The sequence below is a fragment of the Furipterus horrens genome, unplaced genomic scaffold (assembly GCF_987537825.1).
Source record: "Furipterus horrens unplaced genomic scaffold, mFurHor1.1.pri manual_scaffold_3, whole genome shotgun sequence".
NCBI lineage: Eukaryota > Metazoa > Chordata > Mammalia > Chiroptera > Furipteridae > Furipterus > Furipterus horrens.
Window position 1 is genome coordinate 116,303,245 of NW_028327173.1, and position 72,089 is coordinate 116,375,333.

A 72,089-nucleotide genomic window follows, 5' to 3' on the forward strand; every position below is an offset into this window, starting at 1 on the left:
GATGAGTATTACAAGAAATATTAAAGGGCCCGCAAGAATAAGAATAAGAATAAAAACAAAACAAAACATAGGAACATAGTTAAGAGAATAAAATGACAATAAATATGTACCCATCAATAATCACTTCAAATGTAAATAGCTTAAATGCTCCAATCAAAGACATAAGGTAGCTGAATGGATAAGAAAGCAAGACCCATATATATGCTGACCACAAGAGAACTTTCTCTGAACAAAATCTACACACAGACTAAAAGTAAAGAAATGGAAAAATATTTCATGTAAATGAAAAGGAAAAAAAGAAGCTGGGGTATATACCTTACAAAATAGACTTTAAAAGAGGCTGTAGAGAGAGAAACAAAAAGGATTCTACATAATGATAAAGGGAGCAATCCAACAAGAAGATATAACCCTTGTAAGCATTTATGCACTCAACATGGAAGCACCTAAATATGTAAAGCAATGAAAATCTTGATGGACATGAAGGGAGAGATTGACAGTAATGCAGTCATAGTAGGGGATTGTAGGGGATGGTGAAAGCTGAAGTTACAAAAGGAAGGCCAAGTTGCTTGGCAAGGATCAGGTATTTGCAAGGTCTTGCCTGACTGAATATGTCTGCAACATGTAGCATTTTGATAACAAAAGCTGGAGCCATGGGGGCTGGAAACAAAGCAGGAGTAGGGACATCCTGACTATTAGATTAGAGCAGGAGCTACTTGCAAGATATCTGAGAACACTCCACCTACAGCTTTCCTAGGAGTTTCTCATCAGTTTTGTTTCTTAGAAGCTTCACTTCTTAGTTTTACCTCCTGACTGCTGATGTCAGTAGCTGATGTAATGGAATATTATAAATAAACTTGGTGGACTCAGGCCAGGGTCATTGTCTCTCCACCCGAGGGCAATGGACCACCTGACCCCCGCTTTGCATTAATCTTGTGTTTTGTGTCGATGTTTTTCTTTTAATCTCCGGTTTGCCCCCCTCTCTGATACCTTAGGCTTCAACATTGAGCAGGTCGGGTTGTGGCAGGGGATTATGATGCCCCTTTGACATCAATGGATAGATGTTCCTGACAGAAAGTTAAAAGTAAGCAGCCTTAAATGACACACAAGATCAGATAGATTTACTCGATACCTTCAGAGCATTTTAACCCAAAAGCAGAAGAATATATACTTTCAAGAGCACATAGGACATATTCTAGGATAGACCAGATGTTACAACAGAAAACAAATCTCAATAAATTTAAGAAGATTGAAGGCATATCAATCATTTTCTCTGACCATAATGGTATGAAACCAGTAATCAATCACAAGAAAAAAACTGAAAAACAAACAAAGACATGAAGGCTAAATAACATGTTATTAAACAATGAGTGGGTTAACAATGAGAAGGAAGAAATAAAAAGATACCTTGAATCAAATGAAAATGAGAACAAAACAAACCAAAATCTATGGGAGACAGTGAAAGCAGAACTTAGATGGAAATTCATAGCTTCACAAGCCTATTTCAATAAATAAAACCCTCAAATAAACAATCTAACTTTACACTTAAACTTGAAAAAGAACAATAAAGGCCAAAGTAAATACAAGGAAGGAAATAATTAAGATCAGAGCAGAAATTAATTAAATTAACTATAAAAAATACAAAGATTAATCAAATGAAGAGCTTGTTCATCAAAAAGACAAACAATAAAAAAAAGATAAACAATATTGAGAAACCTCTAACAAGACCCATTAAGAACAAGAGGGAGAACTCAAATAAAATCAGAAACTAAAGAGAAGTAACAACTGACACCAAAGAAATACAAAGGGTTATAAGAAAATATAAATAACTATATGCCAATAATTTGGATAATCTGGAAGAAATGAATAAATCCCTAAAAATACACAATCTTCCAAAACAGAATCAGAAAGAATCAGAGAATCCCTATGGACAGATTACAACTAGTGAATTTGAGGTAGAAATAAATAAACTCTCAACAAACAAAAGTTTTAAATAAGATGGCTTCATAGGTGATTTTTACCAAACATTCAAAGAAAAACTAATGCTTATCCTCAAAGTATTCCAAAAATATTCAAGAAGAGGGAAGACTCTCGGGTGTATTTTATGAGGCCAGCATTTTCATAATTTCAAAATTAGAAACTGACACTACAAAGGAAGAAAATTATAGGACAATATCTGTGATGAACATACATGCTAAAATTCTAACAAAATATTAGCAAACCAGATCCAGCAATACACTGAAAAATTCATACACCATGATCAAGTGGGATTCATTCCAGGGATACAAGATTGGTACAATACCCACAAATTAATAAACATGATATATCACATAAACAAAATGAGAGATAAAAAACACCTGATCACATAGATGCAGAAAAAAGCATTTGATAAAATCCAGCACCCACTTATTATAAAAGCTATTAGCAAAATTTGAATAGAAGGAACATACGTCAAGGTAATAAATGCCATACAGGACAAACCCACAGCCAACATCATACTCAACAGGCAAAAACTACAAGCATTTCCCTTAAGAGCAGAAAGGAAAACAGACATGTCCATTTTCACCACTCTTATTCAACACAGTACTGGAAGTCTTAGCCATAGCATTCAGTCAAGAAGAAGTAAAAAACATCTACACTGAAAAAAAATTATGAAACTGTCTTTATTTGCAGGTGACATGGTACTGTATATGGAGAACCCTAAAGATGCCATCAAAAAGCTACTAGAACAGATAACTAAAATCAGTAAAGTAGCAGGATGCAAAATAAATATCTAGAAACCTTTTACATTTTTTTACATCAATAATGAACTATCAGAAAGAGAAACCAAGAAAACAATTCCATTCAAAATTGCTTCAAAAATATATAAAATATCAAGGAATAATTTTAACCAAGAATGTAAGAGACCTGTACTTGGAAAGTTATAAGATTCTGAATAAAGAAACTGAAGATATAAATAAGTGGAAGTATATATTGTGTTCATTGATAGAAAGAATTAACATCATTAAAATGTCCATACTACCCAAAGCAATCTATACATTTAACACAATTCCTATCAAAACATCAATGTCATATTTCATAGAATTAAGTCAAATATTGCAAAAATTTATATGCCCACAAAGACACTGAATAGGCACAGTAATCTTGAGAAAGAACAAAATTTAAGAAATCATGCTGACCGACATCAAACTATACTACAAAGCCATAGTACAAGCAGGAATACCTCAAAACAAAAATTTATTTAAAAATAAAAAATAATTATTTTTTATTTTTTATTTTTTAAGTATATTTTATTGATTATGTTGTTAGAGTAGTTCCAATTTTTTCCCCCTTTGCTCCCCTCTGCCAAGTATCCCCCTTATCTCCAGCAATCCCACCCCTCTTTGTTCATGTCCATGGGTTGTGCATATAAGTTCTTTGGCTTCACCATTTCCTATATTATTCTTAACTTCCCCCTGTCTATTTTGTACCAACCGATTATGCTTCTGATACCCTGCACTATTTCCCCATTTCTCCCCCTCACCTCTCCCAGCTTATAATCCTCCAAATGATACCCATACCTATGATTCTGTTCCTATTTCTGGTTTGCTTAGTTAGGTTTTGTTCTTATTTTTTAGATTCAGTTGTTGATAGTTGTGAGTTTGTTGTCATTTTAGTGTTCATAGTTTTGATCTTCTTTTCTTAAATAAATTCTTTGAACATTTCATATAATAATGGCTTGGTGATAATGAACACTTTTAGCTTTACCTTGTCTGGGAAGCATTTTATCTACCCTTCAATTCTAAATGATAGCTTTGCTGGATAGAGTAATCTTGGTTGTAGGTCCTTGCTTTTCATCATTCTGTGTTTGTTTGCCTCTGTGTCTTAGATAGAGCTGTTGCTCCTGTTATGTTGTAAGGGGCAGAGCCTTAGGTATCATCAATAGAGGGCGACCTGTGTTACCACATTGTGGCGCTGTATGTGGGGGAGAGATCTGAGAAGGAACAATGCTGCTTGCCCAGCACTCGCCCCTTTTCCAGGCATTTTTCCCACTTCCATATGGGACTGGCACCCCTCTAGCTGTTGTCCTGGCCATTGTTCCCAGAGTGGGTGGGTCTGTGGATGTTCTAGGACCATGGGGACCCTTTAAACAAGCAGACTCTGCTGAGAGACTGGCAGTTTATGCCTTCACCCCAAACCCCACTGGTTTTCACGATCAGAGACAATGAGGCTTGATTTTCCCTGGTGCTGAGACCGCGAACTGAGTGGTCTGGTGAGGAGCTGGGAACACTCCCGAGGTGTCCCTCCTGACATTTTAAAACTCGTAACTGCGCTTTTCTCTGACCTGCCGCCGCCGCCGCTGCTGCCACCACCACACCGCATCCTCTCTGCCCCGGCTCCACCCCTCCTACCTGTCTGGATGAGTATTTCTTACTTATATCTTTGTTTGTTGGACTTCCATGCAGCTCGATTTTCTGGAACTTCTGGTTGTTCCTAGTTTTTAGGTAGCTGTATTCCTTCTTAGTTGTGGAGGGAGATGCAGCGTGTCTGTCTAGGCCTCCATCTAGTCCGGAAGTCTCCAATAATTATTTTTTTTAATTGTGTATTTATTCTTACATGTTTAAACTTCAGTCACCTTCAAAGTCCTTCTACTTGATGCAATACACCACCAAGAAGATTTTTCCCCCCTACAACTTAAAACAGTTTATGAACTCGTTGAATCTGATGCCTTTTAGTGCTTCTGCTATTTTTTGTTTCACCACTCCACATCAGCAAAACATTTTCCTTTGAGAACGTTTTTCAACTGGGGAAACAAAAAGAAGTCTCTTGGGGTTAGATCAGTTGACTAGGGAGAGTGAAGTATGGGGGTCATGTCATTTTTGCAGTAAACTGCTGAACAGTCTGCAGCTTGGGCAGGTGCTCTTGTAAATCACCCATCATGAAATGGACAATGCGTTGAAACTCTTCAAGATTTCTGGTGAAGATGTAGGCATAGGTAAATATGGCTTGCCTCCTCACACAACCATAGCAAAAATTACAACTAAATTACAAAACAGCTATCCCCTAGAATCATCAGAAAACTGAGCTGTATGCAAGCCTGACAATAAAGGAATTAAAGAAGTCACATTCATTGATGAGTAGGAGGGGTAGAGATGCAGAGGTACATAGACATGAAGGTGCAAAATGGGCAGTTCCACACTCACATGTAGTGGATAAAAATGAGGAAGGATATCTTGAAAGTGAGGGATCTAAGCCCCATACCAGCCCCCCTACCCCCAGCCTAGGGTTCCAGTGCCAGGAGGATAAGTACCCATAACTTCTGGTTGTAAAAACAGTGCAGGATTCTTATGTGTCTCCTCTTAAAGGGTTTGCAATGGCCTTAAGGACTTAGACTCACTCCCTCTGGGCTCAAGCACCAGGGCAACAGCTTGAAGGTCATCAGTGGCATATGGGGAAAAACTGAAGTGTCTGGCATCGGGGCGAGTGCTGGGATATGGCTCCTTCCCAGATAAAACTGCAGAGCCCAGGGAGCAGCATTGTTACTTTTCTGAGCCCTTCCCAACACAGAGCCACACAATAGAGACACCATATCTGATCCATCAACCTAGTTCACCCAGGTTGCCCCACCCACGTGATTACCTAAGATTCTGTTCCATCTAACTTATGCATGCATTTTTCTACATTAGGCATTCCTACTAAGACAGAGAGTTGAAACAGCTCTATCTAATATATACAAACAAACACAGAGAGACTGCCAAAATTAGGACCCAAAGAAATATGGCCCAAATGAAAGAACATAATTCTAAAAAACAAAACAAACAAAAAAACTAAACAAAATGGAGATAAACTATCAAATGCAGAGTTCAAAGCACTGGTTATTAGGATGCTCAAGGAAGTTCCTGGGTATCTCAACAGCATAAAAAATACCCAGGCAGAAATAAAGATTACACTAAGTGAAATAAAGAAAAATTTACAGGCAACCAACAGTGAAGTGGATGAAGCTGAGAATCAAATCAATGATTTGGAACACAAGAAAGGAAAAAATTCAATCAGAACAGCAAGAAAAGAAAACAAAACTGTGGATAATGTAAGGAGCCTCTGTGACAAAATCAAATGTACCAACATTTGAATCATGGGGGTGCTGGAAGGAGAAGAGAAAGAGCAAGAAATCAAAAACTTACCTGAAGAGACAATGAAAGAAAACTTCCCTAATATGGTGAAGGAAATAGACATAAAAGTCCAGGAAGCCCAGAGAGTCCCAAACAAGTTGGATTCAAAGAGGACCACACCAAGACACATCAAAATTAAAATGCTAAAGGTTAAAGATAAAGAAGATAAAGAGAGAATCTGAAAAGCAGCAAGAGAAAAGCTGAGACATCTACAAAGGAGTTGCTATAAGAATCAGCTAATTTCTCAAAAGAAAGTTTGCAGACTAGAAAGGATGGATAAGAAGTATTCAAAGTGATGAAAAGCAAGGACCTACAACATAGATTACTCTATATAGCAAAGATATAACTCAGAATTGAAGGGCAGATAAAGTTCTTTCCAGACAAGGTAAAGCTAAAGGAATTCATCATCACCAAGGCATTATTACATGAAATGTTAAAGGAACTTATTTAAGAAAAAGAAGAAGATCAAAACTATGAACATTAAAATGTCAGTAAATTCACAAATATCAACAATTGAATCTGAAAAACAAACTAAGCAAATGGAACAGAAACAGAATCTTAGATATGGAGATCATTTTGATGGTTACCAGTTGGGAGGGGGAAGAGGGAGTATGGGGAAAAGGTGTGGGGATTAAAAAGTACAAATTAGTATGTACAGAATAGGCAGAGGGATGTTAAGAACAGTAAAGGAAATGAAGAAGCCAAAGAACTTATATGTTTGACTCATGGGCATGAACTAAGGGGGTGATTGACAGAGGGATTGGGGAGTACTGGGTAGAGGAAGGCAAAAGGGAAAATTTGGACAGCTGTAATAGCATAATCAATAAAATATATTAAAAAACAGTAAGAGTCCTCAAAAGAAATTCATAGAAGCTGAGTGCAGCCTCTCACAACAATGCTAGCTGGTATGATACAGATGGGTTCCTAGAACACTCACCTAGTCGGGGATGCCTGTTCTATAAGGAGCCCACCATCCAGAAGATAATTACAGGTTTTTAGATCCCCTTAGGTAATTAAAACAGTATGGTACTAGCATAAAAACAGACATATAGATAAAGGAGCAGAATAGAGAACACAGAAATAAACTGATGTCTGTATAGTCAATTAATATTTGACAAAGGAGGTAAAAACATACAAGAGAATACAGATATTCTATTCAACAAATGTTGTTGGTAAAATTGTCCAGGATGTGCCCTCAAAAGAAAAATAGACCATCTTTTTATACCATATACAAGAATAAACTAAAAATAAATTAAAGAAAAATGTTAGATGAAACCACAAAAATCCTAGAGGAAAATATGGGCAGAAAATCCTATGACATTTCTTGTAGCAATATTTTTTTTCTGATATGTCTTCATGGGCAAGGGAAACACAAGAAAAAATAAATAAGACTAAAACTAAAAAGTTTCACACAGCAAAGAAATCAATCAACAAAATGAGCAAACAACCCACTGAATGAGAGAACATATTCTCCAATGATATATTTGTTAAGGGGTTAATATTAAAAATTTATAAAGAGCTTATAAAATCAAAACCAAAATTACAAACAATCCACTTAAGAAATTCCAAAGGACTTGAATAGACACTTCTCCAAAGAGGACATACAGATGGCCAATAGACATATGAAAACATGCTCAACATCACTAATCAGAGAAATGTAAATTAAAACCACAATGAGATATTGCCTCACCTCAGTCAGAATGGCTATCATCAATAAATCAACAAACAACCAAGTGCTGTCAAGGATGTGAAGAAAAGGGAATCCTCATATATAGTTGGTTGGAATGCAGATTGATGCAGCCACTGTGAAATGCAGTATGGAAGTACCTCAAAAAACAAACAAACAAATAAAAACGGAACTGCCTTTTGGCCCAGTGATTCTATTTCTGGGAATTTATTTGAGGAAACCTGAAACACAAATTTGAAAGAATAATGCACCCCCACGTTTATTGCAATGTTATTTCTAATAGCCACGTGTCCTTCAGTAGATGAGTGGATAAAAAAGCAGTGGTACATGTACACAATGAAATACTACTCAGCAGTAAAAAAAAAAAAAGGAAATCTTACTCTTTGTAATGGCATGGATGGACCTGGAGCACATTATGCTAAGTGAAATAAGCCAGTCAGAGATAGACAACTACCACATGATTTCACTAATATATGGAATATAATGAACAAAATGAACTAACAAGCAAAATAGAGGTAGACTTAAAAATAGCAGGCTGACAGTTTTGGGAGAATTTGTGGGACTTAGTTGGGGAGGGTTGAGGAATTGAGCAAGCAAGAAAAGACAGAACAACTCATGGATATGGGAAAAAAGTGTGATTTTTGGAGGGGAAAGATGTGGGAGGAGGTAGAGGAGGGTATAGCGGTGATAAATGGTGATGAAAGGAGAAAACTTGGGGTGCAAATGCATGATACTGTGTACAGATGATGTATGTGGCATTGTGCACATGAAACTTGTATAATTTTGTAATAAATAAAAATGTAACTTGCCATAACAACTCAGGCTTTTTATGATCCTGTAATTCTCTTTGAATTTTGAAAGGTCATCATATTTAAGGTGGCTTTTATTTATTTATTCTTTTTTTTAATGTCTTTTATTGATTATAATGTTACATTTGTCCCAATTTCCCTTCCCTCTGCTCCCCTCCACCCGGTGGCCCCCTTCCCTCCAGTTGTCCCCCCCTTTTAGACCATGTCCATTAGTTGTGCATATAGTTCTTCTCAACCTCTCTCTGTCTATTCCATTCCCTCCTACCATGATCCTTAATTCCTATGTCATCTCCCTCCCTTTCCCCGTTCCCCCTCCCTGTTGACCTCCCCCCCAATATGTTCCCCATACCTATAGTTCTTTTTCCACTCTCGTTGCCTGTTTAGTTTGCCTTTGTTTCAATTCCCTAGCTTCTGTTGTTGTTTCTTGTGATGCAGTTTTCATTTTAGATTTCATAGTTTTGATCCTCCTTTTTCTAAACCAGTCCCTTTAACATCTCATATAACAGTGGTTTGGATCTAATGAACTCTTGCAGTTTTGTTTTGTCCTGGAAACACTTTCTCTGCCCTTCTATTCTGAATGACAGCTTCGCTGGATAGAGTATTCGTGGTTGTAGGTTTTGGATTTTCATTACTTTGAATATTTCTTGCCAGTCCCTTCTTGCCTGCAGGGTCTCCCTTGAGAAGTCAGCTGATAGTCTAATTGGGACCCCCTTTGTACATGATTCTTTTCTTCTCTCTTGCCGCTTTTAAGATTCTCTCTTTATCTTTAACTTTTGACATTTTGATTATAATGTGTCTTGGAGTGGTTCTCCCTGGGTCCAGTTGTTTTGGAACTCTCTGTGCTTCCTGGACCTGTAAGTCTATTTCCTTCCCCAAGTTTGGGAAGTTCTGCTTTATTATATTTTCACTTAATTTTTCAATTTCTAGTTCATCTTCTTCGCCCTCTGGCAAACCAATGATTCTTATGTTGGGCCTCTTATAGCTGTCCCAGAGGTTTCTGATCCTCTCATCCTTGCTTCCCGTTTCCTCTCTCTGCACTGGTTGACTGTTCCTTCTCTATGTTCTGGTTTGTTGATATGAACTCTGGATTTTATTTCCTCACCATCTGTCTCGTATGTGGTTTTGTTCCTTTCATTATGAGTGTTTTTCGATTCTTTCTCATCTTTTTCCAGGTCTTTTGTTAATTCTGTAAGCCACCTGATAACAATGGCCCTGAACTGAGCCTCTGACAGGTTTCTTATTTGTTCATCTGTCAGATTCTTCATCTGTTGCCTAGTGAGCTGCGCCACCGGGATTTCTATAGTTGTCTGCCTCATTTTGACAGATGCATTTTGTTTTCTTGGGCCGGCTATAGGGGGCGGTGCCTGTGTACTCGTCACAACCTAGCGACTGGCGGCAATCCGCAACCTTTCTCGCTGCGCTGTGGTGCTTTGTTTTCACAATCCAGTGACCGACGCCTGTCCGCGACCTATTTCGCAGCCCTGTGGCGCTTTGTGTGGGGGCAGGGGTCCAAGATGGATTCACACAGTTATTCCGCTAGGAGACCGGGATCCGTCCTCCTGCCCTCTAGGCCTCACTGTTCAAGGCGATGTGGTGGCTGCTTCTCCCAGCGTTGGGGTCGCGAGCTGCCGAGGTTTGACTGCAGCCAGGATTGTCCTCCCTGCTGCTGGGGTTGTTCTCCCCGCCGCTGTCCCTGGTGCGACCGCAAACAGCACCACCCACTTTTGCTCTTACTTGCCCAAAGGGCGCCGCTGGTTTATAACTTCATATATTGGGCTTCCGTGTAGTTTTATTTTCTGGAATTTCTAGTTATCTTTTGTTTTGAAGTAGTTGTATTCCTCTCTAGTTGTAGAGGGAGACCAAGCGTGTCCGTCTAAGCCTCCATCTTGGCCAGAAGATCTAAGGTGGCTTTTGAAAACCTAAATTTGCTATGTCATAATATTTTTTGAAAATATTCACTCCATTTTCAGATTCATTTTAGATAAAGGCATGACTTAGGCATATAAATGAACTAAAATATGAATATGTACAGATACACACATATATGTATTTTTCTTTTACTACATGTATATATGTACATCTGTATATGTATAATTGTATATTTATGAGGTTCGTCCAGAAAGTATCCAGCCACATACAATGAAAAATAGAGATGTTTATTGAAGAAGGTAGATCAAGAAACCTTGTGTATAGAACAATGACACCTCAGTTCCCTTCAAAGTTATGACGTTGAGGAAATCTGGTTCATTGATGGTGGTTTGAATCAAGTCATTAGCAACTATAGCATGATGTTCCTTCTGCCAAGATCTTGCATCAAAATCTCAGGCACAGTAGTTTTTGGAATCCCCAGATCAGCTTCTAGTTCTCACAGTTAGTTGCTGATCTTTGTTGATTGTAGTCCATACATGGTCAACAGTCTCAGGTGTTCTGCTTGTTGCAGGCCTTCCAGAACATGGATCACTTTCAACAGATTCTTGACCATCTTTGAAGCATTTGTGCCACACTTTTATTTGTGCTGCACTCGTTGCATTATCCCCCAAAGCCTTCTGACTCACCCAAATAGTTTCCATAGAGAATGTTCAAGCTTAATGCAAAATTTGATGCAGATTCATTTGACTGAACTCTACTTGTTCAGTCATTTTGAATGCAATGGCCACACAGTACACATATTCACTCGCTGGTGTCTACCACCCCTACTAAGTGGTATAGTGAAGTCATCATTGTTCATGTGTGTGCATTCCAGCTCACTGTCCTTGGCTGCTGGGTTATATCATTGTTGTGCAAACCATTCACTATATTAACAATAGATGAACATTTTTTTCTGACAGACCTCATATGAATATAAAATTTCAGCAACAATTAATGACATAGATTTTTTTCCTCCCTGGAAGCTTTCTCTAACATAATTCATTCCTTATTTTCTTACTTTTCTGTGATCACTTAAGGCTTTATTTAATCAGTCAACTATAGCACTTAACACATAGTCCTGTAATTCATTTTTTAGGTGACAACTCTGCTTCTGTAACCCCTTGGAGGATAGGGACCATTTCTTACTTGCCTTTGTATCTGTGAGGTGTAGGCTAGTGCCTGGAACTTCATTAATGATTAATACATGTCTTTGAATAAAAGAAAAAATGATTAGTTTATTTTGACTGTGTACATTATAGGCATTTCTGGGGTCTTAATTTTTTCAAGTAATTTATATAAAGGGTTAACTCACCAATTTTACTTTAAGAGCATTGAAGTGTCACTGTAAATCTTAAAATAATAAACATATTCTATAGAAGTTGCTGACTAACCTAATATGAGCCATATTATTTTTTCCCTGTGACCTATTTCTTTCTAGCCCTGACATTATGCTAAAGAGTATAAAACCAGAAGTCTGGGAAGAAATGCAAGTGGTTATATAATATACTGCTTTTGTCATTAAGCAGCTTGAGAACTAAACTAGATCAGACACAATTCTCTTCTCAAGCACTGCCTGAAAAGACAACTCTACGGCTTCACTTGGCACCACATCCTGTGATTTTGTGTCACTGAGAAAATGTTTCTGAATACATAATATGGATCTTCCAATTTAGAGTTTAAACACTGTAAGTTAGTCCAAATATTCTATAAAAGTGTAGAAACTCTTTAGTGCCTTTGTATTAATTAAGAAAGACTAGCTCATCTTCACTCAACAACAAACCCTATGTTTCAGTAGCTTAAAACCACAAAGGTTTATTTCTTAGTCTCAGTACATGTCTATAATGGGGCAGCTTTGGGAGCTTTGTTTTGCTTTGTCTAAAACCCAGGCTGAAGAGCAGCCACCATCTTAGCCATGGCAAAAGGTAAAGAAAGGTAGTGATAAAACATGCACTAGCTCTTAAAACTGCCATATACAAGTCACATATATCCCTTTTTTTGTTTCATATGCCAAACCAAATCATAGGGCCATATCTAACTTCAAGTAGACAGGAAAGTGCATTCATACATACCACATCCCCCAAAGCGGGTAAAAGTCAACATTTGTGAACAGCTTTCCTGACTACCACAGCTTCTTATAACATTTCTATAGGCTAGCATAAAATAAGTTTAGAACAAACTATTTTTTTGTCTGACCAGACACAAGGCTAATTATAAGAACAAAGATTTTTCTAGCAAATTTGATTATTTATGGCTTTGAATATTCTAAAACAATGTGATGTAATAAAATCACAGTTTTTCCACTTTCTAAACTTTAGTATCAAATTCCACTCCATTTCAAACAGGCATGAATGTTGATCCTACAATGACTTTCCAGTTGACTATAATCTTCTGTTATTCATTCATCAAGTATATATTGAGTGCCCAACACTAGGGGTGCAATAGTGAACAAAATAAACTGCCCTCATGGAAATGTTTTGATGTTCTGGAGTTTCACCATAAGGTGTCTAAGCGTAAATCTCTTTATTTGTTCTGTTGGTATTTATTGGGCTTCTTAAATTTTTGGATTCATGTATTTTTATAATTTCTCAGTCACTATCTCTTCAAAAATGACTGTCCTATTCTTCCTCTCTCCTAGAGCTCTTAGACTCCTGTTAAACCTCACTCTATCTTCCAGGTCTCTAAATCTCTTTTTTTTTAATGTATTATTTCTTGTATTTAGCCTGGCTTCATTTTAATAAATTTTTCAGATCTATTTTACAGTTTACTAGTTATCTCTTTAGCTTCTGTCAAATATGTTGTTAAACATATTTATGAAATTTATAATTTCAGTTATTCTTTTTATGCCTAGACACTTTATTTGGTTCTATAACTTGTCTTGCTTATTTTTTATGGTATTTTGTTTTTTGCTCATATTTTTCAAGCTTGTATATTAGTTCTTTAAATATAATATATTAACACTCATTATTTTATATTCTGTCTATTAGTTCCAATATCTGATATATTAGGAAGTCTGCTGATTTCCCTGACTGGTGTAGTTCAGTTGTTTGGGTGTCATCCTGCAAAGCAAAGTGTCCTAGCTTTATTCCCAGTCAGGGCACATGCCTGGTTTATGGGTTTGGTCCCCAGTCAAGGTGTGTGCAAGAGGCAGCCAAACTATATTTCTCTCTCACATTGATGTTTCTCTCCTTATCTTTCTCCCTCCCTTCCCCATTCTCTCTAAAAATAAATACATAAAATTTTTTAAGAAAAGAAAATCTGCTGATTCTTAGTATTGGTGTTTCGTTATCTTTGTGTTCAGTGATATTTGAATGTGAGTTGCTTATTTTTCTTTGATTTGCATATATGTACACACTCATATTAAAAGATGCTCAACTTCACTAGCCATTAGGGAAATGCAAATCAAAACTACAATGAGTTATCACATCACACCTGTTAAAATGGCTATTCTCAACAAGATCAGTAATAACAAGTGCTGGAAAGGTTGTGGAGAAAAAGGAACCCTCATTCACTGCTGGTGGGAATGTAAACTGTTATTCCCACTATGGAAAACAGTATGGAGGTTCCTCAAAAAATTAAGAATAGAGTTACCATATGACCTGGCAACTTCTCTTCTGGGGTTTGAAAACTAATGTTTGAAAACATTTGTTCACAAAGATACATGCACTCCTATGTGTATTGTAGCATTATTCACAGTGGCCAAGACATGGAAACAATTGAACTGTCCTTCAGTAGATTATTGGATAAAGACTATGTGGTACCTACATACAATGGAATATTACTCAGCCATGAGAAAAGATAAAATACTGCCATTTGCAACAATATAGATAGACCCTGAGAATATCATGCTAAACAAAATAAGTCAAACACAAAAAGTTAAGAACCATATGTTTTTGCTCATTTATGGGATATAAAACTGAAAACAAATGAACAAACAAACAAAACAATAACTCATAGCCATAGGCTACAGTATAGTGGTTATAAGAGAGAAGAGGGATTAAGGGATAGTAAGGGATAAAGGGGGTCAAATTCATTGTGCGGGAGATAGTTTGACTTTGGATGGTGGGGACACAAACCAATATACTGATCACGTATTATAGAAATGTACATTTGAAACCTGTATAATCTCATTTACAATGTCACTGCTATAAATTTAATTAAAAATATTGATCTCAATGTATTAATCCACAAAAAATTTATAATAATGAAAATTAATATTTACTATAGTCCTGTCCCACTGTGTCAGGCAGTGAAATAAGCATTCTGCATTTACTAGAACATTTAATTTCACAATATCCCTATGTCCTATTATTATCTCAGTTTTATAGATGGGACACTGAGGCACAGAGACATTTCTTAAAGTACAGTTCAAGATAGGCTATTAAGTGGCTGAATGTAGATAGAAATCTATCCCAGAGCCTTCTAAAAACTATGCTATACTGCTGCACATTAACATAAATATATACAAAAGTCCAGAAACAATAGCTTGGTGTGGGGCTAGAAAAGTTTATGTAAATTCACAATGATAATGATTTAGTGATTGGAGGGGAAATAGATGGGGTTTGGAAAGGATTATGTGGAGGAACATTAATTGGAACTTTAAATTTTTTTCTCAGTAGGTGAGCTTACTTCCACTGAAAAGAATTAAATCACTGAGACAAAGTTCCCCCAACCTCCCTGTTCTCCATTCACATCAATTTGTATCTTTACTCTTTGTCTTATTCTGTTTCTGACCCATGAAGGAGTCACTGTCCTTCCTTTCCAGGGATGACCTTGTATTTGGGTTCTTGAGAACCTACTTTGTCAGTATTTTCTTCTTTTAGTAATTTCTTCCTTCCTTTCTTTTTCCTTCCTTCCTTCCTTCCTTCCTTCCTTCCTTCCTTCCTTCCTTCCTTCCTTCTTTCTTTCTTTTCTTTCTTTCCCTTTCTCTTTCTTTCTTTTTCTTTCTTTCTTTCTTTCTTTCTTTCTTTCTTTCTTTCTTTCTTTCTTTCTTTCTTTCTTTCTTTCTTTCTTTCTTTCTTTCTTTCTTTTTCTTCTTGTCCCCATTTTCCTCCATTTGCCCTCCCCTGCACAGCCCACCCTCCACCCCCACAGTCACTAACCACACCGTTGTCCATGTCCATGGGTCATTCATACATGTTCCTTGACTAGTCCCTTTCCCTTCTTTCCACCATTATCCCCCTCTACCCCACCCTCTGGCCACTGTCAATCCATTTCATGTTCCATGTCTCTGGTTCTATTCTGTTTCTTTCAGGCTGAGGCTCTGGCACTGGCTCTCAGGCTTCTTCCTAGAGGATGCCTGGATGATGATGCTGCAGCTGCCTGCATTTCCCAACAAATGGCATTTTGGATGAGAAGGAACTCCAGGGCACAGTCTAGGATTGGGCTGGCCTGGCAGGAGTGGCAGGTTTATTCTTTAGGTGTTCTAGAGGGAGCCGGCTCTGAGGCAGAAAGCTGCCATTTTCCCACAATTGTGTAGCTCTTTTGTGTGTATTATGCTGTTTTAGTTTGTAAACCCTATAGAAATAAGAATTAAAACTAAAAGAGGGAATAATAGGAGAACCCAGGTGTTAGAGTTTAGCCTTACTTGACAGGCTTATTGACTGCTTTTGAATAGACTCATTTCCTTTATCACCAAACCTTTGCCTCTGGAATTTTTCCTAGAAGGTGGTGGTGGGTAGCGGGATCCCCATTGCTGTTTGGTAACATTTCCAGCAGTGGAATCGCTGGGCCATTGGCAGTTCCATTTTTAATTTTTTGATGAAACTCCATACTGTTTTCCACAGTGGTTGCACCAGTCTGCATTCCCACGAATAGTGCACTAGGGTTCCCCTTTCTCTACATCCTCTCCAGCACTTGTTGTTTGTTGATTTATTAATAATTTCCATTTAGCAAGTGTGAAGTAATATCTCATTTGGTTTTAATTTAAATCTCTCAAATGGCTAGTGATGTTAAACATCTTTTCATATGTCTATGGGCCCTCTGTATATCCTCCTTGGAGAAGTGTCAATTCAGGTCTTATCATTAAAAATTTTTTTAAACTTATTTTTTAGAGAGGGGAAGGGACGGTAAAAGAGAGGGAGAAAAAGGTTAATGTTTGGTTGCCTCTTGTGTGCCCCTAGCTGGGGACCTGGCCTGCAACCCAGGCATGTGCCCTGACTGGGAATTGAACCAGTGACCTTTGGTTTGCAGGCTGGCACTCAATCTACCTGAGCTACACCAGCCAAGGCCAGCTCTTCTCATTTTTTAATTGTATTGCTTGTCTTACTGGTGTTGAATCATATGAGTTCTTTATATATTTTGGAGATTAAACCCTTGTCCAATGTATCATTGGCAAATATGTTCTCCCACACAGTCATTTCCCTTTTCATTTTGAGGATGGTTTCTTTAGCCATGCAGAAACTTTTTATTTTGATATAGTCTCATTCATTTATTTTTTCCTGGACTTCCCTTTTCCTAGGAGATATACTGGCAAAAATATTGTTCTGTGGGATATTTGAAATTTTAAACCCTATGTTTTCCACTAGGATATTTATGGTATCTCAACTTATATTTAAGTCTTTTATACACTTTGAGTTTATTCTGGTATATGGTCTAAGTTAGTGGTCTAGCTTCATTTTTTTTTTAAACATGTACCATTCCAGTTCTCCCAACATCTTTTATTGAAGAGATTATCTTACTCCATTGTATGCTCATGCCCCATTTGTCAAATATTAAATGACCATAGAAACATGGGTTCATTTCTGGGCTCTCAATTCTGTTCCATCGATCTATGTGTCTGTTTTTATGACAGTACCAGACTGTCTTGATTACAGCGTCCTTGAAGTATAGTTTGATATTAGGTTTTGTGATCCCTCCTCCTTTATTCTTTTTTCTCAAAATTGCTAAGGCTATTCAGAATCTTTTTGTTCCATATAAATATTTAAAATATTTGTTCTAAATCAGTGAAATATGCCATTGGTTTTTTAATAGGGAATGCATTGAATCTATAGATTGCTTTGGATAATGGGAATGTTTTAATTATGTTAATTCTTCCAGTCCATGAACTGGATATATGCTTCCATTTATTTATATCTTCCTTAATTTCTTTCTCAGTGTTCTATAGTTTTCAGAGTATAGGTCTTTTCCCTCCTTGGTTAGATTTATTTCTAGGTACTTCATTTTTCTTGTTGCTGTAGTAAATGGGATTTCTTTCTTAGTTTCTCTTTCTGATAGTTCATTGTTGGTGTACAAAAATGTCATTAAATTCTGAATACAGACTTTGTATCCCACTACTTTGCCAAATTCACTTATTAGGTCAAGAAGTTTTTTTTTAAAAGACTATACGGTTTTCTATGTATACTATTATATTATCTGCAAATAATAATAGTTTTACTTCCTTCTTTCCAATTTGGATGACTTTTATTTCTTTTTCCTGTTTGATTTCTCTGGCTAGAATTTCCAGTACTATGTTGAATAAGAGTGGTAAAGGCAGACACCCTTGTCTTTTCCCTGGTCTTAAGGAAAAGCTTTTATTTTTTTCCCATTGAGTATGATGTTGGCTTCAGGTTTCTTGTATATGGCCTTTATTATGTTGAGGTATCCTGCCTCTATTCCCACTCTGCTGAGTGTTTTTATTGTAAGTGGATGCTGGATATCATCAAAGGATTTTTCTACATCTACTGATATATTTATTTATGTTGTATAGTACTTTTATTGATTTGTGAATATTGTACCATCTTTGTATCCCTGGGGTGAATCCCACTTGATCATGGTGTACGATCTCTTAATGTATTGCTGGATCCAGATTGCCAGTATTTTATTGAGGATTTTAGTATCTATGTTCATCAGAGATATTGGCCTGTAATTTTCTTTCTTTGTTCTGTCTTTACCTGGTTTTGGGATTAAGATAATAATGGCTTCAAAAAGAGTTTGAGAGTCTTATCTCTACTTTATTTTTTGGAATAGCTTGAGAAAAATAGGTGTAGTTCTTCTTTGAATGTTTGGTAAAATTTGCCTGTGAAGCCAGTCCAGGGCTTTTGTGTGCCAGTATTTTTATTACTGCTGTGATTTTGCTAGTTGTTAACAGTTTATTCAGGCTTTCTGCTTCTTATTGATTCAGTTTTAGAAGATTATATGTTTCTAGAAACTTACCCTTTTCACCCAGGTTGTTCAATTTCTTGACCTATAGTTGTTTATAGGAATTTCATACAATACTTTGTATTTCTGTGGTATTGTTGTTACTTCTATTTCATTTCTGATTTTATTTACTTAGATCATCTTCTCTCTCCCTCTCATCTGCTTAAAGGTTTGTCAATTTTGTTCATCTTTTCAAAGAACCTACTCCTGAATTTATTGATCATTTGCATTTTTTTTTAGTCTATGTCTTTTAATTTTTCTCTGATCTTGATCATTTCTCTCCTTCTACACACTCTGCGCTTTTTTTGTTTTTGTTTTTGTTTTTGTTTTTTTGTTGTTGTTCCTCTAGTTCTTTTAGATCTAGGATTAGGTTGTGTTTATTTGAGATTTTTCTATCTTCTTTAGGTAGGCCTGTATTGCTATGAACTTCCTTCTCTGGACTGTCTTCACTGTGTCCTATAGGTTTTGGGTCGTTGTGTGTTTATTTTCATTTGTTTCCAGGTGATTTTTTATTTCTTCCTTGATCTCATCGTTAATGCATTCACTCTTTAATAACATGTTATTGAGCCTTCTTGTATTTGAATATTTTTGAGTTTTTTCCTTGAGGTTGGTTTCTAGTTTCAGGCCATTGTGATCTGAGAAGGTGCTTGATATGATTTCAATTTTCTTGAATTTGTTGATGCTTGCTTTGTGTTCTTCTATGTATCTATCTTAGAAAATGGTCCATGTATATTTTGCTTCTTTGGGATAAAATTTTCTGTAAATATCAATTAAGTCCATTTAATGTAGAGTGTTGTTCAATGCCACAACATCCTTGTTGATTTTTTGTTTGGACAATTAGTTCACATGACAAAAGGACCTTTATATATGATTGAATTAAGAATCAAGAGTGGGAAATACTGGATTATCTGCATGGGCTCAAAGTAAGAACAAGGACTCTTAAAAGATGGAAGAGAAAGGAAAAAAAGTCAGAAAGAGATTTGAAGATGTTACACTGTTGGTTTGGAAATGGATGAAGGGGCCATGAGTTAGGGAATACAGATAGCCTCTAAAAGGTGGAAAAGACAAGAGAACAGATTCTTCCCTATAATTCACAAGAAAAGCAGCCTTCCTGAATCACTGAATTTAGCCCAGTAAAACATATTTTGGACTTCTGACCACTAGAGCTATAGAATAGCTTCTAATCACTAGAGAATAAATGTGTTGTTTTAATCCACTCCATTTGTAGTGTTACTGCAGCAGTAGAAAACTAATTCAATAATTTATGACTTTGCCTTCATATCTCACCACCAGAAATTCTGCCCTTTACTCCCATGACTCTGCCCAACCTGCTCTCTCAAAGATCTCTGTAATCTACCCATCAATCATCAGTTACTTCTTTGAGATTGTGCCAGATGTGAGATTTTATTGTCTTTAGGGGAAGCTTTCCTTTGCAGCCCAAACTATTCAGACTTTGAACTTTGATATTTAAAATTACTACTCAGTTTATTAAAGTTACAAATGAAATAAATTCAACAACAACAAGAAAAACAATAGTTCTTCCTTTAGCTCTCAGGTTTGCCTTACAAATCTTATTCTACTTATAAGTTCAGCAAATTTTAGCTATCAGTTTTCAATGGGCCTTTGATTAGTATTTGGGAATAGTTACAGACTTAGTTAATTAAACTCACTTAAACATTTCAATCTTTATTTATAAATTTAATATATTTTATTTGTCTCATAAACACTAAAATGATTTATTGTAATAAACAAAATCTTCCAGGCTTTTCCTGTACTCTTATGACTATAAAACCCTAATAAACTTACTAATATAGTGAAATTTAATTTATCATAATAATAAGATGCTAACTAAAATTGCCAATCTAAGTCAATTACTCAAGTATACCTTAAAAATCATGTTGTAAAACTTAAATATATACAATTTTTATTTGTCAGTTATACCTCAGTAAAGCTTAAAAAATAAAATAAGGCAATTATTCAATTACACAGTTTAAAGTGGAATTATAAGTCTAAACTGTTATTTGAATAGGCCAAATATTCTTTAAGTGATATAGGTATATGAAATACCAATGTACAAACAAATATTAATACTAAACTTTTAACTCTTTTAACAATTCTATACTTAATTTTAAATCTTATGCACTTAGGAAACAATTATGTTTTTCCAAACATTTTGAGAGAGACCTTCCAACTGGTTGAAATGAAATTTAAGAAAAGATATTTTTGGCTAAGGCACCAACTAGATTCTTGTTATTGATACTGATGGGGATATATGACTGTGATTTAGAGTCCATACTTAAAGTGTTAAAACAACCAACCCTTCCTTACACTTATACTTATCAATGTAGAATCAATTTTGACTTGTTTTTCTTTATCTCATCTTGGTACAATCACTCACAATTTTTTTCATATTTATCATGTCTTTGACCTGGTTTCTTACAATTATTTTTTAAAAATAAAAACTCTAATAATTCTTGCATTAGAAAACATTCTCTGTTTAAAACACTTTGAACAATGTTGTTTCTTCTTTCTCTGGGAGATTCTTAATCCACATTAAGATAACAAAGCCTCTCAGTATCCTATGGTAAAGACATTATTTTATTGTGGTTTAACTCAGCATTCCCAAAATTTAATGAACAAGAACCATTTTCCCCCTTATATCAATTATTAACACCTCACAGGCTTGGGAAATGCTACTCAAATCTCTCTGTTGCTTTCCATTTTCATTACTCTCACTTTAGCTTGGGCTCTCATTATCTACCACCTAGACTAGTCTCTTTAGTCATCTAAGTAGAATCTCTGCTTCTTTCATCTCTCATTTCATTCTATTCTTTAGACATTGCTAGGGTGATCTTTCCATAACACATTTTTACACTTGGTCTTAGCCAAAAGGCTGAGAAGTGATCATAACACATTACTAAACATGTCTCTGCTCTGCTAAGCAGAGAAATGGAAAGATTGGGGATCGAGAGACTTTAATTCATATCTTGGCTTTGTCACTAACTATAAAATGTAATCTTGGAAAATTCATGTTATTTGTATGGGTCTTTTCTTTTTTTCAAATTGAAGAATCAGCAAGCTGTTCTAGATGCTCTATAGTTACTTTCAACTATAAAATTCTATACTTCTAGAATTAAGTAGAAGTTTCTTCTTTTGCCTACCATGTAATTACCTTGGCCTACCTCTTTCCAACTTAATTTCTTATTCAATTTCTTTTGAACTCTACAGTTCAATCAAACTAGATTGATACTTATTTTCCTCTCTGCATATTATGCCATTTTGATGCTTTTTAAAAAACTTCACCTCCCTTATATCATATATTTATTATGTCTGCCTCTAACATCGTCTATTTTAAGATGCATCTCAATTATTCTCTCCTTCAGGAAAGTCATAGCACTTCCTCAATTAGTTGGGATTTCTGTGACTCTCATAGCACTTTACTCCTTCATTTTAGCTCCTATTGTTCTGCCTTGACTTAGGTTGCTGCATGTTTTGTTCACCCATTAAGGTATAAATGAAGTTAGTGACTATTATCTTATTTATAGGCACTAAACAGAAGTCAATAACTGATGTCTTATACATAGTCATTCTCTCTAGGACATCTATTGCCAGCCCTTGAGATAGTTGGGTGATCAGTTTATGTGTAATTGAAGAGGAAATTTTGATTCATTAGAGATATGCTTGAGTTAAGGCTGACTTTGTAATAGAAATACTGATTTTTCACTTGGAAATAAGTGTGAAGAAGATTTTTAAAACTGTTTTGGGTATGTATTATAAAATGGTGAGTTTTTATTATCAACTATACATGAAAACATGTTTGAAAAATTAGTTATCTACATTCTTGGGGCTTAGGTGGTACTATTTCCTCTTGTCTGAATGATGATCCCTTCCTTAGAAGTTTATGTCTCTTTAATTTTCTTTCATAATGTTTTATATGAAAATAGCAAGCGAAGTAAATAAGTGTCCCTCTATTGACAGGAAAAACAAAGGCAGATGTAATCTTGTCAGTTTGATTATTTTGTTACCTCCCAGCTTATCTTTGTCTGAGATCTGAGTCCTTAATTTGAACTTCATTTTGTAGGTGTTCCCAAGACATTACATCCCAAGTCTCATCATAGTCAAATTAAGGCAGAATGATAGTAATTCAGTACATAGATCCTATATGTTGCTTTTGTAACAAAACAAAAGAAAAACAACTTCAAGTAACACTTTCTTCTGTTTCTTGTATCTTATGCACATGTATATACATTAGGTAAATGAAATTCTGCCACCTTAAACTTCTCATAGATTAAATGTGATTTTTTTCCCAAGAACCTTGGAATAGCTTCTGTTAGGGGATGCTGCTATGATAAGAGAATGAAACAGTGTTGTGCTTGCCATTTGAATAAGAATTTAGTGAGGTCCATTATGCTGAACTAGTTAAAGGGGAAGCTTGAAATATACATCAAAGGGAATTTATTCTAACTGCTAAAAATAAAAAGACCCATTTCATGGAGAAATGTTAACAAAAAATTGTGGAATATGAAAAAGAGACATCCTCTGGAAATGTCTGAAAAGGGAGGGCATAATGTTAGCTGGTGACAAATATCATCATCCAAGATTTTATATGTTATCAAAGGACTAGTGTTTACACTAGTTTACACTTGGCTAGAAGCCCAAGATCAAGGTGTTGGCAGGGTTGGTTTCTTCTGAGGCCTTTCTCCATGGCTTACAGACGGCCACCCTCTGCCTCCCTCTTTGCATGGTTGCTTCTCTATATGACCCCAGTGTCTCTAGGTATGTTCTAATCTTTTCCTTTCAAAAAGTCACCTGTCAGATTAAATTAGAACACATCATATGGCCTCATTTAGCTACCCCTCTAAAGGCCCTGTCACCAAATACACATTCTAAGGTATTAGGGATTAGCTCTTCGTAGAAGAGCTAATCCACTTTTCCTCACTCTGATTCCCTTCCCTATGGGGAGCTTATCTTTATACATTCCTGACTCTTAGTCCTTGGTGGGAAATATAATGAGAACTGTTAAAATCCACTTGTGGTTCACCTGCTCTCTTTTCCCTGGGCAGTGTTATGGATAAAACCTTCTTTATCTGGATCCTAGAGTAAAGATGACATAGAGCATATCTGAATCTTACCTCAATGTATATCTATGGTGCGCAAGAGATATATCTTTGTTGATATATTTGGGATCATTTGTTACTGCAGTATGCAGCTTATGCTGATTAATGGATATGTATGTATGTACTGTATACATCATTGATGCACTATTAAATCCTTCATAGTTCTTTATACTAACCCTGGCTGATTTGGCTCAGTGGATTGAGCGTCGGCCTGCGAGCTAAGTGTCGCTGGTTCGATCTTCCAGTCAGGGCACATCAGAGAAGGAAAACTCTGATTCCAAAGAACCTCCGCTGCCTTGCGGCATACCTCTTCAGGGGAAGGGCTAAGGGAGTAAACCCCGACAGAAAATCCGGAGCCGGAGTCCCTAAGGCGGTTTGACGTTGTAGTCAACACCGGCAACTCCTGCGGCGCACCTGAAACCAAGCTGTATTGACTCCGTCTTTCCCTTGGACCCTTCAGCTGCGAAGAGAGGGGGGGTCTGCTGCATGGGCAACAGCAGACCCTCCATATCACCCTGCCCAGGCTCTGTAGCTTCAGCTCCACTGGAGAGGACACTCCAGCGTCATCGCAAGATGTCGATTCAACACGGGAGGAGACAGATACCGTGTCACTCCCGAGTCGGACTGCACAGCCATTTTCGGCGCTGCAGATAGACTCTTAAGAAGCTACACCATCATCTCTCGAGACGGACGGCTGCCAACGAGTGTTTACACTGAAGTATGTGCTAATTTAATGAATTAAAAAATTAGTTATTTAAACCTCTTAGTGCTCACAAATCTTAGGGCAGTGGAATTTAATTTTTAAGTAAGAACAACCATGATCGTGGTATTGATACCACTAGAAGTATCCGTCCAGTTTTACTTGTGAATGCATATTTTGCTTTGTTGAGTTATGGTTAGTATAGCTTTAAGTTTAACTATCTTAGTTGGTTGAAATCTATTATTTATTAGGTTGAAGTCAAGGCACCAACTTTATCCCCTCAAATGTCAGTTACATTATGCAGGATAAACCTCTATTATGAAACTATAGACAATGCTAGAATTCTAGGTGGCCATTTCACACATACTTGCTACTGATCAGAATGTGGTTGGCTAAGAAAAAACCTATTATTCCTTTTGGAAAAACAGCTCAAAATACAAGTCACACTGGTAACTGCTCAATAGCTTCATTTTCATACATAAAATAATAATGCATACCTTAATGTGAAAGGCATATCAAATCATAATACAGCTAATTGTGCATGACACATACACAATTCATTCAAATTAAGGGTTTTTATATAATTATAATATTTGTTACTAGATGTTGCATTTTCAGCACAATATTCTGGAAGAACACTTTTATGTTTCTTTTGAAAAATATGAATCTAGTATATCTGCCAAGGTGTTTACCTTGATAGAGAAAATAGTGTGTTTGTGGAATCGCATATTACATTTGCACACGTGATCTTCAGCAAGTAGATATGTTGTGCACCTTTAAAGGATTTAGCTCTGGAGGACACTTGATAAAACTTTTATGTACTTTAAAGCATGGAGATCTCTGACATTAGATATATTCATCTAAATTACAATTTGACAAAAGAAAGATGAATCTCATTATAGTTCCATAGAGTTTGGGTTGGAGTCTGGGATTCTTTCATACTTTATGTTTTAATAATCTTGGAAGCTTTGCTTTATTAAGAACTATAGCTAAGATCATCCCTTGTCAAGTGCATGACTTGTAACTTAGAATTGATTATGGCATAAATAATAAATGTTAATACACCCAATTTCCTAGTATCAAGGCTAAAAATCTTTATCTATGTAAGCATCTTTTATGTACAATACAAAGGAAATTGATGTTCACTATTATATCTATGAGGTATACCAAGATATGAAGAAGGCATTAAATTAATATAACTTAAATTATATTTAGTGGAGTTTTGGAGTTAACATATTTAATTGTATTTTGTTTGACAATTGATTATTCACATATGGTATATGAAGTGACTTTCAATTTTCTGGAATAGAGCATATAAAACTTATGAACAGATTGAATTCAAAAGATATACTTGTATACCAGGTTGGAACTAAGAAAATATGTTTCTATGAAACAATGTTATATTGTTTACATAGAAAAGCTTATTGTGTATGTGTTATGTCCCAGGCAGCACAGAAATAAAAGAAAGATGAGTAATCCTCAAAAAACTCACAGCAGTGGGTGAGTGTGGTAGAGGTAAATGTAAAATGCTTTGGGAATACAGACAATGGGTATCTAGGGGCCAGAAAGGGCTTTCCTTATATGGCAATGCCTGAATAGTTTTAAAGAATAAATGAATATTAGCATATTGATTGTTTAAGGAAGAAAGAGGGTAGGTTACCCAGAATGAAGAGGCAGCATATGTGAAGTGAGGGTGGCATGAAACGATAGGATATATTCAGGTAACTACTAGTGGCTTGATAAAGCCAGAACATAGGACTGATGGTGAGACTAGGGGAGCAAATTGGGAATATCACCTTAAAGCCATGGGTAGCTTTTGATGTCTTGTTAACAGGGAAGTGAAACCATTAAGTTAATGCTTTGGAAAGACCACTCTGGAAGCTTTGTGGAAGGTCAATTGAAGGGGTGTCACAAGATACAAGAAAGCCAGGTAATAGGCAACTCCAAGTGTCCAGGGATGAAGTGATGGGGCTAGAGCTCCAGAGTCTCTTAATAACCCTCATTGAAAAACCTTTGTCTTCTGTCGGCATATTATTCTCTACAGAGGGCCTGACCAAACTCTTTGAACTGGTTAGCAAATAGATTCCACACTGCTCTCTATTTTTATACTACATTATTTCTTTTTTGTTCTACAGGTTGATCTTTCTCTTTCCTTCTGGAAAAAAGCACACACACAATCAAACTAAAACCCAGAAGCTTAAGAAAAAAGGAAGAAAAAGATTCTTGCATGTATAGCAAGTGGAAATATGAGGATGGAAATGAGGAGGTCTGTGTATTTCTGCTGGGTTCTGCTGGGACCTTATAGCAAAACCACAGCATTTATTGGATTGATTAGACACTTGAAAATGAGAGAAAGGGAAAAATTTAAGATTTTTTTTCTAGTTTAGGTAATAAATGTGCCATTTATTGAGATAGGGCTCACAAGAAGGATAATAAACGCCAGGGAAAATATAAGTATAGTTGTGAGCCTTTCGGACATTCAGGGAGACAGCCCAGTAGACAGTTTTACAGTACTAAGACTAAGGAGAAACATGGCTGGAGGTGTTTACATGGGAGTCATCTGCATATTGAATCTCAGTGAAAATATATTTCAGATCAACTCACTGAGAAGGGTGATTAAAAAAAATTTGGGAGACTGAGGAAGGAAACATGAGCAACTGAAATTTAAGGGGGCAGGCTGAGAAAGAGGCTTTCTGAAGGTGGATTCTTTAATTTAAACCAGTTCAATTGCTAACGAACCTTAATCCAAATATCCAAAACATGTTGCCTTGAAAGGAAAGAGTGAAGTTCTCTTTAAAAACATGAAACAGTCTTGTTTCTCTGATAGGAGGAACTGTGCAAGCATGATGTTGTGCTTATTGGGAACTTACGTATGATTTGTAAACTGCAAAGTAGAATTAAAACAATAAAAAAGTCATGAATGGGGTGGAATAAATATGTATAGTCTCTTCAGAGATCATGTTTGTTCTGCAAGCAATATTACCCTATATAGTCAGAACAATTTCAGCTAAACTGTAGATAAACATGCCAAAGAAAAACAGCCAAGGTTCAGAGAATTTTACAGGAAAAAAATACACTCTTCCTTAAACTGTTTGTTCTAATGATTACAGGAGGGTATGGAATATTCTGAAGTCAGCAATTCTGAAGAAACCTTGCTGTTCTGAAGGACAGATTTCTTCCCATCAATTATGGCAGAATAAAGTAATATATAATAAAAATAAACCAAGGGTAACAAAGTTTTTGTTTGCAAGAGTTGCTGTTCATAGAAATTCTACTTTTCTGTTTGTTTAAAATCCATTTTCCTGAGTAAGCAAGCTTAAATGGCTGTTCTTTGTAGAGAAGTTTGACTTTTTACGTAAACTGAGAAGTGTAATTCTCAGTAAGGCGAGAGTCAACTCGAGCCCTGTTGCTGCAACCTGGCCTTTTAAAATTTCTCACACTTAAACATTTGTAACACCAGGCTAATTTCTTTTTAATTTTTATTTTTTTCCCCACAATTCTTTTTTTTTTAACTTGTTATTCTATTACAGTCGTCCCAATTTTTCCCTGTTCTTCTCCCCTGCCCTGCCCACCACCTGTTCCCACAGTCACTCCCCACACTGCTGTTCATGTCCATGGGTCCTTTATACCCATTCCTTGACTAGATCCTCCTTCTTTCCCCTTTATTCCCCTCCCCCCAGCCCCCTGGTCACTGTCAGTTTATTCCTTGTTTCCTTGCCTCTGGTTCCATTTTACTCACTTGTTTTGTTCATTAGGTTTATCTTACTGGTGAGATAATATGGCATTTGTCTTTTGCCACCTGCCTTATTTCACTAAACATAATACTCTCAGGTTCTATTCATGCTGTTGCAAAAGGTAAGAGTTCTTTCTTTCTGCTGCTTAGTATTCAATTTTTTGATCCACTCAAATAGGGATGGCCACTTAGCGCTATTTCCAGCATTTGGTTATTGTAAATAATGCTGCTATGAACATAGGGGTGCATAGGTTCCTCTGAATTGGTGTTTCAGGATTCTTCAGGTATAATCCCAGCAATGGGATCACTAGATCAAAAGGCAGTTCTATTTTTAGTTTTTTGAGAAAATTCCATACTGTTTTCCACAGTTGCTGCACCAGTCTGGATTCCCACCAACAATGCACTAGGGTCCCCTTTTCCACACATCCTGGTCAGCATTTGTTATTTGTTGATTTATTAATGATGGCCATTCTGACCAGTGTGAGGTGGTATTTATTGTGGTTTTAATCTGTAGCTCTTTGATGGCTAGTGATGTTGAGCATCCTTTCATATGCTTATGGGCCCTCTGTATGTCCTCCTTGGAGAAGTGTCTGTTCAAGTCATTTGCTCATTTTTTAATTGGGTTGTTTGTCTTCCTGGTATTCAGTTATATGAGTTCTTTATATATTTTGGAGATCAAACCCTTGTCCAAGGTATCATTGGCAAATATGTTTACCCATAAAGTTGGTTCCCTTTTCATTTTGATTGTTTTCTTTACTCGTGCAGAAGCTTTATAATTTGATGTAGTCCTATTTGCTTATTCTTTCCTTTATTTCCTTTGCCTTAGAAGATATATCAGTGAAAATATTGCTGCATGGGATATCTGAAACTTTAATGCCTATGTTTCCTCTAGGATATTTATGGTTTCACAACTTATATTTAAGTATTTTATCCATTTTGAGTATATTCTCGTGTACGGTATAAATTGGTGGTCTAGTTTCATTTTTTTGCATGTCCCTGTCCAGTTCTCCCAGCATCATTTATTGAAGAGGATATTTTTACTCCAGTGTATGCTCATGCCCCTTTTGTCAAATATTAATTGACCATACAGAAATGGGTTTATTTCTATGCACTCTATTCTGTTCCATTGATCTATGTGTCTGTTCTTATGCTAGTACCAGACTATTTTGATTACATTAGCCTTGTAATAGAGTTTGATATGTATTTTGATGCCTCCTGCTTTGTTCTCCTTTCTCAAGACTCCTGAGGTTATTCAGGGCCATTTTTGGTTCCATATAAATTTTTGAAGTATTTGTTCTAAATCTGTGCAATATGTCATTGATATTTTAATAGGAATTGCATTGAATAGATTGCTTTGGGTAGTATGGACATATTAATGATGTTAATTCTCCCAATCCATGAACATGGTATATGCTTCCATTTATTTGTATCTTCCTTAATTTCTTTCTTCAGTGTTTTGCAGTTTTCTGAGTACAGGGCTCTTACCTCCTTGGTTAAGTTTATTCCTAGGTACTTCATTTGTCTTCTTGCTATAGTAAATGGGATTTTTTCCCTAGTTTCTATCTCTGATAGTTTATTGTTGCTGTACAAATATGCTTTAGATTTCTGAATATTGACTTTATATCCTGCTATTTTTCCAAGTTCACTTATTAGGTTGAGTAGTTTTTTGGTGGAGACTATAGGGTTTTTTATGTACACTATTATAGCAACTGCAAATAATGACAGTTTTACTTCTTCCTTTCCAATTTGGATGCCTTTTATTTCTTTTTCCTGTCTGATTGTTGTGGCTAGAATTTCCAGTACTATATTGAATAAGAGTACTGAGGGTAGACACCCTTGTCTTGTTCCTGATCTTAGGGGGAAAGCTTTTAGTTTTAGCTTATTGAATATGAAGTTGGCTGTAGGTTTCTTGTATGTGACCTTTATTGCATTGACGTATGTTCTCTCTACTCCTACTTTGCTCAGCATTTCTATCATAAATGGATGCTGTACTTTATCAAATGCTTTTTCAGCATTTATTTATATGATCATGTGATTTTATCTTTTATTTTGCTTATGTGGTATATTACATTTATTGAATTATGAATATTATACCATCCTTGTATCCCTGGGATGAATCCCACTTGATCCTGGTGAATGATCTATTTAATGTATTGCTGTATTTGTTTAGCCAATAGTTTGTTGAGGATTTTAGCACCTATGTTCATCAGTGATATTGGCCTGTAGTTCTCTTTCTTTGTTGTCTTGACCTGGTGTAAGAATTAGGATAATACTGGCCTCATAAAAAGAGTCTGATAGTATTTCCTTTTCTTAACATTTTTGGAATAGTTTGAGAAGGATAGGAATTAGCTCTTCCCTAAATGTTTGACAAAATTTGCACGTGAAGCCATCCTGTCCAGGGCTTTTATGAGCCAGGAGTTTTTTCATTACTGCTTCAATTTCACTAGTTATTATTTTGGTTTATTCAGGCTTTCAGCTCCTTCTTAATTCAGGTTTGGAAGATTATATGTTTCTAGAAATTTGTCCGTTTTTCCCAAGTTGTCATATTTCTTGACATATGATTGTTTGTAGTAATTTCTTACAATCCTCTGCATTTCTGTTGTATCAGTTGTAATTTCTCCTCTTTAGGTTCTGCTTTTATTTATTTGGGTCCTCTCTTTTTTTTCTCTCAATAAATCTGGTTATGAGTTGTTGATTTTTAAAATCTTTTCAAAGCACCATCTCCCAGATTTATTGATCCTTTGAATTGTTCTTTTAGTCTCTATGTCATTTAATTCTGCTCTGATCATGATTATTTCCTTCCTTCTACTTGCTCTGGGCTTTGTTTATTGTTGTTCCTCTAGTTATTGTAGAGGTAGAGTTAGGTTGTTTATTTGAAAAACTTCTGTCTTTTTTAGGTAGTCCTGCATTGATATGAATTTCCCTCTCATGACTGCCTTCACTGTGTCCCATAGGTTTTGGGTCGTTGTGTGTTTATTATCATTTGTTTCCAGAAACTTTTATTTCTTCCTTGATCTCATGTTAAGCTATTCATTATTTAATAGCATGTTATTCAGTCTCCATTAATTTGAATGTTTTTGAGCTTTTTCCTTGGGCTTGGTTTCTAGTTTTAAGCCATTGTGATCCAAAAGGATGCTTGATATGATTTCAATTTTCTTGAATTTGTTGAGGCTTGTTTTGTGTCCTACTTTGCAGTCTATCTTTGAAAATGTTCCATGTGCACTTGAAAAGAATGTATATTTTGCTTCTTTGGGGTTAAGGTTATGTATATATCAATTAAGTTCATTTGATCTAGAGCGTTGCCCAATGTCACAATATCCTTGTTTATTCTTTGCTTGGGAGACCTATCCATTGTTGACAATGGGGTGTTAAAGTCCCCTTCTATGAGTGTGTTGCTCTTGATATCTTTCTTGAAGTTTTCCAAGATTTTCCTTATATATTTGGGTGCTTCTATGTTGTGGGCATATATGTTTACAAGGGTTATATCTTCTTCACGGATTATTCCCTTAAGTATTATGAAGTGTCCTTTTTGTCTCTTTTTATGGCCTTTGCTTTGAAATCAATTTTGTTTGATATAAATACTGCTACCTCAGCTTTTTTTTCATGTGCATTTGCTTGGAATACTTTCTTCTATCCCTTTACTTTCAGTCTGTATAGATCTTTTGTGCTAGGTGGGTCTCTTGCAGAGGCATATATGCAGGTGATGTTTTCTTATCTAATCAGCTATGCTTTGATATAAGCATTTAATCCATTTACATTTAAGGTTATTATTGATAGGCACTTATTCATTGTCTTTATTACACCAGGCTAATTTTAATTGGGAATAATATCTTCTAAGCATATTTCAGAGAAACAATGTTATAAAATATTTGCCTATTTTCATACATTTCAATATTCATGCTTAAAGTTTGGGGTTCTGTGGGATAGACAAAAACTATTGTCTAAATCATTTTACAGAACTATAATCATTCATAATTAATAGATAAACTTTATTAAATGGCCAATAAGAATAACATTTTTATTGCCACCTTCCATGATTGTAGGTGTGTGTGAATGAGTCTTATTCCATGCTGTCAAATGATAGGATTTAGTACTTTATACATCATTGCTTGACATACAGTATTCTCTTTGGAAGCTGATATCCTCCCTTCATGAGATATGACAAGCCCAGGAAAACATTGCTGACATTGGGTTCTTTTTTGCTGATGTTACACAAAACTGCAGGATTTCAAATATGGCATTGCTCCAGGAATGTATGTTATTTTTCTTAGACAGCAGAAAGTAGTACAATAAAAAAGTCATGTCTGGTGTTAGTTGTCATTTTATTTATCAGTTCACACCTTCGTCACCATGACATCAATGTTTCAGGTGTTTTATAACTTAGAATTATGTAGGTCAAATGCACCAAGAAGTCAAAGTAGTTCTTCCAGTACAGTTTTGTGTTTTCCAATTATTCATAGATTAATTGCTTGGTACTTAAAGCATATTTTCTTATTGGAAAACTGTATTGTGCATGATAGATACATTCCCAAGCCTATTTAACCTATAATGCAGCTAAAATTTCCCAAAATATTACATAAAATACAAAACATAGTGACATCACTTTTTAAAGCATTTTAAAATGTAAGTAAACATAGGACATATGAACAGAATTTAGAAAATACTTCTCTACATTTTCAATATTGATATCGAAACAGATGTGCATAAAAATTAAAATGGTTTAAACTTCTTTTCCAAATGATTGTGTATGGAAAACTAGGTTTGACTTGAAGGCAAAAGAGTGGATAGAAGTGTTTGAGAAGATTCTGAAAAAAACCTTTGGCATTTTTAAGGAATTTGAAGGTAAAAGGTATTTCATCTTTTCTTCGTATAACTTAATTTAAATTTTCACCTTTTATTAATAAAGATATATATCATTATCACTTCGGTACATGTGAACCCTCACTAGGTTAAAAAACATTTATTTATTTTTGGTGAGAAGAAGGTAATTCACAAATAAAATAAATCTACAAACTTTTAATTCAGAAACCAACAGTTACTGTGTAGCACTTAAAGCAAAATTTCTTTATTAATTTTCAGTTCTTTCTGTATTAAACTCATGGGATCCTTTCTCTCAGTAGGTTAATTCTCACTGTCTCTCCTTATCTTGTAGCCCACTTTCCTATTTGTTCTTTTTCCTCCCTTGATCTATTTTCCAGAGAGCACATAAGAGATTTGTGATTTAACTTTCTTATATTAAATACCCATCTTCATTCTTTTTCCCTGCCCAATAGCTATGCTGCTACAGTATTTTTAATTTCTTACTTGTACCTCAGATTTTTTGTAAACATAAGTAGCATTTCTTAATTTCTTTCTTTTTTTTTTGCATGTACAAGCTGTTGGTTTATTCAGCTGCAAAGATGGGGAAAGGCTTCCTTTAGGAGTGAATAAGGAAAATGTGTTTATGAGGCATTTTTACACACATACATGCATACACACACACGTGCACACAAAGAAAAAGGAACATATTATGGTTACATAAACATCAACATATTTAATTTTTTAGACCTCCCTATCTTTCCCACCTCCCCCTTAAAAGAAACAGGTGTAACATTTTAAAACCCAGTTTCACAGAAAACAGTTTCTGATACATTCAGATACACTAAAAGTATAATATATTTCAGTTCAGTAATTTTCCCACTAACATATTTTTCTACTTACTACAATCTCCTCCTTCTTTTCCTCCCTTAAGAAAACTAACGCTCCGCAGAAATACTCATTAGGTTATAAACATTCTCTCTTCTTAAAGTTGCTATATATTTTATAATTCGTGATTCCATTAATGCTTCAATTTTTGATACCACATTGTACACAACACTTAGTTACGGAGAAGAGGAAAAAGCAAAACTAAAGGGGGTATATATCTTTAACAATCTATTTTCTGAGTCATTTAGATGCCCAGTTAACCAGGATCATACACAGGTTTCACTCTTTATTATAGGTGCGTGAAAAGATATAATGGTCTCATGCATTTTATGTTGACTTCTACATTTTGACTCAACTAAATAAACATGGCAAGACTCATTTACAACAGTACATACACTTCCTTGTTCAGATATATCTAAAGCTAATCTATGTAGAAAAATTGATATTAAAAAACTCTAACCTCAGATTGTATTAAGCTGAGCTTTTCTGTAGTAAGGTTTTTTGAAGTTAGAAGCGATACTAGAAAGTTTGCAATGGATGCGGAAAGTGCATTAAGTACTGCTCCAGGAAACATACAGACTGAAATATTTAAATCCAATAGCAGTTAGTATTGAAAACAAATGCTCTCTTAATAACGTTTTCCCTTTGGTCTTTTGGAATGTGTTTTAGTTCCTCTTGACTAAAGTCTGGGTGCAAAGATGCTGGAAATATATTCCCCATAGAAGAGGTATCTGTTTAATCCCCAGGTATAATCTTATAGGTCAGTTTAGGTACACAGAGCCTGGTGGGAACCTATAACATGCTTATCCTGTAATTGCAGGTACTGTAATAGGTCTGGTGTAGTAGAGGCTAGATTTGAAAGTGTACTTCCTCCCCCCCAGAGAGGAACCTCTAAAGCGTGCCACATGTAGATCTATCCATATAAAAGCCAGGAGATAAATCATTTTCGCACCATTCTCTTTTGTCTAGTTATTCACCTGAATCAACTACCTCCCTAAACATGAATGTCAGAGAAGCCTGCTCAGGAAGGTGCTGTTGGGAGTAGCTGACTTTCCACAACGGCTGTTGTGAAGGATGGATAACAAAAGGGGTGGTAGCCTACCTTTCCCTTCCCATTAATAATTAGATATCTAGTTAGTCCATTCATATAGGCAGAGTAAACAGGGGGGAGAACAGAATGTGGAGAATAGTTAATTTATCTTTTGCAACATGGTCCCTTCTGACCAGTTCTCCATTGAAGTTCTCAGTTCGTCCACAGGGTCTATCAAAGGGAAAGCTCATGGTACCCATTCTCTGCAGTTGAGTTCTGGGGCTCTTGGATAGACATCCAGTCCTTGGTATCCTCGGCTTGTCAGGACAGGGCAGTTTGGTTGAGGAGGCACTCCTTTACCCACTCTGGGCTGTGGAATTTTGTACTGCTTTCTCAGTTAGCAACATGAGAGATACCGGAACACATGGTGGATCTTTACAGTGATGCGGTTAAGAGCTTGTTAACTGCCTTCTGGAAGTCAGTGTAAGAGTAAGTGGTGTTGATGGGTTCAGTGCGGGCTGTCTCCTTAACTGTTTTAGTTAGCCAGCCACAGCAACAACCAGAAACACACGAATTAGGGATCTGTTTTAGGTATTCAGTAATGGGAGTGGCTCTGCTCAAGGTTCGACCTAACTGTTAGGTAGCAAACTGCAGTGCCCCATTCAGAGTGGCATGGTCTCTAGAAAGTCGGCTGGGGCTTGTCAGGGGCTTTTGAAAAGGTGGGACTCCACAAGAAGCCAGAGGTGGCCATTCAGGAATTGGTTCCAGTTTGGGTACACAACGGGAGCAATGTGAGAGTCTTAGACCTATCTCTTGAAGTATATGGACTGGTGTGCTTGGATCTAAGAGTTTAGCATGATATAACCAGGAGTTAGGATTTAAAGGTTTCCAAGTTGTCGAATACTTTAAGAGGCACTTAACCTGCCAGGCAAGACTCTCAAGAGGTGTTAGGTTGGGCACCACGGGGTCCTCTTCTTCAGAGGACTCCCACTCTTCCTCAGAGCTCTCATTTAGGTAGGTAGTGCTTTCTTCTTCCTCACTCTCTGATTCTGATAATGGGTCCGGAGAGGGGTTTCTGGGACCCATCAGAATAGAACAGGAGAAGGAACCAGAAAAAGATAACGATTTAAGCCAGCAAAGCGCTAACACTGGCAAACAGAAACAAGAGATGGGAAATCCTTTCAACAAGATTAACTTGCCTGTTTCCAAGTCCAGTTATACACACAGCAGGCCTCTGGCTTGCACCACTGTGCAATTCTTCGAGATCATGTTGTGTATTCTTGACTTACAAAGAAGACATCTCAGTTCTCAGGACCAGTTCAGTGTGTAAAAGTGTTAGTCACTTACCAGTGGCACAGGCCAGAGTCTCTCCTTTATATCCTGGTTACCCAAGAAGAGAAAGGGTCCTCATCTAGGCAAGCTGATTTTCTTAGTGTGGTCCCAACTGGTCGTGATACTGTGAAGAGACACTTGTGTTCTCTGTTTTGTTGTCAGGGTATTATATCTACTTGGTAATGAAAAGAGACTCGGTGGTTGCCTTCAGAGTCGGCTGGTGCAATTCATGTGCAGAGGGATGGTGGGATGAGTTGTCAAGAACATCTGGTGCGCATGGATCCGATGTTTTCTGTAGATGGTGCAAATGCCCTTGGTGACTTAGCTGCTGGACTATCTGGAAAGGTAGCCTTAACCATAAGTATTTTATTGAGACAGGAGAAGCTGTTGGCTTTTAATTTTTCTGTCCTCTTATATTTTTACTATTTTCGTTTCAACCAAATTCCATTATTTGTCTTTCTGTGTCTGCCTCATTTTCATTTAGCAGAACATCCTTCTGGTTGACTCATGGTATTGCAAATGGCAGGATTTCCTTCTTTTTAAAAGACTGCATCTTCCATTGTGTGTGTGGGCATCTCACATTTGTATCCCTGTTGGACTCTTAGGCTGTTTCCATGTTGGCTACCGTGAAAAATGCTCATCCTTCAGTAAGTGACAAAATTGTATGAAGTCATCTCATTTGTGGTGAGACAGCCAACCAAGTAGGATCTTTCCTTTCTCCTCACGCCTTGCCGCACGACCAGACTGCATTTCTTAATTTCTTATTTTATAATGACTTATACTCTTCTTACTTTTATTTTCTAAGTTGTATTATCCATTCTCCTACATTGTGACAAAGGTGATAATTTTCACCCAGTATTCATCCCTCCCTCCATCTTAATAACAGAATCTCTATTTTAGCTGGACAAAATAGAAACTACTTTTCCCATTTCTCTTGTGACTAGGTGTGGCCATGTGGTTGGCCAAAAGAATGTAAGCTGAAGTGTCAATGTGACTTTCAGGAAATGTCTCAAGAGGGAGAGGTCACATTCCCCCCCCCACCTCATATCTTCCTTTTTCCTGAAATCTGGAATGTGCATGATACGTCTAGTGCTTGAGCAGCCATTGTAGGTCCTGATGTGTAAGTCCTGTGTTGGTGGAAGGAGCCTGGGTCTCTCCTGATGGGTGGTGCCCTACGAGCCTTAGGCTGCTTATAGACTCTCTTCACATGCAAGCTTATGTCATATGTAAGAGGTTATTGTTTTGGTTGTCTCTTAGCTGAACCCAATTTAACACAATAATAGTTACACTCTGTTTTATATAGAAAATTAGATTTTTTATGATAATCCTATAGTTTGATTCAAAAAGTTGAGAGCCATAAATAGTATTTACATAATTATAGTTGGGTAAATATTGTTCTGTACAAAGTCAAGAAGTTCTAATTTTTATATGTCTTCAAAATTAGCCTATATATTTTTTCCTCAATTTTCCACCCAACTCTCCAAAAATATCATCTTTAAAGAAAAAAATTCTTCCTGTTTCAGCTTGCTGTACAGTAGTTGCACTGAATAGTACTTTCAGGGAAAGTGTATTTAAAAGACCAAGTGTGAAAATGACATCTGCCATTCTTAATTTAACAGGTTAGTTGTGGAAGTAATTTCCCCATTACTTTCCTTTGAACATTATCCACTATTCCTATTTTTCATATCATTTTTAAGTCCCTGAGCAGTGTCAGGCTACTCCAATTCATAGATTTTCATTTTGGTTTCTTTCTATCTTAAATTTATCAACTCCTGTTTTTCTTTGCAGGTTTTTTCTCCTTTACTTTATCAGCATTTTGAGAGTGGAATACAGTGAATTGGCTGAGTGCATGGTCCCTACTGTTAGATAACCTGGGTGTTATTCTAACGCAATTATTGTTTGGCTGAATAAGTTTAAACAAGTTAATAATTACTGATCCTCTTGCTAAGTCTTAATTTCCTCATTTGTAAAATTGTGATAATAATAGCACCAACTTTATAGGTTTGTTGTAGAACTAAGTGTTAATCCATGTTTAGGGTTTACCACAGTGCATAGAACATAGAAAACACCTAATGTTACTTATAGATAATACTATTAATAGTAGCATTACAGAGTTAACCAGCCAAGGTCACACATACAAGAGCCTAGTTCAAACCTAATGTGACTCCAGAGCCTGAGTTTTCAATGCAGTGCTGTTTCATGTAGAATGCATGGTATTGGTATGAATGCCTCTGTTGGGGAACAAACTATGCTCTAGAACCAGAGGCAGATTAAGGTCGGTTGAGGCCCCAGGCACAGAAAAAAATATTGGGCCCCTTACAGAAAAGAGAGACAGGGAAAATAAAAATACACGTTAACCATATTTTTAAATAAATAAAAAATATTATGTACTATTAATGTTTTATTTCCAATAAAATTTGAGTATAATATATAATATATAATATAAAGTAGCAAATACAATTCTATTGCTCCAATGAATAGTAAGGCAGCCGTAGGGGGTCTATGCAGCATAGTATGTCTACAGTATGCAGAGTAGTAGTGAAATAATAAAAATAAGTGAATATAAACATACTATCAGGTTTTACCACTTATTGTAAACTTGTACATAATTAAACTTGCACATATGAAACAAAAATTAGTGTCATTATAAGAAAGTGTAAAATTGGGGTTTTGCAGGGCCCTTCAGAAGTCGGGGCCCAGGCCATGCGCCCAGTGCACCCGCTGTTAAATCCACCTCTGTGAACCGTGGTTTGCAGTTATGTATGTGTATGGTATGTGGGAGGTGTGGGCTTAATGTGAGAAGGGGAGCAGAATACCCTGGTCTCTTGGGGAGACTTTCCTAAGTACACATGCCTGAGACCCCTTTTGAGAAAGTTTGATAAGCTCTTCAGGGTGGGCTGTGGCAGGGATGCATACTTTCAGTTAGCTTCCCTTGGTGATCTGATGTTCCTTCTGGTTGAGAACTGATTTAATGAAGTCACTACATTTTGTTGAAGTGGAATGAGTCTACTAACCGAAACCTTAGGAAATCAGCCAAAAAGAAAGTTAAATAAAAAGAAAGAAAAAATATTTTTCATATTTTCACTGCTGTGACATATTTCTCCATTCAAAACATACTCCAGAAGCCACATCAGTCTCTTTTTTAAAAAATAACTCACCTAGTGTCTATTCAACTAGTTTCTCCCTTTGATAAGTACTTTAGTTAACTCTTATGGTAACAGAGTTACAACTATCCTCAAAATGCTCACTCTCATAAACTACTTTTATACATATAATTCAAGGACAATGAAGGAAAAGAAAAGAAAAGAAAGGAAAAGATTATCAAGGATTTTCTGGTTCTTCAGCAAGATAGTGTCACATTGTTCTTTAATCCTAAACTGCAATCACTAAGTCATACAGTGTATTGAATCTATAGGTTCTAAACAAGATTCTTCTTTTATTGTAACATAAGTTAAGTAGCAAATAAGTTAAATATGATAGAAGTCAAAAAGGGAATGCATATTAAATAGCTAACACATATAGGATTTTCTATGCATTGGGGACTAAGTGCTTTACATATATGAACTATTTAACCCTTACAGCAACCCTGTGAAAGAGATCCAGTTATTACTTTTCAATTTTTCACAAGGGAATGGAAAGAGGTTGACATGCCCAAGTTGCCCAACAGAGCTGGGGTTTGAAGCCAGAGGAGTCTGGCTGCAGAACCTGAGTTTAAGCAGACTGCCTTTCCCTGAACAAAAGGAGAGAGGAGAATGGAAAAGGCAGCCTATGACAAATACCTAAAAAATATCATGTGATGAACATAAAATAAATCGAATAATCTTTTCTTTTATTATTTTTAATATTCTTTCATTTTTTAGAGGGTTATAATTATCTGCATTTTAGTTCTTCAAGTTAAATTTTTCATATAGACACTAGAGTTCCCTACTCTGATCCATCGCTATGCCATCCAGGGGCATCTCTTTCTTTTTGCCCTCTCTCTACCTCAAGAACCATGAGGCTTTCCCTAGCTGGTGTGGCTCAGTAGATTGAGTGCTGGCCCCCAAACCTAAAGGTTGCCTGTTTGGTTTGATTCCCGGTCAGGGCACATGTCTGGGTTGCTGGCCGGGTTCCCAGTTGGGGGTGTGTAAGAGGCGACTGATCCATGTTTCTCTCCCACGTTGATGTTTCTCTCTCTCTCTCTTCCTGTCTCGTTCTTATTTCTCTCTAAAAAATAAATAAAATCTTAAAAAAAAAAGAACTATAAGGCTATATATGGTAATGTATATATGCATATAGGTGCTCGTGTTATTTTAGGATAACCCAGTGCTTCTCAAATTTTAATTTCCATCAAAATCACCTGATAGACTAAATTCGAAATCCAGAGTTTCTATTTAGAGTGGAATTGGAGAATTTTCATTTCCTGTTACCCCTTCTTTATTGACACATAACTGACAAATACAATTGTAATATATTTAAAGTGCACAACACAGTGGTTTGATATACATATACACTGTGAAATGATTCCCACAGTCAAGTTAATTAACACATCTATCACCTCACAAAGTTACTTTATTTGTTGTTGTGAGAACACTAAACATCTATTCTCTTAGCAAATTTCAAGTATACAATATAGTATCATTAACTATAATCACCATGCTGCACATTAGATTCCAATAACTCATTCACCTTATAACTGAAAGTTTGTACTTTTGACCCACCTTTCCCCATTTCCCCTAGTTACTGGCAACCACACAACCACCATTCTACTCATTGTTTTATGAGTTTGACTATTTTTTTAAAGATTACACAAATAAATGATATCATACAGTATTTGCCTTTCTCTGTCTGGCTTATTTTACTTAGCATAATGCCCACAATTTTCATCCATGTTGTCACAAAGGCAAGATCGCCTTCTTTTGTATGGCTGAATAATATTCCATTGCATACATACCACATTTTCTTTCCATTTATCCACTGACAGACACTTAGGTTATTTCCAGTCTTGCGGCAATGAACCTGCTGACCCTTGATCTTGGACTTCTAACATCCGGAATTGTGAGTAAGTAAATTTCTGTTGTTCAAACTACCCACTCTGTGGCATTTTATTAAAGCAGCCCTAGAAAACTAATACAACCAACAATGAAGATATTATAAATGTTTTCAGAAAATAAAAACAAAAGCTAAAGAGGTCACCTGTAAAAGAATGAGAATCAGACTGACCTTAGACTTCTTATCAGCAATACGGGGTGCTAGAAGACAACAAAGCAATTAATATCTTCGAACTTTTGAGGGAAAAGTAATTTTTAATCTAGAAGTCTGTATTCAGATTAAATATCAATCAAATGTGATTGATATTTGATAGAATAAAGATACTATTAAATATGTAAGCGCTCAGAATGTTTTTTCTCCCACACTTCATTACTTATGGAACTTATTTGAAGATATATTTCATTAAAAAAAAGATGTAGTTCCAAAAAAAGGAGATCAGCTTCAGAAAAAATTGGCCAACATAGAAGAGGGATGAAGGGATGGCACCAGCAGAAGTGTGGGCAGGGTCAAAGTTTAGCTATTAGTGTCCAGGTGTCCAGGTACTGATTCTGTGGTGCACAAAAAGAACCCCTTAGTTCCAATAATATAGGCTGCCAATTTTGGAAAATTAAAAAATATATGCCATGAAATATTTGGGGCAGACTTTTACTTAAAAATTACTCATTTATCAGAAATTCAAATTTAACTGGGAGTCCTACATTATATCTATCAAGTCTATACTAGTCTGAAGGCACTTAGTTGTGTTTATGAGCACCTTGCACAATGTTTAGCTTGAAAGAGGCACTCATTCAGTTGTCGATGAAGTGTCATGCAGAAAGTTTCTGCACCATAGGGATGATGAAAAATTAGAAAAAAACCCAAGCAAATACAACCAACTAAGAAACTGTAAGGGACTCTTGAGAGGCTCAGAATCTCTAGCCATTTCACCACTTCTGCATAATTTCAGAGGCAGAGCATGTACAGACACACCTCATAAAGTTCACATTTATTTGTTCACGAACCTTTACTTCATCAGCAAACCCTTTAACACACCAGAGTCCATAGTATATTGTAGTCATTATTTATTCTAAATCTAACATTTAATGTTGCAACATATACTTTTATTTTTGTCATTGATAAATGGATTTGAAAGCTTTGCATAAAACTCTATTTTACTGAAAAAAAAATCACAGAAACAAACTATTGATTAGTAAGGGCTAATTTCAGTGGGCTATTTAAAGTAATTATAGTTCTGTACTTTAAAGATGTGTATTGTGACAGAATCATATTGTGTTTATCATTCAGAAAAAAATTTCTTAGCTTTTTTCTTGTTTTGAAGAGATGGTGGAGTCATAAATTAAAATTCAGAGCTTATCAGTGTGACAGAGATTAAAAATAGGAATTTCAAAACAAACCTTTATATTTCTAAAAACATAAGAAGTGCTTCTTTATGAATTTTTCACAGTTTGTTTTTTTCTGGGGAAAAATACATTTGATCTGCATCTGATTGACTGCAAGACAAAAGTCAAGTTGCTCTAATTTAAAGTGACTTGCTCTTATCATACAGTGTCATCTCTTATTTTCAGCAGAGATAGAAGAAATTGAGTGAGAAAATTGAAAATCATTTTAATGCCCCCCAAATAAATTGTAACATGAGCTGGAACATATGGGTAATTTGTGAGGTAAAGTCAGCTATGGAGTTTGATTATCTTTTTTTTTTTTTTCAGATTTAATGTGTTTTATTGATTAAAATATTACATTTGTGCCAATTTCCCTTCCCTCTGCTCCCCTTCACCCGGTGGCCCCCCTCCCTCCAGTTGTCCCCCCCTTTTAGATTATGTCCATTAGTTGTGCATACAGTTCCTCCCAACCTCTCTCCGTCTATTCCATTCCCTCCTACCATGATCCCCAATTCCTATATTATCTCCCTCCCTCTCCCCACTCCCCCTCCCTGTTGACCTCCCCCCAATATGCTTCCCGTACCCACAGTTCCTTTTCCACTCTCGTTGCCTGTTTAGTATGCCTTTGTTTCATCTCCCTAGCTTCTGTTTTTTAAACCAGTCCCTTTAACATCTCATATAACAGTGGTTTGGATCTAATGAACTCTTTCAGTTTTATTTTGTCCTGGAAACACTTTCTCTGTCCTTCTATTCTGAATGACAATTTCGCTGGATAGAGTATTCGTGGTTGTAGGTTTTGGATTTTCATTACTTTGAATATTTCTTGCCAGTCCCTTCTTGCCTGTAGGGTTTCCCTTGAGAAGTCAGCTGATAGTCTAATTGGGACCCCTTTGTACATAATTCTTTTCTTCTCACTTGCTGCTTTTAAGATTCTCTCTTTATCTTTAATTTTTGACATTTTGATTATAATGTGTCTTGGAGTGGTTCTCCCTGGGTCCAGTCTCTTGGGAACTCTCCTTGCTTCCTGGACCTGCAAGTCTATTCCCTCCCCCAAGTCTGGGAAGTTCTCCTTTATTATATTTTCACTCAATTTTTCAAGTTCTAGTTCATCTTCCTCATTCTCTGGCAAACCAATGATTCTTATGTTGGGCCTTTTATAGCTGTCCCAGAGGTTTCTGATCCTCTCATTGTTGCTTCCCATTTCCTCTCCCTGCGTTGGTTGACTGCTTGTTCCTTCTCCATACTCCAGTTTGTTGAAATGAACTCTGGATTTTTTTTCCTCACCATCTGTCTCGTATGTGGTTTTGTTCCTTTCGTTATGAGTGTTTTTCGCTTCTTTCTTATCTTTTTCCTGCTCTTTTGTGAATTCTGTAAGCCACCTGATAACAATGGCCCAGAACTGAGCCTCTGACAGGTTTCTTATCTGTTCATCTGTCAGGTCCTCTATCTGTTGCCTGGTGAGCTGTGTCACCGGGATTTCTATAGTTGTCTGCCTCATTTTGACAGATGCGTTTTGTTTTCTTGGGCCGGCTGTAGGGGGCAGGGGGCAGTGCCTGCGTACGCGTCACAAATCAGCGACCGCCGGCGCCTGCCCGTCCGCGACCTATTTCGCAGCCCTGTGGTGCTTTCTGTGGGGGCGGGGGTCCAAGATGGATTCACACAGTTATTCAGCTAGGAGACCGGGATCCGTCCTCCCGCCCCCCTGGGCCTCACTGTTCAAGGCGATGCGGCGGCCGCTCTCCCCAGCGCCGGGGTCGCGCACCGCCAGGGGCTTGCGCAGCCGGGATTCCTCACCGCCCGCCGCTCCGGGTGCAAACAGCACTGCCCTCTTTAACTCTTACCTGCCCAAATGGCACCGCTGGTTTATAACTTCATATGTTGGGCTTCTGTGTAGTTTTATTTTCTGGAATTTCTAGTTATCCTTTGTTTTGAAGTAGTTGTATTCCTCTCTCGTTGTAGAGGGAGACCTAGCGTGTCCGTCTAAGCCTCCATCTTGGCCGGAAGTCCGAGTTTGATTATCTTTGATGTAGTTTTTGTGGCTGAAGTTTTCTAAACCAAGAAAAGCTTCCTTTTCTTTTTTTATATTTGGAGATAAAACTCTGATCAGACCTCTTCAGATTTTCTGTTTCATTTTTTAACTGGGGTATCGAACAAGCATAGCTCATGAGATATATTTACTTTTGCCCCTTATTGTTCTTCTAAAATTTATTTAATGGAGTATTCTTTCCTTCCCCCTGGATGGAGGGCTAGTTCCGTTACTTTACTGCTCACATTTAGGTAACAGACTGTACTAATGTCACTTTAGGTCAAAATCTTCCCAACGATGACCAAAACATTAATATTAAATTCCTCCTTTTCTCCAGCAAGGCCCATGTATTGAAATGGAGAAGGGCCTTGTCCTTTCCATCCCGTTATTTCTCCTCCTTTCCCAGCTTGCTAACTGTGTGTTTTGACCCTCCACTGTTAAGGCCCAGGAAGAGAGGAAATTAAGGGAAAAGAGTACAATCTTAAGTGGTTGTGTAGTCAGAACAATTATATACTTTTCAGGACTCTCCAGAAAAGGAAATGCAGGGTCCCTTGTTCAACAAGTAGAAAAACAGTGCATTTAAAAGTCCTAAAATATAAAGCTTCTTCTTTTTCCCTTATCCCTCTCTTAACTTGTAATGTTGTTTTTATTTTCTGTTTAAAGTCAATCCAAAAAAATTTAAATTATTGTTCACCTTTATATTTTGCAATGGCAGTTTTCAAAGCAAATTCAAGAGCATTTAATTTGTATGCAAAATCCCTGAAATGCCAGCTTGTATTTTGCAGCTGGAATATTCATGCACAGAAAAGTGGAAATGATGCACAAAACAAACCCAGCTCTTTTTATTCCACTTCTTGATACACATACATTCTACCAATATTCACTGTTTTGGACTAATAAGTAAGAGAGGACTGAAAGGAAATAAGTTGTAAGTGGTCTTGTCTTTCCCTTTCCTTCTATGACATCATTTTTAGTGTAAGAGGTTAGTTAATTCAGAGAAGTAAAATGAGTGAAAAAAAATTGATTAGGGTTCCTTGGTCATTCGTATTTCTTAGAATGCCATTGCTTGCTTTTTGTGTTTGAAATAAGTTCTGATTCATATGTAAGGCATAGCCTCTGGGGCCTGTCAACATCTTCTGCTTACTTGGTTATACACAAAACACGTTTACCTTGTAATTACTTTGAGTTTCACTGAACTCCCACACATCCTGGGCCCAGTGGAATTCTCTGCTCTGTGGATCATCATAAATGCTGTATGCAAATGGGGCAGCAATGAATGACAGACACACACTGTCCCATTGCACTTATAAAACATTAGTTGAAAGATACAATTATTAAGAATTGGAACACTCAGAGCATTAGATCAAGCATGGGGCCTTTCGAAGTGCTGGGCCCTCCATACCTGCACAGATTGCATTCCATGGAGCAGATCCTGAGGGCCAGCTGCCCTTCACACAGTCTCTCGGTGTTGGAGTCCCATGGACCCTTCCAGATGGTTGACTTAAGCAGACTTTCAGATGCCTCTTGGGACACCCACATCTGCTCCACATTCAGCACTCACAAATGGTTTCACTGCAAATGCAGCTACTTTTTATACCCAGCAACAACCCACCTTTGTTTTGCCACCAAAGCAGCTCCCAGTATAGCTAGGGATACAGTCAACCTTTGTATCCTAAGATGTTAGAAAGACATATCTCATAGACGGTTTCACTAGAGTACTAACCCTCTAGTCTTGAAGTGAAGAAGCAGAAATTTCTCCATCCTTTCTTAGAGATCTGATATGTTAGAACTCATAATACAGCATCCCCATCTCTCTCACAAAGTCCTCACCCCAACTCTACTTTTTTGAGTCTTATATCTCCCAATGGGTACAAACCAGACGTTGATTTACAATGGTTTTCAAATAATGTCTTGAAAATCTGCATATGGTTTTCCCTCAAAAATTACTTTGGTATCTGGTATCTACCTTATCTCAGCGCCTCAGCTGAAACTTCCAAACTAAACATTCTGTTTCATGTAAATTATTGTACTGGGTGTAAAGCATGACATGGGCACAGGAATCGGATGTGTTAAATGTTTGGTCTTTTTGAGTTTTCTTGAGGCCATACAAAATTTGAATGCCTATAAATCTTCTTCCTTAGGACAATATGGTGCTAAGCTTTCAATCTGTCTTGAAGCTCATTAAATTGGGTTCCCAGACCCAATTCTAACATGAGGAGATAGGGAGTTCCCTACACCAACAAGCAATTCTTGGACACCAGTAGGGTGTCCAAGAATTTGACTCAATTATGACACTGTCTACCCTGAGATAGCATAAGGTTCCACAGGTTAAGGGTTCATTTTATAATCCCCAGCCCAAACACGCACATTCAAATGCCACCTGAAGAGCCCAGCCTCTTCTGACTGACTGGCTACAGATCAAAGGTTCCAGTGACACTAGTAACCAGAACACCAATTGCAGGTCCAGGTTGTTACCTGTATTCTTGATCCATTGACTATAAATCAGAGGTTCCCACAACTCTCTTTTAGTGTTCAAATAATTTGCAAAAGTGGCACATAGAACTAGAGAAACATGTGATTTACTATATCACCTGCTTATTGTACAAGTCAATAATTCAGGGATCAGCAGATGGGAGAGATGCATTAGGGCAGGGTCTATGGGAAGGGGCGCAGAGTTCCCATGCCTCCTCATCATGCTGCTTTCCCCAAATCTCCACCAGTTCATTAACCTGAATGATCTTCAAAGTCAGTACTTTTTGGTTTTTGTAGAGACTTCATCACATAGTCATGGTTGATTAAATCATTGGCTGATGGCAATTGATTCAATCTCCAGCCTTTCTCCCCTCCCCAGAGGTAGGGGGTGGGCCTGAAAGTTTCAAGTCTCTAATCTCATGGTTGGCACCATTGGCAACCAGCTCTTATTCTTAGGAGCTTTCCAAAAGTCACCTTTTTTTTTTTTTTTTTTTTTTTTTTTTACCAATGGGGAAGTTCTAAGGGTTTTGGGATCTATTAGCCAGGATCTGTGGATGAAGACCAATTATATATGAGAAATATATTTTGGTCATCTGAATGACAAAATTTATATTTCTTATAAATGACAATCTCACACTCATGAAATAGGGACACTGATCAAAAGTAGACTTATTATATGTTAGTCTGAGTAATCCAAGTGTATATTCTTTCCCAGTCAACCCTTCAGATGAAATCTTAGACTTGGCAAACATACTGACTACCATCTATGAGAGAACTGAGGAAGGGTCACCCAGCTTTACTTCTATATTAGTTATTTATTATTGTGTAACAAGCTACCTCAACCCACATTGGCTTTGAAAAACACTATTTATTATTTTATAGTTTCTGTGGGCCTGGAATTTGGGCATGGCTTACTTGGATGGTTCTTGCCAGGGGTTTCTCTTGAGGTTACAGTCAAGATGTGAGTTGGGGTTCCTGTCACTTCAGGAATTGACTGGAGCTGGAGGATTCACTTCCAAAATGGCTCACCGGCAAGTTGATGGTGGTTGGGAAGCCTCAGTTCTTTGACACATGGCTCTCTTCTTATGACTTCTTGTGGTTCTCAAAGTATGGCATCTGGCTTCCTCCAGAATGAGTGATCCAAGAGAGCAAAGTGGAAGCTGAAATGGCTTTTATGATCTAGCATCCGAAGTCACATATCGTTACTTTTTCCATAATGGTTGAGTCACTGACCATCCCTGATATAATGTGAGAGGGACTGCACAGGGGTATGACTATCAGGAACTAAGCTCTCTGACTTTGGATTAGTTGCTCAATGTTGCTTAACTTCAGTTTACTTAGATTTGAAATGAGGATATTAATGGTAGTTGTATTATAGGATTGTGAAGATTAAATGTCATATTTCAGGTATTAGTAACCTGTATGTGTGTGTGTGTGTGTGTAAGTAGAAAGTAATGGGCATGTATAGTATGCCATCTTGAGTTATTAGAGAACCTTATTTGTGTTCTCAATAAATGTTAGCTATTTTTATTGCTATTATTACTAGTTATGAGGGTGTTATTGCTTATATTGCAGGGCTGGTCCATCTTTCTTAACACTGTTTCAGATGAATTTCATAAATGATTTGTTATGTGATCATCTTACATCTGAAGTTCATTTGGAAGCTATCTAATGGCAGCTCTTGATTAAACTGCATTTAACACATTATGACCTAATAAAATATTCTGACTAGTAAGGCTGTCTCATTACATGTCACAGAAATTAAAAGTGTAGCTTCTAATATAAATGTGTGTCCTTAATGTCCTGGCAAAGAGCTTTTTTGCCAACAGGGTCAGCTGAATACAGAATGTGAATGATCTACAATATCTGCAGGTCAGTTTAGACATTATAAGTCTTATTTAGACTATGGAGAGATGTATTACATATGATTTCAGTCTAACAAAAGTGAGTAAATCCCTTCAAGAAAATAGGATACAATTTTAGGAATAATTTGGTTATAAGGAGCAGAAGCTCAATCAAGGTTGCTGAAGCACATGTTCATTTATTTTAAGTGTCAGAGAAATTTCACAGATTGCAACTACTGGAAATAGACAGGTCTCACGAGACTGCAAATTTATCAGGTGATCTTTCTTTTTCTCTTGCTACATGGTCTTTATCTCTTATCTTTGGGTGTCTGGAGGTAGGCAGCAACAAAGATATTCTATAATATGATCACCCCCTCCTGGTATTTATGCCCTATGTAGTTTTCTCTCCTTGAGTGTGGGCTGGGCTTATTGACCCACTTCTTAAGGTAGAAGTAGTGGATTCTTCTGCAATATGGTCTCTGACCTTGCTCAAATGACTGAATAGACAATTTTTATAGTTTAAGCTCTGATTTTGTCTATCTGATAAACTGCATTCTTTGCATTGGCCCATTACACTGCAAAATTTGTTTTACTAGTTTAATTTGCAGACTCTGAAGAGGAACTAGGGTGTTAGACCCTGACTTGTGCTGCCCCCTTTGCTAACCATGTCTTATGACTCCAGCTGTTGGCAATATCCTGTGAGTCTACCTGCTGACTATGAGTCAGTTGAAACCATTGTCCTTATCTCACAACCCCACTTGCTGACCACTGAGTCAGCAGACCTGGAAAATCCAGTTGCCCGCAGCATGAATGATGTAAGTTTATGGTTTTGCTTCCCTAGCAACCCATCCTTTTGACCAGCAAACTCCTCACAACTCTCCCCTTTAAAACTTTTGCCTTATTCTTACCACCTTAGATCATGTCTCCAATTTACAAATCATATTAAAAAAACTCTTTTATCCCTCAGAGGAGTCTTGTGGAACTTTTGTTTACACTTCAACCTTGGGTGTGTACATTCTTTCTCTCTCTCAGAACACCTATGCTGGGGGAAGGAAAGTGCCATGTTTTGAGCAGCCATGTGGAGATGCCTGGATGGTATTGCTGAAGGACAGAGGTCATCAGTCCAATAGCCTATGAGAAACTGAGTCCTCACTTTAAAAGCCCGTGAGCAAATAAAACCTGCTTGTAACCACGTGAACTTGGAAGAGAATATTTCATTGCCAGTTGAGTCATTTGGTCTTGAGACAGTTGCAGTCCAAGCTGACAGGCTGACTGTAACCCCAGGAAGCACGCTAAACCAAAAGTTCCTAGCTGAATTGCTTCTGATTCCAGACCTACAGAAATAATGAGATAATAAATGTTTGTTATTTTTTAGGTATATTTTATTAATTATGTTGTTACAGTAGTTCCAATTGTTTTCTCCTTTGTTCCCCTCTGCCCAGTACCCCTGTTCCCTCCAGCAATCCCACCCCCTTAGTTCATGTTCATGGGTCGTGCATATAAGTTCTTTGGTTTCACCCTTTCCTATATTATTCTTAACTTCCCCCTGTCTATTTTGTACCAACCGATTATGCTTCTTTGTCCCTGCACCATATCCTCATTTCTCCCCCTCTCCACTCCCAGCTAATAACCCTCCACATGATCCCCGTACCTATGATTCTGTTCCTATTCTGGTTTGCTTAGTTGGATTTTGTTTTTATTTTTTAGATTCTGTTGTTGATAGTTGTGAGTTTGTTGTCATTTTAGTGTTCATAGTTTTGATCTTTTTCTTAAGTAAGTCCCTTTGACATTTCATATAATAATGACTTTTTGATGATGAACTCCTTTAGCTTCACCTTGTCTGGGAAGTACTTCATTTGCCCTTCCATTCCAAATGATAGCTTTGCTGGATAGAGTAATCTTGGTTGGGGGCCTCTTTCATCACCCTGAATATGTCTTGCCAGTCCCTTACTGCCTGCAAAGTGTCCTCTGAGAATTCAGCTGATAGTCCTATGGGTACCCCTCTGTAGGCAACTTTCTGCCTCTCCCTTGCTGCCCCCAGGACTCTCTCTTTATCTTTCACCTTTGGCATCTCAGTCATGATGCATCCTGGTGTGATCCCCTCTGGGTCCAGTTCGCCTGGGACACTCCGTGCTTCCTGGACCTGTATGTCCATCTCCTTCGCAAAATTTGGGAAGTTTTTCTTATTTTTTTCAATTCTTGCTTCCTCATTCTGTACTGGTTGACTGTTCCTTTCTTCTTTATGTTCCAAATTATTGATTTGAACCCTGGTTTCCTTCCCTTCACCATTGATTTTGTGTGGGTTTTCCTTCATTTCACTTAGCATAGCCTTCACTTCTTCTCTTATGTGTTTGCCATACTCAAGCATATCTGTCAAGCCTGTGAGCATCTTTATCACCAGTGTTTTGAATTCTTCATCTGTTAGGTTGTCTATCTCCTCATCTCTTAGGTTGGCTATCTCCTCCTCACTTAGTTCTCCCACTGGGATCTTGATTCGTTTCCCCTTTTGGGCCATACTTCTCTGTCTCCTCATTCTGACAGGCTCCTGTGGTTGTTTGCCTCTGCATCCCAGGTAGAGATGTCGCTTCTGTTATGGTATAAGGGGCGGAGCTTTAGGGATTCATCAGTACAGAGTGACCTGTTTCACCGTGTTGTGGCACTGTATGTGTGTGGGGGGTCCAAGAGTGAACAATGCCGCCTGCCCAGCACTCTCCCCTTTTCCAAGCACCTCTCCCACTTCTGCACAGGACTGATGCCACTCTAGCTACTGCCCTGCTGCCCAGAGTGGGTGGGTCTGCGGATGTTTTAGGACCATGTGGGCCCTTTAAACAAGTGGACTCTGCTGAGAGACCAGCAGTTTCTGCCTCCACCCCAACCCCCACTGGTCTGCACAGTCAGAAACAATAAGGCTTGGTTTTCCTTGGTGCTTGGGCCATGAGCTGCTAGGTCTGGTGAGGAGCTGGGAATGCTCCCCAGGTGTCCCTCCTGACTTTAAAACGCATGACTGGACTTTTCTGCTGATGAGCCGCTGCCGCTACCAACGCTGCTGCCACCGCACAGCGTCATCTCCGCCCCGGCTTCGCCCCTCCTACCTGTCTGGATGAGTATTTCTTCTTTATATCTTTGTTTGCTGGACTTCCATGCAGTTTGATTTTCTGGAACTTCTGGTTGTTTCTAGTTTTTAGGTAGTTGTATTCCTTCTTAGTTGTGGAGGGAGACTCAGTGTGTCTGTCTACACCTCCATCTTGGCTGGAAGTTAAATGTTTGTTATTTCAAGCTGCTAATTTTTGGTATAATTGTTAAGGGACAAAAAATAATACAGATCTTGCTTGGTGCCTAGAAGTAGTGTGCTACCACGATTAAAACCTGATACATGGGAGTGGCTTTGGAACGAGAATTAAGCAAATTGGTAGTGAAATTCTCAAGTGTCTTGAAAAAACTTTTAATAGTGTAACCTTATAGAAACTATTTCTTTAATATGACTTTTTCTCCTTTTTTTCCTTTTGACTTAAACTAGCCTCATGCAACACCCTGACTTACCTTCCCCTTTCTCTCTTGCACACTACTGCCTTAATCATTGAGCCCTCAGGACAATGAGGTTCTGAAATTCAACAAACAATCTTAGGAACAAAGCCTGGGATCTTTTGACAGGAGACAAAGTTTCTAACAAACTAAAGATAACATTTAGGCTTCAGTTGTGTTTCCGCTCCAGGCCTAGAAAAGCAGTGAAACCAGAAAGAATGATGCCATGGCTGACCTCAGGATCTGATGCAATGACTAATGACCCTTTACCCTAGCACCAGTCAAATATTAGAGACCACAACCCTGACCATGACACTAACTCCTTTAGTTACCATAATCAATGATTTTTTCCCTATATAACCCGTCTCCCAGAAGCCATCCAGAACTAGGTCTTTGAGTATTACCTCACCTGTGTCTCTGTGTGTCAGACACTTCCTAAAAATAAGCTCTTTCTTGCTGTAAGATCCTGTTCATGACTTATTAGGCCTTGATGCAGACATCTTTTAAAGGCAAACAGACTCCTTTTGTCAGCAGAAGCTTCTTGGTATCTTATAAGGCTGAGGGTGAATGCTGGCAGTAGCCTAAAGGAAAGGGGAATCATTGTTATGCAGTGGAAGAAAATTTAGCAAAATTATTGCTCTGGTAATATTAAAATTAGAAAGTGTACCTTATGAACTGGGTAATCTAGCTAAGGAGATTTCCAAGTGAAGTGTTAAGGTAAGAATGTTAAGTAAAAAGGAGTCAAGACGACAGTTTTGAAAATTCTGTTTTTCTAGGTGGCAGCTGGTGCCAAAATTAGGAAATGGCTTTAGATCAAAGATGAAATCCAGTTGCTCTGCCTGGAAAGCAGTGGTCTAAAGATGAAGCAGAGGATGTGGCTGTCAAAACTTTTGCTAAAATCTCAGAAAGATAGAAGATTATGCCCCAGTGTAATATTTGGTTACACAAAGGGCCCTTTAAAGAGAGTAATAGTGTGTTTCACAGAATCTCTCAATGAAACAAGAGGGTTTCTAGGAAGCTGAAGAGCATACATCTTAGCTGTCTCAGCTAAGGCTCAGAGAAGAGAAGCCCTTTCTCAAGATTTCCGAGTGTGGCTTTTATCTAATGGAGTGAACCCCAAGGTGATTCACAGGAGATCCACACAGTTCTTAAAAGAGTTAACATGTGAAGAAACATTACCAACTTGGATTGAGAGGGGCAGAGACAGTATGAATAAAGCAGAGGTCTTATACTGGAAGGTAAGAATTATATGAGAAGGAAGGAGACTGTGATAACTACTTAGATGTAAACACATACTACCTTTCATAACAAAAGGAAGGAAGACGCAAAGGGAAGAAACAATAACTAAAAAGGTAGAGTTAAGAGTCAGGGAAGGGGGGGACCAAGATGGCCGCGGAGTAGGAACAGTGTTCTCAGCTCGCTCCTGTTAAGGAGACAATCCAGGAGGAACAAACTCGGGGAGGAATGACTGAGTGAGTGGGAATATCTGATAACATGAATGGGGAGGAGATCGTGGGAGCAGCGTGGAGGGGGGTGGAGGGGTTTATCACAAACTGCAGGCTGAGTCATTCTGAGACTCCGTGCGTTTGCAGTACCAAGCCGGAGAGCTCACTAGCCGGGAGTGAATTCTTGTAGGGAGTTAGGGAGAGGATTTGGCCGAAAAAGCCAGAGGAAGGAGAGAACAGTGAACAACCAGGACTGGGAGAAACTGTGTGATCTGAGTCTAGAGAGAAACATCCTCAGCTGCAACCTCCTACGGAAAGCTCGGCATCCCGGGCGCGCCCAGCACTTGCGCTAGGGCCCTACAGAACAAAGGAACAGTTTTGGGGCAAGGAGATGGGCCGCACAGAAAAGCTGCTGCGGAACTCCGGACCGGGGGAGAACTGTGTTCTTGAAATCAGTGTTTGCTCTTTAGTCGCGCTAGAATCCCACAGAACAAAAGGCCGGTCTGGGGCTAGGAGGGAAATAGGACGCGCAGGGTGTGTAAGTAGGGAAGAGAGCGGAGGCGGAGGTTCTGGAGGGGAGACGGTTTTAGGGCAAGGAGAAGGGGCCGCAGGGAAGGGCTGCTGCAGAGCTCCAGACTGGCAGAGAGCCCCGGGGTAGGAGAGTGCTGCGCTGACCGACCACACTAGAGTCCCACAGAACAAAGGGACGGTGCTGCGGTGGGAAGAAAGATAGAGCGCGCAGGCGGATAGACAGGGAAGCCAGCGGAAGCGGTAGCTCGGAATAGAGAAAATTTTGGGGCAAGGAGAAAAGCACACGCAGGAAAGCCACTGCAAAGCTCCAGACTAGGGGAGAGGCCCTGGGCAGGAAAGGGCCACTGGGCCTGGCACTTTGACCGACTGTGCCAGAGTCCTGCAGAACAAAAGGACGATCTTGAGACAGGGAGAGAGATAGGGTGCGCAGGCATATAGACAGGGAAGAGAGCAGAAGCTGTAGCCTGGGAATAGAGACAGGACTGGAGGCAGGGCGGGGATTGCTGGCAGGCACAGGCTGGACCAACAGAGGGAAGGAGTAGCTGGACAAGCCTGAGGAGGGCTGAGGCTGCCTCAGGAGGGGACAACTAAAGGCAGCTCACAGCACAGCGGTGGTAGGCCCACGAAAAAAGGACTAGCAACCCCAGAATCAAGCAGAACCCTCCCACAGCCAGCCAACCAACCAGAAAAGATTTGAAACTCATGGAATTTTGAATAGGAGCAGACTCAGGAAGGAAGCAAGGAAACACCAAAAAACAAACAAACCAAAAATACCCAGAGACTGTGCATAAAAGCTGAATTGAGTTAAAATCCTCATTCTTTTATCTCTCACTCTCTCTCTAACTACCCCTACCGTCAGTCCCTTCTTATTCTCGCTCCTTTTCTCCCCTCCCCTTCCCTCCCTTCTCTCCCCTTAGTATTCTCCCCTGCATCCTATTCTCAGTTAATTTTAAAATTTTAAGTTCTCTCCCTTTCTCACCCTCTCCTTTCTCTGCGCTACGCATCTTCAACTTTATTAAATTTCTTTATTTTGTCCCCCTTCAGTCTACATTCATTTTTCTTTCATCTCTTGTCCTTATTTTCCTTCTCTCCCTATACATAATCTCTCTCTCTCCCTATTACACTTTATATTCTAATCTCTTAATATTCAAATTATAATTCTAATCTATCCCCCTCTCCCTTTACTCTCCCATTCTTACCCCTTCTCTTTTTCTACCCCACCCCCCACTTCTTTCCCTACCTCTTGTATTTCTCTCCTTCATCCTATCTTTTGCCAACTCTTCAATTTCAATCCTCCCCTCCCTAATATCTCCTCTTCCTCCTGATTTCCTTCCCTCCTCTGAGCTCTTTTCCTCCCAAATCCTCTTGCTTTCCTATCTCCTATTCCTCTCTCTCTATATTCACCTTTTCTCTCTATCTTGCAACTTTATATCATGTTTTAATCTCCTAATCTTTTTTATAACATATAATTTAAAAAAGAATCTTAATCCAGTCCCCTCTCTTCTACCTCCCCTTCTTCTTTCGTTCTCTCTCCTACCCTTCTCTTCTCTACTTTCTCTCTCTCTTTCCTCTCTCCCTTCCTGTCTTGCTATTTTCTACTCTGTATTTTTATCCTTAAAAAATTCTCTCTCAATCTATTTCCTACCTTCTAACCTCCCCAGCCCTCTCTTTCAATTTCTGGCTGTCTGTCTACCTAGATGTCTGTTGTGTCTACCCTACCTCCCACGCTAATCATATAGTATATACCGATTATATAATCCTAATACTATACACTTCCACCTTCTCTCTCCACACTGTAACCCTCCCCTCCTTCTCAAACAGACAGTGTAAGTGTTAATTGCTCTCTTACATAACCTTGATCCCAATTGCTAACATTAATACTCTATCAACTTCCAGCTCAAAAATTACCCTTCCTTCATTTAAAACAACTCCTTTCTGTTTCTCCTATGAAATAAGAGTCCCAGTATCTCCACAAGTATATTAACACGGGCTCATTTGCAGCCTATAGTGGGATTGTATTTGGGGGAGACATTGGAAGGTGTGGGTTTCTTGCCTGGGTTGTGTAATTATGTTTTAGCAGCACCTTCACAAAAGATCTCAAGACAAGGAGGGCAGAGTGACTCTCAATCAACTAACCAGAGAAAAAGATCCACCAAAAAGTAGCTGAAATACAACCAGACACATTAAAGAAATATCATCAAGGACAACACAGACGGAGATCCAGGAGGGCGGAGGAGTAAGTGGAAGCTACACTAACCCCCTCCCAGGACCAGCCAGTGCTGACTCAGCCCCAGTACAGCAGACAGACCATCCCCCTCCAAGTGGTGTCATACTAAGGGGAAATAAAAGCCCTGCCTACAGGAATTAAGTTGCCACACCCACGGTCCTTAAGCCTGACGGCTGATCACAGATTGAGTATAGTAACAACTAAAGAAGAGAGACAAAGGCAGTAGATCCCTGGAAGTCTCCAATAGGCTGCCTAGGGCCAGTCTGGTACATGATCTGACGCTATCAGAGGCAGATCCAGGAAGAACTGATCATTCTAAGAAGCACCAACAAACAAAAGGAATCACAAAAATGGGGAGACAGAGAAACAACCCCCCATCAAAAGGAAAGGTAGAATCCCCAGAAAGAGTGCTAAATGAAATAGAGGGGAGCAAAATATCAGATACAGAATTTAAAACATGGATTATGGAGAAGCTAAATGAGCTCAGTGGAAACTACAAAGAACTCCAGAAAAACTACAGTGAACTCCAGAAGAACTATAAGGAACTTACTGAGAATTATACCAGCATCAAAAAGGACATGGAAGCTATCAATAAGAGCCAGGAGGAAATGAAGAATACAATCTCTGAATTGAAGAACACAGTAGAAGGAATTAAAAACAGGCTAGAGGAAGCAGAAGATCGGATCAGCGAGCTGGAGGACAACGTACACAAAAACTCCCAGACAATGCAACAAAATGAAAAAAGACTGAACAAGACTGAAGAGATTCTAAGACAGCTGCAGGACAACATGAAACATAACAATATCCATATCATTGGAATTCCAGAAGGAGAAGAAGAAGAGCAAGGGATAGAAAACCTCTTTGAAAAACTAATGACAGAAAACTTCCCTCACATGAGGAGAGAAAGAGTCACGCAAATCCAGGAGGCACAGAGGGTCCCAATGAAGATGAACCCCAACAGGCCCACCTCAAGACACATCATAATTAAAATGGCAACATCCAAAGACAAAGAGAGAATCCTAAAAGCAGCAAGAGGGAAACAACTAATAACATACAAGGGAGCTCCAATAAGGCTATCCTCAGATTTCTCAGCAGAAACACTACAAGCCAGAAGGGAATGGCAAAAAATATTCCAAGCAATGAAAAACAAAGGCCTACAACCAAGAATACTCTACCCAGCAAGGCTCTCATTCAAAATGGAAGGCGAAATAAGGAGTTTCTCAGACAAAGGAAGACTAAAAGAATACATCTCCACCAAACCAGCAATGCAAGAGATGCTAAAGGGTCTGCTCTAAGAAGATAAAGAAACAGAGAGAAACAGAGAAGAACACGAGTACAAAGGGGGAAAATGACAATGAATAAGTACTTATCAGTAATAACCTTAAATGTAAATGGATTAAACGCTCCAATTAAAAGACATAGGGTAGCTGAATGGATTAGAAAGAATGACCCACATATATGCTGTCTACAAGAGACACACCTTAGAACAAAAGATCTACACAGACTGAAAGTAAAGGGATGGAAAAATGTATTCCAAGCAAATGGACATGAAAAAAAAGCCGGGGTAGCAATACTTATATCAGACAAAACAGATTTCACAGCAAAGTCCATAAAAAGAGACAAAGAAGGGCATTTCATAATACTTAAGGGAAAAATCCATCAAGAAGATATAACCCTTATAAATATATATGCACCCAACTTAGGAGCACCCAAATATGTAAGGAAAATTTTGAAAGACTCCAAGAAAGATATAGACAGCAACACACTCATCGTAGGGGACTTTAACACCCCATTGTCAACAATGGACAGATCTTCAAAGCAAAGAAACACCAAAGATATTGAGGCACTGAACAACACTTTAGATCAAATGGACTTAGTCGATATATATAGAAGTTTACACCCCAAAGAAGCAAAATATACATATTTCTCAAGTGCACATGGAACATTTTCAAAGATAGACCACATGGTAGGACACAAAACAAGCCTCAATAAATTCAAGAAAATTGAAATTATATCAAGCATCTTCTCAGATCACAATGCCTTAAAATTGGAAATCAACCTCAAGGAAAAAACTCAAAAACATTCAAACTCATGGAGAATGAATAACATGCTATTAAATAATGAATGGGTTAACAATGACATCAAGGAAGAAATCAAAAAGTTCCTGGAAACCAATGATAATGAACACACAACAACCCAAAACCTATGGGATACAGCGAAAGCAGTCTTAAGAGGAAAGTTCATAGCAATACAAGCCTACCTAAAAAAGCTAGAAGAATCTCTAATAAAAAATTTAACCCTACAGCTACAAGAACTAGAGGAAGAACAACAAGCAAAACTCAGATCAAGTAGAAGGAAGGAAATCATCAAGATCAGAGCAGAATTAAATGACATAGAGTCTAAAGTAACAATTCAAAGGATCAACAAGAGTAGGAGCTGGTTCTTTGAAAAGATAAACAAAATTGACAAGCCTTTAGCCAGGCTCATCAAGAAAAAAAGAGAGCGGACCCAAATAAATAAAATCAGAAATGAAAGAGGAGAAATCACAACGGATACCACAGAAATACAAAGGATTATAAGAAATTATTACGAACAACTGTATGGCAAGAAATTTGACAACCTAGAGGAAATGGACAGATTCCTGGAAAACTACAGTCTGCCCAAACTGAATCAAGAAGAAGCAGAAAGTCTGAAGAGACCAATAACAGCTAGCGAAATTGAAGCAGTAATCAAAAAACTCCCAGCACACAAAAGCCCAAGACCGGATGGCTTCACAAGTGAATTCTACAAAACATTTAGGAAAGAACTAACTCCTATCCTCCTCAGACTATTCCAAAAGATACAAGAAGAGGGAAGACTCCCAAACTCGTTCTATGAAGCCAGTATAACCCTAATTCCAAAACCAGGTCAAGACACAACAAAGAAAGAAAACTACAGACCAATATTGCTGATGAACATAGATGCTAAAATCCTCAACAAAATATTGGCAAACCGGATCCAGCAACACATTAGAAAGATCATACACCACGATCAAGTAGGATTCATCCCAGGGATGCAAGGATGGTTTAATATTCGCAAATCAATAAACGTGATACACCACATAAACAAAATGAAAGACAAAAACCACATGATCATATCAATAGATGCAGAAAAAGCATTTGATAAAGTACAACACCCATTTATGATAAAAACTCTCAGCAAAATGGGAATAGAGGGAGCATACCTCAACATAATAAAGGCCATATATGAGAAACCTGAAGCCAACATCATACTCAATGGGCAAAAACTGAGAGCATTCCCCCTGAGATCAGGAACAAGACAAGGATGTCCGCTCTCTCCACTCCTATTCAACATAGTCTTGGAAGTTCTAGCCACAGCAATCAGACAAGAAAGAGAAATAAAAGGCATCCAAATTGGAAAAGAGGAAGTAAAACTGTCATTATTTGCAGATGACATGATAGTGTACATAGAAAATCCTTTAGACTCCACAAAAAAACTACTCAATCTAATAAGTGAATTCGGCAAAATAGCAGGATACAAAGTCAATATTAAGAAATCGAAGGCATTTTTATACACCAACAATAAAAACTCAGAGATAGAAACTGAAAGAAAAATCCCACTTACCATAGCAACAAGAAAAATAAAATACCTAGGAATAAGCTTAACCAAAGAGGTAAAAGACCTGTACACAGAAAACTACATAACACTGAAGAAAGAAATTAAAGAAGATACAAATAAATGGAAGCGTATACCATGCTCATGGATGGGAAGAATCAACATCATTAAAATGTCCATACTACCCAAAGCAATTTATAGATTCAATGCAATCCCTATTAAAATACCAGCAACATATTTCACAGACCTAGAACAAATACTTCAAAAATTTATATGGAACCAAAAAAGAGCCCGAATAGCCACAGCAATTTTGAGGAAGAACACAGTAGGAGGAATCACAATACCCGATATCAAACTATACTACAAGGCCACGGTAATCAAAACAGTCTGGTACTGGCATAAAAACAGACATATAGATCAATGGAACAGAATAGAGAGCCCAGAAATAAGCCCAGGTTCATATGGTCAACTAATATTTGACAAAGGGGGAAAGAACATCAAATGGAGTGAAAAGAGCCTCTTCAACAAATGGTGTTGGGAGAACTGGACAGGGACATGCAAAAAAATGAAACTAGACCACCAGCTCACACCATACACCAGAATAAACTCAAAATGGATCAAAGACTTAAATGTAAGCCGTGACACCATAAAAGTCCTAGAGGAAAAAATAGGCAGGAAAATTTCAGATATCCCACGTAGCAACATTTTCACTGATATATCTCCTAAGGCAAGGGAAATAAAGGAAAGAATAAACAAATGGGACTACATCAAACTAAAAAGTTTCTGCTCAGCTAAAGAAAACATCAGCAAGATGCAAAGGAAACCAACCATATGGGAAAATATATTCGCCAATGACATCTCAGACAAGGGATTGATCTCCAAAATATATAAAGAACTCATACGACTCAACACCAAGAAGACAGACAACCCAATTAAAAAATGGGCAAAGGACCTGAACAAACAGTTCTCCAAAGAAGACATACAGAGGGCCCATAGACATATGAAAGTATGCTCAACATCACTAGCCATCAGAGAGATGCAAATTAAAACCACAATGAGATACCACCTCACACCAGTCAAAATGGCAATCATCAACAAATCAACAAACAACTTGTGCTGGAGAGGATGTGGAGAAACGGGAACCCTGTTGCATTGCTGGTGGGAATGCAGATTGGTGCAGCCACTGTGGAAAACAGTTTGGAATTTCCTTAAAAAACTAAAAATGGAACTGCCTTTTGAACCAGCAATTCCATTGCTAGGATTATATCCAAAAAATCCCGAAACACCAATTCAAAAGAACCTATGCACTCCAATGTTCATAGCAGCACTATTTACAATAGCCAAGTGCTGGAAACAACCTAAATGCCCATCTGTAGATGAGTGGATCAAAAAACTGTGGTACATTTACACAATGGAGTTCTATGTAGCAGAAAGAAAGAAGGAACTTCTACCATTTGCAACAACATGGATGGAACTAGAGAAAATTATGCTTAGTGAAATAAGCCAGGCAACAAAAGAAAAATACCTTATGCTGTTACCTATTACAGGAAACTAATGAACAACACAAACAAATGAGCAAAATTGAACCAGAGGTATGTAAACAAGAAGTAGACTAACAGTAACAAGGGGGGCGGGGGGGAGGAAAAGAAAGGTGTAAGGGGATGGGTCAAGTTAAAATATATATATATATATATATATATATATGAATGACCTACAGACAGGTGCAACTGAGTGGGGACTAAATGTGGGGGAGGGGAGGGACAGGGTGCAGGGAAACAAGAGGGCTAAAAAAGTGAGACAACTGTAATGGAAAAACAAACAAAAATTTTTTAGTGGGGGAAAAATGAAAATATGAAGAAAGGAAATGCCAGTTCAGTGAATATTAGGACAAAGATTTTCCTTCACATTGTATATTTTTCTCCCTATTTGATCCCTCCAGAGTTTGGCATTCTAAACAAGTAAGTAATGACATAAGTTCCTTTGCATAGAACTAATAAGACCAGTTGTCAACAGAGGTTCTTTTTTTTTTTTTTTTTTTTTCTGACCAAGTCTTTGACTGGAATGTCAAGCCTAAAGGAAACATACTTGGGCTCAGATTGTTACCAGAAAGCCCTGAGGAACTGGGAATGACTTTCAAAGGTAATAAAAGCCCGTGAGGTAAAAGGCCTGGTACCATGGTTGGTTGTGCGGTCCACAGCAATCTTTCCAGGGAAGGAACAAAGGTTGTTTTCCTGAAAGATGGCTAGAAGGGACCTTAAGGCACAAGGAAAGACCAGAAAGACTTGGAAAAAACAGGTGTGTACAGGCAGGGATGAATGCTAGATATGTGGCACAGCTTCTGTGCCCTGAAGAACAGACTGAAGGTCACCCCAAATATTCCTTGGGTAAGTTCCAGCAAAGCAGAACTAAAGATCATAAGTGATCATTTGCTGCTCTTGTTATGTTTATGCAAACGAACAGGATAAATTAAAAATGGACTTAATGTAGTTCCTTTAAAGACAAGGAGGGTAACCTTAGGGAGAAAAATTATTATTCAAGGAAAATCACAATGATCAGTAGTAGAGTATAAAACAGGGCAACTAACCGTCTTAAAAGTTTCTTCTCCAGATTTAGAGACTTGTTTGCGGGTTATGTTACATAAATTAACACGTGTTTTTTGTTTTCAAAGGACATAAGCCTATGACCGCATTACCTGAGTGATTGTCTGTACGCATAAGCCTCACTTAATCCTCTCTGCAGCGCTGCCTCCTGAGACTCAACGGTTTGGCTGAACTAAATGGCTGGGTTGGGGAAGAATGGGGTGGTCTGTGGGCTTCACTTTAAAACGGGTTTCTCTTTTCTATCCTAATGGCTTGGACAGAAAAGGCCCAGAGGTCTGAGAGGGGGAAAAACCTAAACTATTTACCTCAGCCCAAACTAAGTATAATGGGCAAAAGGGTTTTGGACAGGCGAGATGTGCCTAGCACACCTTACAAAGAAGTCTTTTTTTTTTTTTTTTTTCCCTAATATGGAACATTGAAAAATTAATCCCTGCCTTTTGTCATCTAGTAGTTATGGATTGAATGATGTCTTTTAACCCTTTTCACCAAATCTGTTGCCCCCAGAACACAACAAGGACACCAGCCTGTTAAACCAAGCACGCCGTTGACCGGAGACAGCCAACTGACCTGGAGTCTGCACGATCCTTCCCCATGTGGGAAGGCCACCTCCCCTCCACACCCCCACTCTTATTAGGGTTTTCTGGACCCAAGGGTAGGTAGGACGACGACCATGTCCAGCTTGAAGCAGCTAGAGGAGCTTGAGACCTTCGCCCATTGTCCTTTACAAGATTACAAAGGGTCCTAATATTTGAGAGGGGGGGGATAGTTAATTTTTACGAACCAGGGGTATGGACTTGGGGGGGATTGCTGGGGGAGGGGGGTGCTGGGTGGAGGGGAACAAGGGGGAGAAAATTGGAACTGTTGTAACAATATAATCAATAAAAAACATTTAAAAAAAAAAAAAAGAGTCAGGGAAAATTATTCCCAGCCTTGAATTCAACCAAGGAACATTCAACATTTGCCCAGTTGGATTTCAGAACTGCCATGGACCAGTGACTCCTTTTTATACCCTTCCTCTGATTTTGATAGAAATGCATATAGCAGTTTTTCAATACCTGTCCCTATTGTACGGTTTATGTGTATGTATGTGTGGGGGAGGGACAGATTACTTTTCTGTTTAATTTCACAAGACTATAGATTAAGGGGAATTGTGTTTGAGGAGCTGTACTTCAGGAACTACACCTGAGAAGCTTTAGCAAGTCCTGGACCTAATTTAGATGAATTAAGATGGCAAGATTCTGGACTCTGAACTGATACTATAATAGAATGAAACTTGAGGCTTTGGGAAGAGATGAGAGAATTTTTCATGTGAGAGAGATGTGAATCATTGGGAGTCATGGGTGTGGACTGTGGTAGTCAGCCTCTAAGATGGTTTCCAATGACCCTCCCTCCTGGTATTCATGCCCTTGTATAATCTCTTCCCATTGAGTACGGGATGGACTCATTTTCAGTGAATATGCGTATATAGCGATAAGGATAGGCTATCACTTCTGAGATTAAATTTCAAAAACTTCTGATTTCATCTTAGTTGTGTGTTCTCTCTCTGTCTCTCTCTCATTTTAATTCTCATCTGAGGACATGTTGATTGATTTTAGAGATGAAGGGAGAGAGAGAAAAACATTGATGTTAATCAGCTGCCTCTCATAGGCATTCCTACCAGAGATTGAACCCCCAACCTAGGCATGTGCTCTGACTGGGAATTAAATCTGTGACCTTTTGGTTTATGGGATGATGCTCTAATCAACTAGCCACACTGGCCAGGGCTTTCTCCCTCTCTTGGATTACTGGTACTAAGGGAAGCAAGCTGCCAGGAAGTGAGCAGACCTATGGAGAGTTCCATGTGGTGTTGGAAGGAACCTGATTCCTTAATGGCTTCCTCCCAGGAGGAGCTGAAGCCTGCCAACAGTCATATGAGTGATCCTGGAAACAGATTCTTTAGCCCCAGCCTGGTCTCGGGATTATTGAAGTTCCAGATGGCAACTTGACTGTATTATGAGAGACCCTGAATCAGGATGACCTAACTAAACTGTTCTGATTCCTGACCCTCAGAAACTGTGAGATGATAAATGTTTGTTGTTTTAAGCTGCTGAGTTTTGGGTAATTTGTTATGCAGCAATAAATAAAACATTCTGCTTTCTCTTTTTTTGCAAACAGCTCCTCTGCTGACTCATTGCTTTCACACAAGATTGCTTTGCTTGCTGACCATAATTGACTGACTCAGTCTCTCAGTCCCAATTCAAACTTTTGGAGAGAGAATCTTATAGACTCATCTTGGGTCAGAGGTCCCATCCTGGATCTATTTTCTTTACCCAGAAATGGTGGAGCATGAAGTATGTAGAGCTGCTTTCTCCAGTCTGTTGGCAAGTTATGCTTTTATGAAGACAGTAGGGAGGAATTGATGGGTCTTATAGTATTGGTGCTTTGAGAAAAGGTGCCCCAGAACTGTTTTTGTATCTGGCAAAGTGAGCTGGATTATTCACAACTGTGAATCCAGGGGCTGTAACATACTCAAAAGAGTCAGTAAAAATGCCATAAGATACTATAGCATTAACATCGATACTTTAAAATAGTTATGTATACTAAGTAGAAGTTAATATTGGTTGCAACTCAGAGTAATTAGTAAAACTATTTCCACAGTATTTTCACTAGGTAGTTGTGCTGACCATACCTTTTTCAAGGTATAACAACACAGGTGATAACTGGAACAGTCTAGAAAGTATATTGAGTGACTCCGTCAGGAAGGTGCTCTCATTCATCAGGAATGAGTCAGTGTGTCAGGCAGAACTGGCTCACATTTGTGATGGAGAAGGAGGACTGCTTTGTATGCTTAAGGGCACTAAGAGTTACAGGTACTGTTTTGTTTCATGGGTGCTTTATAGCTGTGAACTGCAGTGATTTTTTTTTTTTTAAGACTAGGTTGAACTCAAATTGTATTACAGTGATAAATGACTGTGTTGTTGAAGACTTTTTTTTCCTTTCCATTTGATTAGAGTTACCTTCTATAGCAGAGTGACTTAAATGTTCTGGAGGGGATTGTAAAATGTACCTTAAAAGTAATTAAAAAATCATCTACCTATGTGTTTTAGTGTTAGAGAAATTAAGGTAAGAGAAGACTAGAGTTAAATATTTAGAACAAAGAAGACTAAATGTATCATAGTATCAAAATGGTTTTGACTGCAAATATTTGTAAGATAATATTCACTTATAATTGACTAGTTGTTTGTATAATTTTGACAAGGAAGCTTGTACAGTGGGGGTCAGGGGCAGGTGAATTTACATATATGCCTCATGAATGCTGGGACAGTGGGCCAGGCTCTAGGAGTTCTGGTCCCTTAAGAGCACCTAGAAATCTTTTGAGGACCTTGGACCTTAGGATTCTATCTCCCAGACACTAGATTTATGACTGTTTAATGATGAAGGGGGAAAAGAGGCTGCTCTAAATGTCGATGGGAGGATTCAGGGGGACAAAGAAGTTGCTTTAAGGTGGGAGAGAGTTGAAGGAATAAGTCACTTTTAGATAGGGAGCACCAAACCCTGGTCCTGCCTCCTGGGAACTTCGTGTTAGTTTTGGCACAGAGAGTTTTGTAAAAGTTAACTAGCAAGGCTACCTTTTAGGACCAATGGGGCTGTACTCATGTAGATCAAAGACAATCTATGACTGACTAGTTTTCTGCTGTTCATTTGAGGCAGAAGATATAGCAAACTCTCAACAAGGCAGGCGCCATTAGCTGCTTCAGAAAATGTTCTGCCAAGCCTGAGTTCCCTTGGGTTACACAAAGGGGATGTTGGTAGGAGACTAACCAAGCACTTGGTGTTCTCACTCATTTTAGTGGTGTGATCCAGTTCCTTTCCAAAACCTTTTGTGTCTGTTCCAGCTGAGGGTGGAGGGAAGTGTGAATGAGTGAGGTGAAGTTTAAAACCCCCTCAAACTAGACCACATATCTAATAACAGTCATCCCTTTTTTTGACTATGTCCCTTTAGGGGCTGATATGATCTGAAGAAAAAAATAGTTAGACTTGCCCGGCGAAAAATGACTCTATTTATAATCAGAAACTATGGATTCTCATTGAAAACACTAAGATCCTGTTTTAAGATGTGTGTGCAAGTGGAACTTGGCTGTTATGTTGATGTCCAAATTTGCATATGAAGCAATAATAAGGGCAGCCAAAACATGGTGTGTCTATGCAGAGTAGGCAGCTCTCAGATGTACCAAGTTAGGTACTTTTACATGACTGGGGCAGGGTAGCCCTTGACACCTAGTTAGCTGGCTTGTCACATGGGCTCCATCAATTTGCATTTAAGGGCAACAAAATTCTCATTCTTTTGCTTGCCATTATTACAAAAGAATTCCAGTTCAGGGGAAAGAGTGGAAAGCAGAGATAGAGTGCACAGTCCACACTTCTGTTCTGTAGATACCAGCACACTGAAATGCACTTGTAAGTTAAGATTCTGTACTTCTCACTGCATTATACAATAAAATGCTAGATGTATGCTAAAGCAAGGCATCTTTGTTGAGATTAGGAAAAATACACCCCAGCATAGTTCAGTTATAGTTGTGATTATTATATAAAAATCACCAAGGAAGCTTTAAAAAGAAATCCTGATTATCCATACCAATTAATCCAGAATCAAAGCATCAGTATTTATTAAAGATCTTCAGGGGATTTCAGTGCAAAGTTAAGATTATCAAATTACAGTCTAAATGCTCTTCAGAACTGCAAATATGAACTCAGAAATATGTACATAAAGCCACCTGCACAAGGTCACATTTCTAACCCTTGAGGTAAAATCAACTTGTCCTTGTAGCTAATAGTTTGTTGAATCAATCTTTTCACTGTTTCCACTCAGCCCGATATAAATTTTCATATCAGTTATCTACTACCACAGTAATGCTGGGTGACAACCACCCAAAACGCAGTGGCTAAAACAATACATTTATTTAACTCACAAGGTTTCAGGTGACCTGTGTTGTTCTTTTGGTCTTGGCTGGGGTAACTCAGGTATCAACCAATCATGATTGGGGAATCATGTATTTCAGTGTTGGATGGCCTGTTGTCCAGTCTAGAGAAATCTTATCAGGGACAGTTGGTGCCTTGTCCCCGTCTCATCCCCCAGCGGGCTAGCCTGGGCATGTTCTCATAGCAAAGGCAGAGAAGTAAAAGAACCCATGGAAATGAGAAGTGCTTTTTCAAGCTGCTTCTTGCTAATGTCCCAATGACTAAAGCAAGTCACTCAGTCAAGCCCAGAAACCAGAGTGGAACAGAGCACCCTGCCCAGAGTGGGAGAACACTACAATGCTACAGGGCAGTGGTAGGCATATAAGAAGGGGCTGAATAATTGATACAGTCAATCCTCCATAGTCTGTTTTCTTATTCCCTCCATTACTTAAATGAGGGATTAGCCTCCACCCCCTGTTCACACTCAAGAGTCCTCACAAAAACAGCCCAAAGAGAAATTGCTTTATTCTTTGTCTTTATTCCTAGATTGACGTTTTAGCTCAAATTTCTATTTCATTAGTAATAACAACAACAAATTTATTACTACTGCTACTAATGATTAAATTCTTTCTACATAACAGACATCATTCAGGTTACTTTACTGTCTTTATGGCATTATTTTGTTCTCATAACTAATCTTTTAGAAATTTCTAATCCTATGTAACTGTAACAGTGATGTCTGGTCAGATCGATGGGGGACAGGGAGAAACCTTGATCCTGTGCAAGAGGCTGCCGGCATTCCCGGAGAAGGAAGGGGTCAGAGGAAATCCCAAAGTATGGATTGAAGCAGCAGCCAGGGAAAGAGTCTGACTTTCCAGAGAGACGGACCCCTGAGAGCGGTTGGAAAGTGCCAAAAGCAGCCCAGGATTGAAATGGAAGGTGGGGCATGATTCCATGCCCGTGAGGCCACAGTAAACAACCAACTCAGCTCGTGATACCACTTGCACACTGAATGCATTGGCTGAAAAGGTCACAACACACGTGTAACAAGGTGAAACCCCACCCCAAGCCAAGACACCTGTGCCCCTGAGCTCAGCTAGAAATTGCTCCCTTTCTGGGTCATGGTGGCCAGAGGAGGGGCAGAGAAGCTGCAATGAGCTTGATGGGTGCTCGCCTGGATGAATAGCGTGTGCACCAGTCTAGTAAAATATTTGGACAGAGGAAAAAGACCCTCCTACTGACTTCCAGCACAAGTGGGATTTTGGGCCAGGACTTTAAAAATGGAGAGTGTGTGGAAGCCATGGTTCTTTCTTTCCCCTTGTGAGGCCAGTCAGGGGCTGGGGGCCAGAGCTTCTTGGGTCAGTGGACCTTGGAGACCGCATGGCCAAGGCCCAAGTCCCCACACCCTTTCTGCACAGAAAGGGCAGCAGCACACTGTGCTGGGCAGCCCTGCTTGGCCAGGTGCACAGACGCACTGCTAGCAGATGGCCAGAGGAACAGAACAAGCACCGGGCCAGCCGGCAGGGGCTGAGGAAAGAGGAGCATGATGTGAGAAGGATGCCGGTGCATCCAGACTGAAAAAGACACCTGGAGATGGATGGTGACCAGAAACGCACTAAGCTGCCTGGATAATCATGCTGCTGCCACCTGCCTATCACAAAGGATGGTATATTTTTAAATGGGAGACGGGATTCCAGGCACATCCTTGAACTGAGCTGGCTAGGGGTAGAGAGGTTATTTGCCTTTGGGTGTTTTAAAGGGAATGGACTTTGAAGCAGAAGCCCTTTATTCTTCTAAAAATGGTATAGCCTTTGAATAAACAAACCCTTTCCTTTTTCACCAATCCTCTGCCTCTGGAATTTATCGGTGTCAAGCAGCAGAACCCCATGTGGTTGTACAATAACATAACAACTGAGGAACTGAAATTGAAGGGATTAAAAGTCTTACACAAAGTTAACATTTCAATATTTTTTATTGAGGAAGTAATGTTTTATTGTACAAAATATAAGCTAGCAAACATAAGATATAACAGCAATAACCATTCCCCATTTTGCTGAATGAATTCTTTTATTATATTTTGAGAGCAGATATTAAGGAATGAACATTTTAATAACTGAGATGTGGGAAATTAGCTTTATTGATAATATGTACTGACTTTATGTGAACAGCACAAGGCTGCACTAATAGGCTACATTTATATGGAGCTGAAATCAATAAGATAATCTCAGCTCCATATTTTCTTATGTTAATAAAAAATTTTATAAATTTATGATGATATAAATAACTTAACAGGGTGTACAAACAACAGAGTAGAAAGAGAGAATTACGATTACAAAATTATGAAACTATTTTCCTCCATCATCTTCCATGAAGCAAACGAGGTGCGTAAAAGGTACATTTTATTCACTCACAGAAGCATGTAATATGTAAACACAAGAAAATGAGCCATTTTATTCCAATAAATGTCAACTCAAAGCATCTATCAAAATAAGAAGTAAGATTAGAATTCATGTAAAAAGGTTTTATAACTGCAGTTCCCCACATTTTTTTCTAGCATGGGATCATGAAATTTAGTTGAAATGCATGGTGAATACCAATAGAAATTCTCTGAGAATTACCCCGGATCATGATGACATTAATAAGAGGGCCATAAGTGTGCCACTAAAATGAATGTTCCATATTATTAAATTTTATCACTTTAAAAAGACAAATTAATTATTTTTATTTTAACCATTTTTGAAGGAAACCTAACACAAATGTGTGATCCATTTTTCTGCTTCTTAAACTGAGCATACTAAATATTTTATTCACTTTCTGATGACTAGGTCTCAGGTTACCATTATGAATAATTTTTGTTTTATATGTTAATATAGTGTTTCCCTCAGGGGCTAGTGAGTTATGTCAGTCTGTTTGATAAATTACCTTAGGTTTTTTAATAAGTTCTGGTCATTTGCTTCCCTGTGTTGTCTCTTCCTTACTCTAGGCTATTTCAATTTGATAATTCCCTTTCCCTGATACTTTTAATCTATTTTTTCCTGTAACCTTTATTTCAGTATAAATTAGATAAACATTCAAAGTCAGTAGATTAAGTTATATACTAAATTATCATTCAGTAGCCTTTTGCTCAAGAGCCCGAGTCCCATACTTCTAAAGATATAATAAATGGGATTTATTTGTTTAGTCAAAAGATGTTTTGAGTGTCAATACTATATTTCATTGAATCTAAGATGTCAATTTTAATTAGACCACTGTTACATAGAGTACTAAGAAAGAAAAAAAATTGCTTAGTATAAGATGTATCCCCAATTTAGAGATGTTAAAATGTGTAAAAATACAAGTCTTGGAGGACACAAAATATGACATGTGAGTGAGATAATGTTCTGGGAGATGGGGGTCCATCAGTGATCAAAGCAGACAATATACCTACTTTGATGGAGCTTACATTCTAAAGGGGTGGAGATAATTAAATAATCATGTCAGGTGCTCATTAGTGTTCTGAAGGAGAAGCAAAGCTGGGCAAGGGGTGAGGCAGTGACCAGTGAAAGAGGGGGTGTGCTTTTTATAAGTAGTTGGGGAGTCAGAAAAGGCATCTACAATGAGGGAATATTTGAGAGGAAACCAGAAGGAAGGGAAAAAGTGAACCGTGAGTAAGAAGATAACTCCAGGTAGTGGCGACAGGAAGTGCAAAGAACCTGAGATGGGAGGAAGTTTGGGGTGTTGAGAAACAGCAGGGAGGCCTGCATGGCTGCAGTGGGAGAACGGAGGGAGAGAGCAGTAGGAGATGACATCAGGAGATGGTGAGCTCCAAATTAGGTTGGGCCTTACACACATGGTAACAAGAACTTTGGATTACACTCTGTGATAGACAGCAAGCTATACAAAGGTTTTTTGTTTTTTTTTTTAATTTTATTTTTTGTTTTTTTAATTACAGTTGTCCCATTTTTCCCCATTGCTCCCCCCCACCCAGCCCACCCCTTCTCCCACAGTCATATTCCTCCCCGTTGTCCATGTTCATGAGTCACGTTCCTTGACTAAACCCTTCCCTTACTTATCCCCCTTCTCACCCTCCCCTTGCCCCCTATTGACTGTTATTCTGCTCCTTGTCCTATTTAGTTCATTGGTTTATGTTGTTCTTTAGTTTCCTGTATTAGGTGATATCATATGGTATTTTTCTTTCTTTGCCTGGATTATTTCACT

General features: G+C 38.1%; 1 protein-coding gene across 1 annotated transcript; it reads right to left on the reverse strand.

The window, feature by feature from the left end:
* Positions 1–33,722: 33,722 nt before the first annotated feature.
* On the reverse strand, positions 33,723–36,130 carry LOC150015805 (DDB1- and CUL4-associated factor 16-like). Its single transcript, XM_090271832.1, is given in 1 exon segment — positions 33,723–36,130. A coding segment is annotated over 1 exon segment (651 nt). The 5' UTR covers positions 36,017–36,130; the 3' UTR covers positions 33,723–35,365.
* Between the last annotated feature and the right edge of the window lie 35,959 nt (positions 36,131–72,089).